General features: G+C 50.1%; 3 protein-coding genes across 5 annotated transcripts; 2 read left to right on the top strand and 1 right to left on the bottom strand.

Annotated features, from left to right (window-relative positions):
- Nucleotides 1–18,442: 18,442 nt before the first annotated feature.
- Nucleotides 18,443–19,991, bottom strand: LOC123388852 (ral guanine nucleotide dissociation stimulator-like). The gene is made up of 3 exons (XM_045069188.1): nt 19,823–19,991; nt 19,175–19,364; nt 18,443–18,911 (listed from the first exon to the last, which is right to left on the bottom strand). Exons 1-3 carry the CDS (start codon nt 19,955–19,957, stop codon nt 18,463–18,465), a joined length of 774 nt encoding a protein of 257 aa, XP_044925123.1. The 5' UTR covers nt 19,958–19,991; the 3' UTR covers nt 18,443–18,462.
- A 4,837-nt stretch (nt 19,992–24,828) lies between these two features.
- Nucleotides 24,829–34,994, top strand: LOC123388848 (skin secretory protein xP2-like). 2 transcript variants are annotated; one of them, XM_045069176.1, is made up of 4 exons: nt 24,829–26,148; nt 33,529–33,632; nt 34,077–34,266; nt 34,530–34,994. In XM_045069176.1, exons 1-4 carry the CDS (start codon nt 26,085–26,087, stop codon nt 34,976–34,978), a joined length of 807 nt encoding a protein of 268 aa, XP_044925111.1. In that variant the 5' UTR covers nt 24,829–26,084; the 3' UTR covers nt 34,979–34,994. The 2 variants fall into 2 exon arrangements, with proteins under 2 accessions (XP_044925111.1, XP_044925112.1); XM_045069177.1 differs by lacking the exon at nt 24,829–26,148 and having other exon boundaries at nt 31,421–33,632; nt 34,139–34,266.
- A 13,124-nt stretch (nt 34,995–48,118) lies between these two features.
- Nucleotides 48,119–49,781, top strand: LOC123388845 (skin secretory protein xP2-like). Of its 2 annotated transcripts, none has more exons than XM_045069130.1 (3): nt 48,119–48,409; nt 48,928–49,055; nt 49,319–49,781. In XM_045069130.1, exons 1-3 carry the CDS (start codon nt 48,336–48,338, stop codon nt 49,765–49,767), a joined length of 651 nt encoding a protein of 216 aa, XP_044925065.1. In that variant the 5' UTR covers nt 48,119–48,335; the 3' UTR covers nt 49,768–49,781. The 2 variants fall into 2 exon arrangements, with proteins under 2 accessions (XP_044925065.1, XP_044925064.1); XM_045069129.1 differs by having other exon boundaries at nt 48,125–48,409; nt 48,866–49,055.
- Nucleotides 49,782–70,264: the final 20,483 nt, after the last annotated feature.

Genomic DNA, 70,264 nt, shown 5'->3' on the forward strand with positions numbered 1-70,264 from the left:
TGCATTCAGTATAGTATGAAAGTATAAATAAGTAATTGGTTCTTCTCTGTAACTCTTTGGGTTACATGCTAACCTTTACTCACTGTAAAATATTCTAAGAAATGGTTCAAGATTTCATTCAGATTTTTTCTGCTCAAATCCTTTCTAGGGCTCCAAAAGGCATGATTTCTGACTTTGTTGCAGGATGAGCCCTCTGCTTTGTTCTGGTATCCCCATTCCCTGGGGATTTGGAGCCAGTCCTCTAGGGATGGGGTTGGGGCCTTTGATCATGCTAGATTCAATCTGCCAGTTGTATGGTAAGACTCCCAGAGCGCTGAGTTGAGGGTGTGTGTCAGGCTCCAGACTTGTGTCCAGCAGGCCACTGAATGTGGGGGTGGCCTCAGGTGCACATGCAGATTTCTCCCACTCTAAATCATTTCCAGAATTTCAAACAACATGGTTTCCTTCTGGGTGGCATGTGGAGTCCTCTGGAATTGCTCGGATATTCCCATTTCATGGGGTTTGGAGACCGGTCTCTGGGGAAAGACCCCTCTGAATCCAACCTAGGGTTAGGGTTGGGATAACTGACATGACCTTTGTTCCCAGAATATGCCCCATGAAGATACCCATGAGAGTCTGGGAATCCAGGAAAGTAAAATGTGTGATTATGGCTCTAGTTAAAGCCACTGTGGGGATCGTGCTGGAGGCCATCTCATATCTCAGGCTGGCTCTTTCGCTGATTTCCAATATGACCAAGGAGACTTACTTCCTAGGAGTTTCAGGCTCATCATTTCTAAAATGAGGAAATATTTTTAGATTAACTGGTTCATTCAAGAATATAGAATGAACTCCTTGGAAGTTCTAGGCAGTTTTCAAGACGGATTCTATCTCAGGAGTTCTGACTCCCAACCTCCCCACTCCTATTGAGCTCTCCCATTGGACACAATGGCTGTTCCATGGAAATTCCGATGGGCAACATTGGACTAGCAAGTGTCTTCAGGGTGTTCCCCCACACCATCCGATGTGGCTGAGGGGCCTTGAGCAATTCTGAACCAAAACCAAGTTTTTGACTAACTGGCCATTTGCTGTCTTACTTGCACAAGAGTAGCAGTACCTGGATCAGGCCTTTAATGCAACACTGAGCCAGCTTAGTGAGGACCTTGCCCAGGACACTAGCCCTAGGATACTGTGAGGGCACTAGGAGTCCACAGTTAAATCATGCAATGCAACAGGTGATTCTACATCAGGGTAGATGATGCAAAGTATAGTTTCAAAGCAGACATGACAAAAACCATTTAATGACAGAATAGTATGTAGTTAAACATACTCTATACTATGGCAGTGATGGGAAAAGTGAACGATGGGATCAGAAAGGGCTGTGAGAGTTCCAAGAAGCAGGTTGGAGTCATCAGCGGGTAGGGGGTGTCTCGTGAAGGAAGGGACCAGGAGACTTGTCATGGGTTCCAACAGTGCAGCATCAGGGTGTGTGCTCTGCCTGACCCATGATTCCCAGGGACACTGGAGGCATTCTAGCTCCAGAGGATCTGAAGACTGGATATTGGCCTGAGCAGAGGCTTGCTGGTAGGTCTTCTTGGTTCCTGGGTGTGGCTCTTTCTCAGCTTCTGGAGGCTGTTGGTTCTCCTGTTATTTTCCTCTGAGCTGCACTATTTTGTGTTGATTCAGTTCTGTTAGTTGACACAAATTCTTCCTGAAAAGAAGTGGAATAGAAGTCATCCTCGTTTCCTAAGTACCTCAATAGATTCAATAGTAATAGCCTTTTCCCAGGTCCCTGGGCCTTCATCTGCTGGCCAACTCCGAGATTTCTGAAAACATATTCTACTTTTAACAGGTTGAAAGAATGAGTTAGGTTTTTAAAGAATTCAACAGAGTCCCACTTTTCATAATCTATAAAATGATCTGTAAACATTGAATGGACAAGGTATGACAGGATGAAGGAAGTATTGGCTTTGCACTGGGATTTGTGCCACTGCTTACTCACTGTTGCCCCGTGTGGCCACTCTCCAGATAGCACGTGGCCAAATGTGTCTCAAGTTATCAGATTCAAGGGGCAGTAAGACAATAAGGTTGGTTCCCGAATTCCTTATCTCCTACAAACAATCCTCTAATTCATGAGCGATCTTCTACATCAAGTATATCTTAACTAGATATTAGAGTAAGGTTCAGGGTCAAGTTCCATACATTAACTATGGACAGCTTTTTGTATGTCAATCTTACCTGCCTAAAGAGTTTTTAAAAAAATAAAAATGAGAGAGGATATAGTCACCAAAGCACTGAGCACATTGCCTGTCGCAGGAAATAGGTAACGAAACATAATTATTGTTCCATCTCAGCTGAGGGTGAGGAGCTGGTCCTACAGGAACTTGGCAGGTAGCGTGTGTCATCTCCCTGTGAGAGCCACACCCAGCTCAGCACGTCCTCTGCTGTGCTCAAGGGCATGAAACAGATGGACCAGGTGCAGTTGTGACTCCCTTCTGTCAGGCATAGCTTGCTTCCGACAGGTAGAGAAGTGGACCAGCTCACACATACATGACATGTTCCTTTGGTGCCTTGCTCTCTGCCTCCCCTTTCTGTCACCCTGGTCCTGAGCCTTTGGCTCCTCTGAGAACTTGGGTTTGCAGATTTCTCTTGACTTTTCAAAGTGTTGATCTGTGTTGCCTTTGTTCCTGTTCTTGGGTCAGAGATGAAGGCAGGAAAAGTCACTGCTTTACTGTGAAAGCAACAAAAAGAAATATCAAGTGTGCTCAACCCTCAGCACCTCAGACTTGAAAGCAATGATCAACTATGAACTTCATGTTCTACACAATCAGCTTCAGGGACTCATAGATGTGTGTAAAATGAAATTGTACTGAAAGAAATCTCGTACCAAACTTTGGCCTTGCAGAAGACAGTTTAGGGACACCGTCCCTTGCCTGCCCTGTCATTTCCATTCTGGACAATGCCCGGTCACACTGACATGTGTAGCCACACAGGGCGAACAACTGACATCCTCCTGGCGCACTCCCAGTCCCCCTGCCTCCTGGTCCGGCCAATGCTGCACACCCCCAGTCCTCCTGAGCATTCCCTGTAGTGACACAGCTCTGATCACCCTCCTGATGCATTCCAGGTGCCCCAGCCCCTGGGTCCGGCCAACCCTGCACACCCCCAGTCATGAGTGTCCCCTGTCATGGCACCTGTCACACAAGGCTATCATTTTTGGTCTCTTGGTCTGCCTTTTCTGCATGGAGTAGATTTCTCTCACAGATGCCTGACTGCATGACAGGTGGAGGAATGCTTTCAGGATCTTTTGTCCTGGAACAGCAGGCATCCTTCAAAACCCTGATGGCCAGGGATAGTCTCTGTCCCTCTGTGTATCCCCAGCCCCTGTGGAACATAGTGTCCAGGACGAGGGATTTGGGAGTCCTCACAGATGAAGTTTGTTCTATGAAGGTGGCCTCCTTCTGAGATCATCAGAAGGACATGATGATGTCTGAACCCCATTATGTGGCCGTTCCTGTGGGACAGAAAGCACAGTACTGTACTGTGTTCTCCTTGCACACTGTGGCTAACAAGGAGGAAACGTATCTCACACTCACAAATTCACACTTGCACCTCCGTTTCTGAGCATCACCATCACGTAAACTACACCGAATTCCTGCAAGCTGCAGACATGTAGACATGCCACTCAAGGTATAAATACAGGGGGATGGAGATGGAGTTCTGGCTAAAAAGATGGAAGTCCTTGCCTCTGGGGGTGAAGAAATTCAGTTTTACCCAGCAGGTGCTACGTTCCACTCAAAGAAGTGACATGACCCTAGGATCTTTGAGACCAGAGGTTGGAACAGACTTTTCTGTACAGTCTTCTATAAAGATTTTCTGGTCGGTGTTGCAATCCATGTGGTCTCTCATACAGTGACTCCATTCTTGTATTGTGGCTTGAAAGCAGCCACAGACCATCCACACCGAATGTTCCAGCCACACTTGATTGACAATACAGGGGGTGGTCTCATTTGGCCCTTGGGAGTAGTTTCCCACACCCCAGATTTGCAGCATGGTGGATGGTGGGGGGAGAGGGCTCTTCTTTTCCGTGGCCGATGGGAGTACACTGGGATCTCTCCTGGCAGACCCCGGCCCCTCCACTTGAAGGGAAAAAAAGATGATTGTGGGATTGGCTAACAATTAAGGCCTCAGGAATTCCCCCACATTTCTCTGTGGCCTCGAGCTTGCCACAAGATGTTTGTCTGTGCTTGAATTCCATGTAGGTATTGCTTGGCTGAGTGTGTCCCCATTGCCTGTCAGGTATATCTTGCGGGTTATATCCCACACAGACGGTCATCTTGTTCAGGCCAAGACCATGAGCACATTGAGGGTTCTCTTGAGTTAGCAGAGGTTCTATCATGTGTGGGCTTCAGGACAAGTCCAATTCAGCCCTCAGCAATGTTATGGAGCCGCTGGCTTCCTGGGCCCTTGGTGGCACTGGCACAGACTTGGCCTAGGCCACTTCTACAGTCATGATGGAAAAGTCCCTGGCTGGGTGGTCCCCCCATGCTTTGCTTTGCAGGCTGAGACCTGAGGCTCATGCCACTTCTTTGGCTGGGACCAGGTCACCTGCCCATGGATGAGCCAATCCCTGGAGCCAGGGAGTGGAGCAGTGGAGACTGGCACATGTTGTTAGGACCTCTGTTGTAATGACTTTTCTAATGGCTATGGTGGTAAGGTCTTCTAGGATGCACCTGTTAATAAAATGAATATTAATTTCTGATATTATGTGGGTCCAAGATGCTGGTTTAGCACCTAGCACCTCAATCCTGGCACCTCGGTACTATTGTGCTGCTCTGCAGAGGTGATGGCTGAGAATGAGCAAGGTGGTTGGAAATTGGCCTGGAATGCACAAGGGAAGGGTGTGTGTGTATGTGTGTATGTGTGTGTGTGTGTAGGGGATTGGGGATAATAGCTCTGGCCAAGCTGTATCTCCAACTTACCTAGGTTCAAGAAGGTGCAGGGAATCCATGGTGTTTCACCATCCATCCTTTTGCAGATGAAGAATATGTCTTTTGCATGGACTATGACAAGACTTGTTCCAAGTACCTCTAGTTGGTACAGAAGTCGGGGAGAGCAGCACCTTCCATCTGCTAGGATAGGCATGAGAGGCTGTGTGCTCTCAAGAAGGTGGCTGGCTTTTGAGGGCTCACTGTGACCCTGCACACAGGACTCTGTTTTGCTCAAAAGATGAAGTATCGGAAGCATACGGTGCCCCATGTAATCCCAGGAAGGGGACAAACCTAGAGTCCACTGTTGAGTTACTTCATGGGATGGGGGTGATCTGCAGCATCCATCTCATGAGATGTCTGTCCTTTATTGAGTACTGGGTGTGCTTTCTGGGACTGTGTTCTAATGGCTGGGATTTCCAAGGAGTGGGATTTTTATTTTAATTTTTTATTTTTTATAAACATAGAATATATTTTTATCCCCAGGGGTACAGGTCTGTGAATCACCAGGTTTACACACTTCACAGCACTCACCAAAGCACATACCCTCCCCAATGTCCATAATCCCACCCCCTTCTCCCAACCCCCCTCCCCCCAGCAACCCTCAGTTTGTTTTGTGAGATTAAGAGTCACTTATGGTTTGTCTCCCTCCCAATTCCATCTTGTTTCATTGATTCTTCTACCCACTTAAGCCACCATGTTGCATCACCACTTCCTCATATCAGGGAGATCATATGATAGTTGTCTTTCTCCCATTGACTTATTTTGCTAAGCATGATACGCTCTAGTTCCATCCATGCTGTCGCAAATGGCAAGATTTCATTTCTTTTGATGGCTGCATAGTATTCCATTGTGTATGTATACCACATCTTCTTCATCCATTCATCTGTTGATGGACATCTAGGTCCTTTCCTTAGTTTGGATATTGTGGACATTGCTGCTATAAACATTTGGGTGCACGTGCCCCTTTGGATCACTACGTTTGTATCTTTAGGGTTAATACCCAGTAGTGCAATTGCTGGGTCATAGGGTATTTCTATTTTCAACATTTTGAGGAACCTCCATGTTGTTTTCCAGAGTGGTTTCACCAGCTTGCATTCCCACCAACAGTGTAGGAGGGGGTTCCCCTTTCTCCACAACCTTGCCAGCATCTGTCATTTCCTGACTTAATAATTTTAGCCATTCTGACTGGTGTGAGGTGATATCTCATTGTAGTTTTGATTTGTATTTCCCTGATGCCAAGTGATATGGAGCACTTTTTCATGTGTCTGTTGGCCATCTGGATGTCTTCTATGCAGAAATGTCTGTTCATGTCTTCTGCCCATTTCTGGATTGGATTATTTGTTCTTTAGGTGTTGAGTTTGCTAAGTTCCTTATAGATTTTAGACACTAGCCCTTTATGTGATATGTCTTTGCAAATATCTTCTCCCATTCTGTCAGTTGTCTTTTGGTTTTCTTAACTGTTTCCTTTGCTGTGCAAAAGCTTTTGATCTTGATAAAATCCCAATAGTTCATTTTTGCTCTTGTTTCCCTTGCCTTTGGTGATGTTCCTAGGAAGATGTTGCTGTGGCTGAGGTCGAAGAGGTTGCTGCCTGTGTTTTCCTCAAAGATTTTGATGGATTCCTTTCCAAGGAGTGGGATTTTGTGGCATCACTGTAAGAGTTGGTCCACCAGGAGTGGGTAAGTCCCCTTCTGCTGCTGAGAATTGTGTCTCTAGCGGTTGGAGTGTGTATTACAAGCCTAGAGGTCAATGGTGAGGTGGTTACAGTGGTGAGCAGGCTATTGTTACTGATGATTTTTAAGGGTGAATTCCATTGGATGATATCTTAGATCTTATGGTCAGGGATCCTCATTAAGTGCCCAGAAAGGTGCTTTTTCTGAGTTTCATATTTGATTTCTTTTTCTTACTTCTAATAGTTCTCCTTGTACTTGATGTTCCAATGAGCAGTACATTACAACGTTGCCTGCATTTTACTCGTGTGTTAATGAGGATTTGAAAAAGGAAAATGATGTCAATGCTTCCAGAAATTGTACACTGGAACAGCCAAATAATAAAATTTCATTTTGACACAAAAAGGAAATACCCTGCTGTGATTCTTAGTTTAAAGCAGGGGAGAAGGCCCTCTTTCGGTATTGGTAATGAGTACCATAGGCCTTCCTAGGGAACATTATCAGATTCTGTTGTAAACCTGGTCTTTGTTATTGTGGAAGAATCAGGAGTCAACCAATTATTTGTCTCCCGTTTCATTTTCCATGGACATTTCCGTGATAATTTGGTTTCAAACCTCTACCATTATGAAATCATCCCAACTTTAGCAGCACCAGCTCACCCTTCTCTCCCAAGGGTATGTTTTGGCCAAGACAAAAGCCACTTCTGGGTGACTGGGAGACTGATAGACCAGAATTTGGTCAGTAGGGAATTACTGGGATCCTAAATTCCAAACCAGCTCCTGACACCCAGATGAAATACATTGCAGATTTAGAAAGGTCAGATAGAAATTTTTGTGTCCTTGGTAACAACTGAAGAAAATGCGTCATCCCTAAACCTAACATTAACCCCTAACTTTAATGCTGAAACCTAACCTAACCTTAAAGCCCAGACTGGAAGGAACCCTGAATGCCAAACCTAAAATTGAACCCGAAGCCTAGACTCTGAACCTGAGTCCTGGATCCAAGCCCTGAACCATGAACCTAAATCCTAAACCAGACCTTTGAGTCATGAACCCTGAACCCAAGTCCCAGCATGAACCCAAACCCCAAATTTGACCTTGAACTTTATCCCATAAGCCCTGAGTGTTAAGACCTAACTCATAAACCTAAAGCCCCCTAAAGTGTAACTGTTCCCTTTGCCCCTCACTCTAACTCCTCACGCCGACCCTAAACCTTAACCCTGATCTCAAACTCTGACTGAAACCTGAACCTGAAACTGAATTCTAATCCTTCACCACACTTTGTTTATGCATTCTCCATTGATGGATATTTGCAGTTTCTACCTTTTGATTCTTGTGAACATTGTTCGGTTTGGGGGCTAGGGTTAGGGTCTTGGGTTGGGGTCAGGGCCAGGCTTGAGAGCAAGTTGAGATCAGAATGTGGGTCTGCTTCAGGGCCAGTGTCATGTTCGATGCTACTCTTTGGGTCAGGGACTGTTGTAATTCCATATTGTTTCCAAGTCATTGTTCTTTAGCAAGTTTTGGAGAAGCTGGGGGATATTGGGCTTCATGCAGCTTGAATTTCCAGAATGAAATGGCTTCAACTAGACCCTCTGAGGGAGCAGGTGCTTCCATTGAAGGGTGACTCCCCTAGTCCTGGACTGCCCTCCACTGCCTGTAGAGGGCGCCATACCCCCAGCTCCCGCCCTGAGCCTGGCCTGTGCAGCCACCCCTGGGACAGGAGCCCAGCCTCCTCAAGACCCACTGTGGAGGCTTCTGGAGGATGTGGGGCTGCTCCCACCCTGACACGACCAGCCATGGAGGATGTGGGTTTATATCCACACAGACAGGACTCGCTGTGGAGGACGTGGAGCTGCATCCACACTGACAGCAGTGCAGCCTCCTCAGGACCAGCTGCTGGAGGGGAAGGTGAGAAGAAACCACCTGAGCAGGGACTGGCGAGGAGGTGCGTGGTCTCAGGATCCCACGGAAGAAGGGTGTGCCATGTAGATACTGGACCTTCCATGGTTTTGTGTGTGGTGACAAGGCCTCCCACGGTGCTGTGTGTGGGGCTGTGGGTCTCCCCTTTCTGGGCTTGGATGTGCCCTGGGTCCCATGTCTGTGTTTGTGTGCATCCAGATTTGGTTCCTGGGGTTCCTCAGACATCTGCAGTCAGAGAACAACCACCCACCTTGGGGTTCGTGCTTCCTCCACCTTGGCCCTGCAGGGTCCTCCTGTGTCCACACCCGCTTCAGGGTTGGTCCAGAGTCTGGAAGATCAGGAGCGACAGTGTGGACTCTGTAGACAGCTTTGGGGAGAGGAGGTATATTCCCAGTGTCGGTTCCTCCCTGAGCACAGAGTCTACCGGACTCCGTGTGTCTCCCTCCATGTCTGTCATCAGTGTCTTACAGCTGTCAGAGGACAGGTCTGTCACCTCCTTGGTTCAGGGGACTCCTAGGAGTCTTGGTCTTTTGGATGCAGTCATAAATGAAATTGTTCTCCATAGTCTCTTTCTGATGGTTCCTTTGGAGCATGTAGAAATGCATGTGATTAGTGTATATTGATTTTGTTCCTTGCAAGTGTCTGGAATTTATGAGTTCTGTTTGCCTTGAACTCAAACTGCCAGTTATTTGACCAGCAGCAGGGGTTTATTTGGGAAGAGCAGAGAACGGCAGTCTGGGCTGAGCAAGCTCCGGTTCCATCACAGGCAAGTGCAAGAAACAAAGGAGAAGAAAGTTATTTCATGGAGGAGGAGGAAGAAGTTGGGAGGGGTGCTTGGAAGGAAGGTCCACTGAAGAGAGGCGGGGGTTCGGGGTGATGGAGGATTCTCCCCGGCTGAGCTGCAGGGATGGTGATTTCTTGTAGGAGATGAACCTCCAGCTTCCCCTGTGGGGCCTGGAAGCGATGAGTCTCTCCAGTGGGGGATTCTGATGTGGGATCTTTGATGGACACTGAGCGGCAGGTGCCGCCTCCCAGCTCCCCCCCTTCTGGCATGCTCAGTCTGCTCTACAGAGGCTTCCCTTCATGCTTTTTCACAGTTCTAATCTGGTTGGTGTAGAGCCTTGTGGAAACCTGGAATTCCAAATCCCACTGCTTCTAGTGCACCCAAGACATGAGGGCCCCTGATTTAATCCTCCCATGAGTCTCTTGCTAACATGTGGCCTCCTCCAAGGGTGAGTGGCCTCTGCACGGTGGGTGACCTGGATCTGGGAGGGCTTGGCCTTCATCCCAAAGTCCGATGTCCTCTCTGCTTCTGTGACCTTGTGCTAACATGGATGTTTGGGAGAGTCATTTACTCTGTGGTGAGTTCAAAGTGCAGGCATCTTGTCACAGCTGCACACATGCACTTTATCTCCCCAGCTGTCATTTCTTTACTATGTTTGCCACTTTACAGGGCCTTCTTCGGTGCAGTTTACCCCAAACAGGGACACTGTCCCGCGGAAACACCACGTAACCCCAAGTGAGGAAATCGTGACACTTTCCATATCTGAACCCAGACCACAGGCCCACTTCAGCTGTCACCACCTGCCCGATGGTCTGAAATGTCTTCTCCATTCAGATCCAGTTTTCTTCTTCTGGACCTTCTCCTAGGATTTTCCTTTACTTGGGTAACCTTGATGGATTCAAGGAGCACAGACAGCTCCCATCTGAGTGGTATTTCTACGTGGCTTATGTCACTGAGGCTGTGTTCAGTGTCCATCTACGTTGTGACATGCATCAGTCCTTCATTCACTTTTTCACAGTGACTAAACAGAATAACATTGGCCCCTTAAAATATTTCAGGGACACAGTTCTCTGGTCTTGGCTGAGTTCCCACAGTTGTACACCATTCTCCAGAACTTTCTCATTCTCCCCGAGGGAGACCGTATGCATGAAACACCAACTCCCTATTCCCCTTTCCCCTCAGCCCCTACAGTCACATTCAACATTGAGTGTCTGGGTACTTCATGTGAGTGAAATCATACCGTATCTGTCCTTCCGTGATGGGCCGATTTCACTCAGCATAATGACTTCCAGGTTTAGTCCGTCTTGTAGCCTGTGTCAGAACACCCTTTGTTGTTGGTTTTGTTAAGATTTTTATTTATTTATTTATTTGACAGAGAGGGAGATCACAAGTAGGCAGAGAGGCAGGCAGAGAGAGAAGAGGAAGCAGGCTCCCCAATGTGGGGCTCGATCCCAGGACCCTGAGATCATGACCTGAGCTGAAGGCAGAGGCTTTAACCCACTGAGCCACCCAGGCGCCCCAGAACACCCTTTGTTTTTAAGGCTGAATCGTGTTCCAGCGTGTATAAACCACATTTTGTTTATCCATTCATCTGTCAGTCGACTCTTGGGTGGCTTCCCCCTTTTGGCTGTTGTGAGAAAAGCTTCTCTGAATATGGTTACTTGTGCTTTAAATTGTGGGGGGGCATATAGGCTGCAGTGGAATTCTGTGTCTGATATGTTGAGGAGCCACCATTTCTTTTTTTTCCCCACTAACGAACCATTTTACTCCATTCCTTCACATGGCAGAACAAGATTGCCATTTATGGATCTTCCTCGTTTTGTTTATCCTGTTCCCCATGGAGGGATGTTTGCATAGTTCCTGGGTTTTGCCCATAGTGAACATGGCTGCTGTGAGTGTTTCTGTACATTTTTGTTTGTTGGTTTGAACCAATATTTTCATTTGGGGGGGGGGGTGTATAACTAGGAGTGTAATTGTTGAGCCATTTGGTAATTCTGCTTTGATTTATTTGAGTAAATGCCAAACTATTTTACATGTAGACTACACCATTTTTCACAAGCGAGGTTTAAGCATTTCAGTTTCTCAACACGTTTTTGTCATTTTTAGTTTTCTTGATCATAATGATTCTAGTGTAAAAGACATCTAACTGGTTTAAATCTTCATTTCCATAAAGACTAATGATGTTTAACATCAATTCATGTGCTAGTCACCATTTGTATGATTTCTCTGCAGAAAGCGCTATCCCAGTCCTTCATTTTAAAAATGGGTTTGTCTTTTTGTTGAAGAGTTCTAAAAGCTCTTTACATACCTTGGGCATCAGAGTCTTATTGGATAAATAATATACAAATATTTCCTTCCTTTTGGGGGCTACCTTTTCACTTTCTGGAGAGTATCTTCTGAGGTACAAAGATTTAAAAAAAATTTTTTTTTACATTTCTTTTTTAAGTGAGTGAGAGAGAGTGTGTGAGTAGACAGGGTCAGAGGGAGAAGGAAAGAGAATCTTAAGCAGGCCCCACACTCGGTGTGGAGCCTGATGTGGGGCTCGATCTCATAACCCTGAGTTCATGATCTGAGCCAAAATTAAGAGTCAGACAGTTAATCAACTGAGCCACCCAGGTGCCCAGGACAGATTTTTAATTTTGAGGATATTATTTTATCTGTTTTTTTCTTTCCCTTTATATGCTTTGATATCAGATGTAAAAGCATTGCTAAATCCAAGGTGTTGAAGATCTATCTCCATTTGTTTCTGCTAGAGTATATAATTTTACCTCTTACATTTAAGCCTTTAACTTATTTTGAGTTAATGTTTATATGTGGTGTGAGGTAAGGGTCCAGTTCCATTCCTCTGTGCGTGGATAGTCAGTTGTCTGGCACCCTTTGTTGAAAAGACAATTCTGTCCCCCCAGTGCAATGTTGACCACCCTTGTCAAAATGCAGAGGACCACAGGTGAAGGGGTTTATTTCTGGGCTCTCTATTAAATCCTGCTGATCTGTATGCTTACTTTTTTTTTAAAGATTTTATTTATTTATTTGACAGAGATCGATCACAAGTAGGTGAAGAGGCAGGCAGAGAGAGAGGAAGAAGCAGGCTCCCTGTTGAGCAGAGATTCCCAATTCAGGGCTCCATCCCGGGACCCTGGGATCATGACCCCACCAAAGGCAGAGGCTTTAACTCACTGAGCCACCCAGGTGCCCCTGTATGCATACTTTAAAAAAATTATTATATTTATTATTAAATTTTTCAAATTTAAATTCAATTAATTAACATATATGTAGTATTCTTTTCAAGGACTATGCATACCTTTAGGACAGGATCACAATGTTTTAGTTACTGTTGCTTTGTATTAAGATTCAAACATTGGAAGTATGACCTTTCGCCTTTGATTTTCTTTTTCAAGATTGTTTCAGCTATCTTGTGGTCCCTGAAATCCATTCCATATGACTGTTAGGATTAGCTTGTGTGTTTCTTCCAAAAGGCCTTTGTGAAATGTCTTGGGAAACACACTGAATCTCCACATTGCGTTGTGTACTGTTGCCATCTTACCAATAGTATGTCTTTCATCACCGTGGGGAGTCCTCAGACTGATGTAGGTTTCCGTTACTTTCTCTCAGCAAAGTTTCGTACTTTCCAGTGTACAAGACATGCACGTTGATTACCTCTATTCCTAAGCATTTTGTCAATGTTGGTGTTTCCTAAAATGGAATTGTTTCCTTAAATTCCATTTTGGATGATTCATTCCGTGTGTATAAAAATGAGAGATTTTAGTGTATTGATATTTTGTCCTGGAACTTTGTTGAATTAGGGTATAAATTACAAAGGTGGTGGGTCGTGCACAGAGCATTAAAGTTCCGGACAGTCATTGCCTTGGGGTCCATCTCGTGGGTCTTGCTGGCACCTGGAAGTGGTTATGCTGGAGGGGTCATTTTGGTGCCCGCCGGGTCATTGACTCTTTGACTTAAGAGATGAGCCTGAAGGAGGGAGGTCGTCGGTTAGGAAGGCCAGAGTGCAGGTGGGTAAAGGCCTCTTTAGCTCAGAGAGCGGGAAGCTTCAGGCCCCTGCAACACACCTTGCCCTGTTCATTGCTTCCAGGTTCCTGGTCGTGAGTTCTGGCCTTCTAATGAACTGGTGAGGTAGTCAGTAACACGTTTCCCTGAGTTCCATGAGCCGCTATTAGAGCAGACTGCGGGCAGACTCTTAGAACCTGAGTAGGAGATTGTGGGGACCTCCGATCTGTAGCCCATAGCTCAGAAAAATGCGTGACCTCTCTGCCCAGCCACTGTCTGACCCCTAAGGTAACAGCATAGGGATCCAGTGACCCCACACAGCAAAGAACACAGACTTGACAAAGATTGCTCAGAAAAGTCACTGAGCCAACAGTAGCAACTACAGCGAGCAGCCAGAAGGAGGCCTCGTGTAAGGAAGGTCTGATTTCAGAATGCTTCCATGATAATATTCATCGTCACACCCTGAACTCATCAGTAGGGCCAAGTCCTCAAGCTGGGGTTCTGGTAGCTTCCAGGTAGCTTCAGGTTGCTTCCCAGGAGAGGGCAGATTTAACCAAGGTCCGGAAGATGGGATGGGTTTCCTGACTCCCCGTCACCACCCCCTACCCAGGGCTGCAAGAGAGGACAGTTTCCTTCAGCTTCTCTTTAGGTCCCTGGTGGGGTCTGGAAATTGACAGAGAGAGATGAACAGGAGGAGAAAAGCAGGCAAAGCGTATTGATTTTTTTTGGTGGGAACCTCATATGAACATGGAGACCAGCAGAGGTGACTGGAGCAGGCGGCTCTTCTCCCTTTTAGGCAAAGAAGCCATTGATGTGGGAAGAACTGAGAGAGACAGGGGTTGGGACTAGGGCTGGTAAATGATGAAGAGGTAACTAGAAAGATAAAGGTTCAGTTAAGCAGGTTTGTTCCTACAGCCTTTGGGGCCCTGAATTTTTTCTTGATTCTGGTGAGAAGCATGTCCTCCCTGCGGTCTAGGCAGAGCAAGTGCCACATGGGAGTTTTCTGACCTGCTTCAGGGAAGAAGGGTTGATGGCTGGGGATCCGAGGAACTTTTCTGCTTCTGCTCAATGCAAAATTCTTTCCGTTTCTGTGTTGCCAAGGTGCCATATTTGGGGTAGTGTGTCCTGACCCTCACCGACCTGGTTCTGTGCTCCTTCTCCTCCTCGTATCCAGGACATTGGATGTGCTGCTTTGGAGATGTCCCAACCCTGGGGCCGTCCCTTGTCCAGGGAGCACCTACCTGCAGGATGGGGGGGTGCCTACGACTTCCCACATGCCCTGTTGCTATGGGTGGCACCCCTCCTTGGGGAGATAGTGTGAGAGTGTGCTGATCTTACTTCAAGAAACTGAAGTGGTGGTGGGATCATACAGGAGTTCTAATGTTAGTGTCTTGGGGAAGCTCCATTTCTTCCCACCATGGCTGTACTAACCAAAGTCAATTCTCGATGATTTTACCTAAAAACCAGTGATTTTTCAAGAACCTCACCAGCAGAGAACATGAGAACATTTTCAAGACCTTGCTAAGTATACTAACCACAGGAACAAACTGGTAACTCAGAAACTATTGAAATGAAGAACTGGTTCTCCTTCTCCCAAGTCTGGCTAGTGCGCTGCGCTCTGGCTCGATCCCACCTCAGGCAGCTGGAAGGTTGACCTCCCAGGTCGGCTCCACTGGGAAGGCTACTGTTTCCAGAAATTCTTCGGGATGTGGCCGGTGTTGCCCACCTGTGCACGGATCATGTTGGCGACCTCTGACAGTGGAGCCACAGGTCCTCCAGGCATGGTCCCTCCCCGGCCCCTAGTGGAGCCATCACACTAAGGGTTTAATGGGACAGGAGCGGCCCCCAGGCAAAACCACCCGAGATTCCCACTGACCCTACCTGACCTCCAGATGCTACTCAGTTACTCCTGAGCTTCTGGTGTCTTCCTGGGACCCTGACCTGTCTGTTTTCAGACAGCTCGTCCAGTGGTACCCTCACTTTCTGGGATGGGGATTTGCTGGAGTCTGCAGTGTGTCAGGCTGCCTCACCTGGATCGCTTCTTAAAGGTACATCGTCTGTGCCATCTCAGGACCCAAGACGGTGGGTCTGTGGCCTGGAGGGTTTCTGAGCAGAGCTGGTGGGATGGGAGGGCTGTAAGGCCCAAGTCAGGTTTCCAGAAAGCTGTTTGTGGTCCCTGGCATCCTACCAGTTTTGAATCAAGCCCTGAGATCTTTAAAATGTCAGCAGTATCACAGCGTGGGCCAGAAAATCACGTCTCCGAGCGCCTAACCCCACCTAAACTATTGCCACTTTTTGCACTTGAGCTGAGGACAGAGGATTTGGAGTCGGGGTTTGAGGGGAGATTGTGGGCCAGATTCTGTGTTTGGGGACACAGGCCATCCAGAAAGCTTGTGCTGAGCCTGAGGAGGGGGCCTGTGTGGAGACCCCAGCTGCAGACACTGCTGTCTGCTGATGCCCCCTCAACCTGCCCCAGGGCACCTGCTGCTGGGGGAGCACCTGGCCCTCTCTCCCGCGTCAGCGGTGCCTCCTCCCCTAACAGTCACTGCCAGCCCGCAGCCTGAGAAGGTGGATACCACAATGATGTCCAGATCCCCTGTGTGTGGGGCATGGTCTCCCAGCAGGGCTGAGTGCCAGGCCCCCCGGTGCTCGCTCTCCTCCTGGGGCCTCAAGGTGGCACATCCCCAGTCAGACTCCCTGGGCCCAACTCCTCCCCTGCTCAGAGACCACCCCTGGCCCAGGCTCCACACGCTGGGACTGCATCCTGTCATGGGCACAGGCTGGCCTCACAGACTCGTCAGAGAGGACCCAGTGCAGGAAGATGCAGGCCACTGCAAGGGAGATGCCATTGACCCCGGAGGGAGCACACAGGCCTGCACAAAGCATGGGGCTCTTGGAGCCCAGTATGCGATGTGGGCACCCAACCAAGGGGCACAGGAAATCCTGGCGAGGGTGTCCCGGTGGGGGGAGATAGACTACCAGAAGGTCACAGGAAAGGCAGGAGACAAGGAACATGACAGGACAGAGCTTCCCAAGGAGGTCGGTGGAAGGATCAGAGGCTCGCAGAGACCCTGGGAACACTTGGAGGCACTGGAGATGTTGGTTGAAACACTGTCATTTGGTCAGAAAAATTGTGTCACAAACCCACAGTCATCGCTGGATGATTTACTCTTTGTTGCTTGTAGGAATCAGGGAGTATAGAGCCATTAGCACTCATGGTGCATGAAGTCTAGGATGTATTTACTTTTCATCAATCTTGGGGACAAGATTTTCCTAGAGGAAGTGCTAAGCATGGGTCTCTCCCTTGTTTTCTTTGTGCAACGGACCTCATTTCAGGAGCAGATTCCTGGTGCTCATCACCACGGCTAGCCCTGAGGCCTGCCCCATCACCTCCCCCAGTGGACATGACCACGTGGGCTGGGGGTGCTCCCTGATGAAGCCCCAGTGCTCCTGTGGCCCCCAGATCCTCTGCTGAATGCAGGAGGGCATGAGAGAGGGAGGGGGAGAAGGGAGGGAAAGGAGATGGAGCGGGACAACATGGAGGGGGAGAGGAGGAAGGCAGGGGAGGGGGAGGCCGAGATGGGAGGGGGGCCGCGAGGGGGAGGGCGGAAGTGGAGAGGAGGAGGACGGTAGGGTGGGGAGGAGGAGGCTTGAGAGGGAGAGAGGAGCACAAGGGAGGAGTGTCAGAGGGAGGGAGGGAGCATGAGAGGGAGGAAGAGGAAGGGGGGAGGGGGGCAGGGTGGGTGATGCAGTAGGGAAGGGGGTGGAGGGGAAGGATCAGGGGGTGTGGGATGATGAATGGGAGGGGGAGTAAGTGGGGGGGGGGGAACCCCGAAGCCAGGTGCACACATCAGGAACCATTATTTAGGGTGAGGTCGGAGGGCATCACAGCCCGGGCCCGGGATGGTGGCACTGGGCACGTCCATCCATCCTCTCGGTGCTGTGCTTCCTTCTCCTTGGCCCTTTGTCACCCTGGATCCTCTCCACTTCCTCAACAACTCCGATGTTCCCAGGAGCAGGGTGGCAGGAGGGGGTCCCAGGAGGTGCTTTCTAGATCTCGTGCCCCCGATGACTCTGGGACAGTAGCTACAGGACATTCTGCCATAAGGACTGGGACTGAGGATCCCACCATCTCCTAGGGCGTTAGCGCTGTTCCATTCCCGGTCTTTCCCCCACCATTGCGCTGAACACTCCCGATGGTACATCCGTGAAAGACCGCGCCAGAGTGGCCGGGGGTGAGTGCCAGGCTGGGCACGGCTAGGTGTGGCTGCACCTGCTGCCCGGGATAGGTGCTGCTCACTGTTCCCAGTCACCCTTCTCTCCAGGGGACCTGCATCGACCTCCGGATCTTCACCTTCTCCCCAGGGCTGCCGGTCCCCAGACCGGAGACCTGCTATTCTGAGGGTCACTGGCGCTGCCTCCATAGGGTTTCCTTTGCCCATGTCCTTCCCCGGGAGCTCCCGAATCTCCAACACATGCCCCACATGCCTGTTCTCCCCCCTGGACCTGCAGCATTTGGTCTCTGTCCCTGCGGACCCCGTGACTTAGAGCCTGGTTTCGACCAGAGTCAGGTGAAAGTATTATCTGGTCTTGAGTTGTGAGCTATGTGTTTGATCTCTGTGGTGTGTCTTCCAACTTTCTGTGTTTCCTGGTTTCCGCGTGAGCCACAGAGGAGCCAGCCGTGTCCTGTCTGGGGTCAGGCTGTGGTGTCCCAGCAGGAACAAGGGTCTCACCCCGAGATTGTGCCCATAATTCCTAAAGGGGCCTCTGTGATTACATCTCATCTGTAATCCATCAGGCATGTCAATATCGAATAAAGGAAAATCTATGTTAAATTAGCACAGAAAAAAATAAATCCCCTTTCATAATCGGTGGGCAGACACAAAGGCACCTGTTGTGTGATTCCACGTATAGAAATGCAGAACAGGGAATGGAAGAGAGAAAGCAGCTCAGGGTTGCAAACATCTGGACTGGAAGAGAAATGGCCAGGTAGGGCTTTGGGTTCAGGGTCTCCTTTGGGGAAGGAGATACCCTGCAGCAATGTTCTGTCGTGTGGTGGGTAAACGCCGGGAATGTACTTAAACTCATGATGCATTGAATTGGAAACAAGTTATTTTATTTAAAACGAATGATAAATAGTATACAGAACACGTAAAGACAAAATCAAAATCAGTATGTAGCAGAAAGGAAAAATGTACACGTCGGGCACAAAACGTTCCTGCAGGTTGCCAGGGTCGGGGGATAGAACAAAGGTTAACTGTTCTAGGATCAGGGCTGTGGGCACCAGAAGGGGCTCTGGTCGCTCCTCAGGAGGAGGAGTAGGGGGAGGAGCAGGGTCGGATTCCAGAGCAGAGGCACAGGTGTTGTCAGGGGCAGGATCCATAGCAAAGGCAGGCCCCGGGACAGGGGCAGACCCCAGCTCTGCCCGGACAGAGTCAGCCTCGCTGTGGGCAGGTGCCCAGCCACCTGCTGGCTCCGGGTCTCCTCCTGAAGTCCCTGCAGGCACCATCCCCGCCTCTGGAGCTGTGGATGCAGGTGGGGCCGGCTCTGGCTCCTCTGACGGAGCAGCTATGACAGGAGGAAAGCGCACCGGCATGCCTGTCTCTCCATGTGCTTTTGCAGAGACAGACCTCAGCCCAGGGCCTCCCAGAGAAGCCGCAGCCACGGAGGAACCCTCACCGGGACATCTCCCTGACTGCGGTCCGCCCGCTGCGAGCTCTGAGCCCAGTCCTGGCTCCTGGCCCCACACCAGCCTCTGGGGTCTCCTGCCCTTGGGGCCCGGCACCGACCCACCCGCAGACACCCACGTGCCCCAGCCCCGGCCTTCTCACCCTCAGGCTCGGCCTGAAAAGGCTCCAGCTCCTGGACCACGCGGTGGTGTAGGCGTGCAGGCAATGTCAGCGGCCTTCCCCCGGAGTCCCCAGTACCTGCTCCTGCAGAGCCCGGTACGGTCACTCTCCTGGTCAGGGAGATGGAGCGGGTGTCCGCCAGCCTCCTTCCTATTTCATCGTCACTAGTGCTCTGCACAGACAGACAGACCCCGGGAGCCAGCCCCGACCGTTAGAGCCCTGCCCAGCCGTCCTCACTGTCTTCCTGCCCACCCCCCTGCCGCTCCCAGATCAGACCCAGACAGTGTGTGCACAGCGCCACACCTGGGACAGGGACCCATACCTGCAGGACACGGGATGCACCCTGAGGGGAAGCTACTGTCCCTACTCTCACAGGAGGCAGCCTCCCACGCCCACAACCCACCCAGCCAGCCTCGACCTGGGTGTGAACATGAACTGCCCACCGGGCATCTGACCCCTTGTCAGCCTGTTCTTGAATGGGGTGGGCGCACCTCACATGAGCCTTTACACACACACACACACACACACAGACACACACACACACTCAAGCATGGGGAGGGGACCTAGGGCTGCACAGGTTGAATCAGAGCATGTGGGGCTGGGGGCTGGCTCTGGGCCTCATGGTGTTACCTTTCTCTTCTTTTGGCCAAATGGCCAGAGCCATCGGGGAGCCTTAAGACAACATCCCCAGTGAGGGAAAGCATGTGCAGGGCATGATTTCTTCAGCTTGCAGCTTCCAGATGTAGGAACACAACAGAAGAACATGTTGCTTATTCAAAGATCCGCAACAAAATGAGCTGGGCAGGGGGCTGTCTCTGTGTGTGTGGGTGCCTGGTTACCTGGGTCCCCAATTGTGTTGGGCTCTATTGTGAGGAAAGTGAGGTCACCACTGCCTGGGGTCTGCTTACCAACCACTTCCTCCCACACAAGAGCCCCGCCCGGTGGGTCCCCCTCCCCCGCGTGCTCAATGCTCACCCTCTGCTCCATGCCCCGTCCATACAGTGACAGCCACACAGCCCACCCACAGTCCCTGCGAGGCCTGGGGGCAGCCAGTGTCCCCACTGTGAGGATACAGGGCTGGGTTCGGACTGGGTTCCTGCTCGTGCCAGGGCTATGAGCCTGGACAGACCCTGTGCCTCTCAGGGCCTCCCCGGCTCCCCGCCTGCTCAGTGGGGGCTTCTGGTTTCTACTCTTAGGGACGCATTCAGGGGTAGGACCTCCAAATATGTTCTGTCCCTGCTCTCACAGGAGGCTGGTACGCACCCGTGGGAATGCAGGGATGAGCGGGGGGCTGGGCGGGGCCTAGAACACAGCTCAGAGGGGCCTGGATCTGCTCTGGGGTCCAGGCAAAGCCACCCTCCTCCTGCCTGTCTCCCAGCCCTGTGGGAAGGTTGCAGTGAACTGATTCCGACCTTGTTCTCTCGTAGCACATGGCCAAATGTTTTCCAGTTTACCAGACTGTAAGGGCATTAGGACAGAAGAGGGTTGGTCCCTGAATTCCTTAGCTCGTTAAAAACCGTCCTCTAATTTATGAGCGATCTTCTAAATCAAGTGTATCTTAACTAGATATTAGAGTTAGGTTCAAGGTCACATTGCATACATCAACTATGGACAGCTTTTCGAATGTCAATCTTAACTGCCTAAAGTGTTTTATAAAATGGGAAAGGATATAGTCACCAAAGCACTGAGCACATTACCTGTCGCAGGAAATAGGTAAGGAAACACAATTATTGTTTCATCTCAGCTGAGGCAAGGGGCTGGTCCAAAGGTACTTGGCAGGTAGCATGTGTGGCCAGCTGCCCATCTCCCCCGATACCCACTCCCAGCTCAGCACATCCTCTGCTGTGGTCAAGGGCAGCAAACAGATGGACCAGGTGCAACTGTGACTCCCTCCTGTCAGGCATGGCTTGCTTCCGACAGGTAGAGAAGTGGACCAGCTCACATACACATGACATGTTCTTTGGTCCTTGCTATCAGACTCCCTTTTCTTTCACCCTGGTCCTGAACCTTTAGCTCCTGTGAGAACTTGGGTTTACAGGTGTCTGGTGACATTTCAAAGCGTAGATCTGTGTTGCCTTTGTTCCCTGTCCTTGGATCAAAGATGAAGGCAGAAAAAGTCATCATACTCTGAAAGCAACATAAAGACATATCAAGTGTACTCTGTCCCCGGCACCTCGACATGAAAGCAACGGCAAACTATGGACTTCATGTTCTACACAGTGAGCTTTAGGGACTCCTGTATGCATGTAAAATGTAATTGTACTGAAAACATATCGTTACCAATCTTTAACCTTGCAGAAGACAGTTTAGGGACACTGCACCTTGCCTACCTTTTCATTTCCGCTTTGGCCAATGCCTGGTCACACTGACACATGTAGCCATACAAGGGCACATCTGTGACATCCTCTTGGTGCAATCCCAGTCCCCCCAACCCCTTGGTCTGGCCAACTCTGCACACCCCCAGTCGTCCTGAGCATCCCCTGGAGTGACACAGCTGTGATCATCCTCCTGGATCATTCCAGGTCTCCCTGCCCCCAGGTCTGGCCAATGCTGCACACTCCCAGGCCTTCCGAGTGTCCCCTGTCATGGCATCTGTCACACAAGACTGTCATTTATTTTCTCTCGGTCTGTGCTTTCTGCATGAGGTAGATCTCTCTCACAGATGCCTGTCTGCATGACAGGTGGAGGAATGCTTTCGGGATCTTTTGTCCTGGAACAGCAGGCATCTTTCAAAACCCTGATGGCCAGGGGGAGTCTCTGTCCCTCTGTGTGTCCCTAGCCTCTGTGGAACATAGCGTCCAGGATGAGGGATTTGGGAGTCCTCACAGATGAAGTTTGTTCTATGAAGGTGGCCTCCTTCTGAGATCATCATGGAACCCCATTATGTGGCTGTTCCTGTGGGACAGGAAGCACAGAAAGTACTGTACTGTGTTCTCCTTGCACACTGTGGCTAACATAGAGGAAATATACACTCACACTCACAAGTTCACACTTACACCTCCGTTTCTGAGCATCACCATCATGTAAACTACACTGAATTCCCACTGGCAGCAGACATGTGGACGTGCCACTCAAGGTATAAATACAGGAGGATGGAGATGGAGTTCTGGCTAAAAGAATGGAAGTCCTTGCCTCTGGGGATGAAGAAATTTGATTTTACCCAGAAGGCGCTACATTCCACTCAAAGAAGTGACATGACCCTAGGATCTTTGGGATCAGCACAGACTTTTCTATAAAATCTTATGTAAAGATTTTCAGGTCAGTGTTGCAATGCATGTGGTCTCTCTGACAGTGACTCCACTCTTATATTGAGGCTTGAAAAGCAGTCACATACCGTCCACACCAAATGTTCCAGCCACATTTGATTGACAGAATACAGGGGGGTGGTCCCATTTGGCCCTTGGGAGTAGTTTCCCACACCCCAGATTTGCAGCATGGTGGATGGTGGGGGGAGGGCTCTTCTTCTTTTCCTGTGGCAGTTGGGAGTACACTGGGATCTCTCCTGGCAGACCCGGCCCCTCCACTTGAAGGGGAAAAAAGATGATTGTGGGATTGGCTAACAATTAAGTCCGCAGGAATTCCCCCACATTTCTCTGTAGGCCTCGCTTGCCAAAAGATGTTTGTCTGTGGCTGAATTCCATGTAGGTATTGCTTCGCTAAGTATGCCCTTATTGTCTCGCGGGTATATCTGTGGGTTATATACCACACAGATGGTCATCTTGTTCAGGCCAAGACCATGAGCACATTGAGGGTTCTCCAGAGTTAGCAGAGATTCTAGCATGTGTGGGCCTCAGGACAATTCCAGTTCAGCCCTCAGCAATGTTATGGAGCCCCTGGCTTCCTGGGTCCTCGTTGGCTCTGGCACAGGCTTGGCCTAGGCCACTTCTGTAGTTGTGAAGGAAAACCCCTGGTCTGGGTGGTCCACCCCATGCCTGGCTCTGCAGGCTGACACCCGAGGTCCTCCCACCTCATTGGCTTGGACCAGGTCACATGCCCGTGGATGAGCCAATCCCTGGAGCCAGGGAGTGGAGCAGTGGAGGCTGGCACATGTTGTTAGGACCTCTGTTGTAATGATTTTTCTAATGGCTGGGGTGGTGAGATCTTCTAGGATGCATCTGTTTAATAAAATGATTATTAATTTCTGATAATACATGGGTCCAAGATGCTGGCTTAGCACCTCGCACCTCAGTCCCAGCACCTCAGTACTACTGTACTACACTGCAGAGGCGATGGCTGAGAGAATGAGCAAGGTGGTCGGAAACTGGTCTGGAGTGCACAAGGGAAGGGGGTGTGTGTGTGTAGGGGATTGGGGATAATAGCTCTGGCCAAGCTGTATCTCCAACTTACCTAGGTTCAAGAAGGTGCAGGGAATCCGTGGTGGTGTTTCACCTTCCATCATTTTGCAGATGAAGAATATGGCTTTGCCGTGGACTATGGCAAGACTTCTTCCAAGTATCTCTAGTTGATACAGAAGTCGGGGAGAGCAGAACCCTCCATCTGGTAGGATAGGCGTGAGAGGCTGTGTGCTCTCTAGAAGGGGTCTGGCTTTCGAGGGCTCACTGTGAGCCTGCTGCATGCAGGACTAATGAGGGCATTTCATGGTTTAGTTCTAAGGATGGAGTATTGGAAGAATGTGGTGTCCCATGTAATACTGGGAAGAGGACAGGTCTGCAGTTCACTGTAGAGTTACTTCATGGGAGTGGTGGTGATCTGCAGTATCTGCCTCATGAGATGTCTGTCCTTTATTGAGTTCTGGGTGTGCTTTCTGGAACTGTGTTCTAATGGCTGGGATTTCCAAGGAGTGGGATTTTTTGGCATCACTGTAAGAGTTGGTCCACCAGGAGTGGGCAAGTCCCTTTCTGCTGCTGAGAATTGTGTCTCTAGCGGTTGGAGTGTGTATTACAAACCTAGAGGTCAATGGTGAGGTGGTTACAGTGGTGAGCCTGCTATTGTTATTGATGATTTGTAAGGGTGAATTCCATAGGATGAGATGTTAGATCTTATGGTTAGGGATCCTCCTTAAGTACCCAGAAAGGTGCTTTTTCAGAATTTCATATTCGATATCTTTTTATTACTTCTACTTCTAATAGTCTTCCTCGTACTTGGTGTTCCAATGAGCAGTGCATTACAACATTGCCTGCATTTTACCCGTGTGTTAATGGGGATTTGAGAAAAGAAAATGTGTCAGTGATTCTACAGATTGTACACTGGAACAGCCAAATAGTGAAAATTTTTTTTTTCATTTTTGACACAAGGTAGGATGTATCCTGCTGGGATTCTTAGTTTAAACCAGGAGAGAGGGTCCTCTTTTGGTACTAGTTTTGAGTACCATAGGCCTTCCTAGGGAACATTATCAGATTCTGTTGGAAATTTGGTCTTTTTATTGTGGAAGAATCAGGAGTCAACCAATTTTTGTCTCCTGTTTCATTTTCTTTCTTTCTTTCTTTCTTTTTTTTAAAGATTTTATTTATTTATTTGACAGACAGAGATCACAAGTAGGCAGAGAGGCAGGCAGAGAGAGAGAGAGAGAGAGAGAGGGAAGCAGGCTTCCTGCGGAGCAGGGAGCCCGATGCGGGGCTCGATCCCAGGACCCTGAGATCATGACCCGAGCCGAAGGCAGCAGCCCAAACCACTGAGCCACCCAGGCGCCCCTCCTGTTTCATTTTCCATGAACATTTCCATGATATTTGGTTTCACACCTCTACCATTATGAAGTCATCCCAGCATTGGCACCAGCTCACCCTTCTCTGCCAAGGGGATGTTTGGGCCAAGATGAAAGCCGTTTCTGGGTGACTGGTAAACTCTAGTACCAGAATTCTGTCAGTAGGGAATTACTGGAATCCTAAGTTCCAAACCAGCTCCTGACAGCAAGTAAAATATATTTCAGATTTAGACATATCAGAGAGAAATTTTGTGTTTACAGTGAAAACTGAAGAAAATGTGTCATCACTAAACCTAATGTTAACTCCTACCATTGATGCTGAAACCTAACCTGACTCTATAACCCAAACTGGAACCCTGAATCCTAAAACTGAAATTGAGCCCAAAGCCTGGACTCTGAATCTGAGTCCTGGATCCAAGCCCTGAGCCACAAACCCTAACCCTAAACTAGAACTCTGAGTCATGAACCCTGATCTGAAATCCCAGCATGAAGCCAACCCCCAAATTTGACCTTGAACTTTTTACCATAAGCCCTGAAACTTAGACCCTAAATCATAAACCTAAAGCTCTAAACACTAACTGTTCCCTTGCCCCTCACTCTAAATCCTCACCCCAATCTTAAACCCTCTCCCTGATCTAGAATTCTGACTGAAACCTGAACCTGAACCCAAATTCCAACCCTTCACCACACTTTGCTTATGCATTCGTCATTGATAGATATTTACAGTTTCTACGTTTTGATTTTTGTGAACATTGTTTAGGTTGAGGGCTAGAGTTAGGGTCTTGGATTGGGGTGAGGGCCAGGCTTGAGAGCAAGTTTAGGTCTGATTGTGGGTTTGCTTCAGGGCCAGTGTCATGTTCGGTGTCACTGTTTGAGGGACTGTTGTCATTCCATATTGTTTCCAAGTCACTGTTCCTTAGCAATTTTTGGAGAAGCTGGGGGTATATTGGGCTCCATGCAGCTTGAATTTCCGGAATGAAGTGGCTTCAGCTGGACCCTGGGAGGGAACAGGTGCTTCCATTGAAGGGGGAGCTCCCCTAGTCCTGCACTGCCCTCCCTGGCCAGCAGAGGGCGCAAGACCCCAGCTCCTGCCCTGAGCCTGACCTGGGCAGCTGCACTAGGGACAGGAGTCCAGCCTCATCAGGGCCTGCTGGGAGACTTCTGGAGGCACTGGAGTCGCTCCGACCCTGACAGAGGCCACTCCCGCCCTGACAGGACTCGCTGTGGAGGATGTGGGGTCGCGTCCACACTTACAGCAGTGCAGCCTCCTCAGGACCAGCCTCTGGAGGAGAAGGTGAGGAGAAGCCACCTGAGCGGAGACAGGGAAGGCGGTGCGTGGTCTCAGGCTCCCATGGAAGAAAAGGGCAAGCTGTGTACACAATGGGGCTTCCAGGGTTATGTGTGCGGTGACGTGGCCTCCCGCAGTGCTATGTGCGGCTGCGGGTTCTCCCTTTTCTAAGCTTGATGTGCGCCCCGGGTCCCACCTCTGTGTTTGGGCACATGCGGATTTGGTTCCTGGGGTTCCTCAGACTACAGTCAGGGAGCGGCCTCAGTGCTCGTCGCCCCCCACCCTGCCTTGGCCGTGCGGGGTCCTTCCCATGTCCACACCCGCTTCAGGGTTGGTCCAGAGTCTGGAAGTTCAGGAGCGACAGCGTGGACTCCGTAGGCAGCTTTGGGGAGAGGATGTATATTCCCGGTGTCGGTTTCTCCCTGAGCACAGAGTGTTTCCCCAACTCCGTGTGTCTCCCTCCATGTCTGTCATCAGTGTTTCACGGCTGTCAGAAGACAGGTCTGTCACCTCTTCGTTCAGGGAACTCCTGGGTATCTTGGTCTTTTGGATACAGTCGTAAATGAGATTGTTCTCCGTAGTCTCTTTCTGATGGTTCCTTTGGAGCATGTAGAAATGCATGTGATTAGTGTATATTGATTTTGTTCCTTGCAAGTGTCTGGAATTTATGAGTTCTGTTTGCCTTGAACTCAAACTGCCAGTTATTTGACCAGCAGCAGGGGTTTATTTGGGAAGAGCAGAGAACGGCAGTCTGGGCTGAGCAAGCTCCGGTTCCATCACAGGCAAGTGCAAGAAACAAAGGAGAAGAAAGTTATTTCATGGAGGAGGAGGAAGAAGTTGGGAGGGGTGCTTGGAAGGAAGGTCCACTGAAGAGAGGCGGGGGTTCGGGGTGATGGAGGATTCTCCCCGGCTGAGCTGCAGGGATGGTGATTTCTTGTAGATGAACCTCCAGCTTCCCCTGTGGGGCCTGGAAGGGATGAGTCACTCCTGTGGGGGATTCTGATGTGGGGTCTGTGATGGGCATTGAGCGGCAAGTGCCCCCTTCCAGCCTCCCCTTCTGGAGTGCCTAGTCCGCTTTACTGAGGCTTCCCTTCATGCTAACATGTGGCCTCCTCCAAGGGTGAGTGGCCTCTGCACGGTGGGTGACCTGGATCTGGGAGGGCTTGGCCTTCATCCCGAAGTCCAATGTCCTCTCTGCTTCTGTGACTTTGTGCTAACATGGATGTTTGGGAGAGTCATTTACTCTGCGGTGAGTTCAAAGTGCAGGCATCTTGTCACAGCTGCATACATGCATTTTATAATTTTACCTCTTACATTTAAGCCTTTAACTTATTTTGAGTTAATGTTTATATGTGGTATTAGGTAAGGGTCCAGTTCCATTCCTCTGTGTGTGGATAGTCAGTTGTCTGGCACCCTTTGTTGCAAAGACAATTCTGTCCCCCCAGTGCAATGTTGACCACCCTTGTCAAAATGCAGAGGACCACAGGTGAAGGGGTTTATTTCTGGGCTCTCTATTAAATCCTACTGATCTGTATGCATACTTATTTTTTAAGATTTTATTTATTTATTTGACAGGCAGACATTGATCACAAATAGGCGAAGAGGCAGGCAGAGAGAGAGGAAGAAGCAGGCTCCCTGTTGAGCAGAGATTCCCAATTCAGGGCTCCATCCTGGGACCCTGGGATCATGACCCCACCAAAGGCAGAGGCTTTAACTCACTGAGCCACCCAGGTGCTCCTGTATGCATACTTTAAAAAATTTTTTAACTTTATTTAAAAATTTTCAAATTTAAATTTAATTTATTAACATATATGTAGTATTCTTTTCAAGGGCTATGCATACCTTTAGGACAGGATCACAATGTTTTAGTTACTGTTGCTTTGTATTAAGATTCAAACATTGGAAGTATGACCTTTCGCCTTTGATTTTCTTTTTGAAGATTGTTTCGGCTGTCCTGTGGTCCCTGAAAATTCCATATGACTGTTAGGATTAGCTTGTGTGTTTCTTCCAAAAGGCCTTTTGTGAAATGTCTTGGGGAACACACTGAATCTCCACATTGCGTTGTGTACTGTTGCCATCTTACCAATAGTATGTCTTTCATCACCGTGGGGAGTCCTCAGACTGATGTAGGTTTCCGTTACTTTCTCTCAGCAAAGTTTCGTACTTTCCAGTGTACAAGACATGCACGTTGATTACCTCTATTCCTAAGCATTTTGTCAATGTTGGTGTTTCCTAAAATGGAATTGTTTTCCTTAAATTCCATTTTGGATGATTCATTGTGTGTGTATACAAATGAGAGATTTTAGTGTATTGATATTTTGTCCTGGAACTTTGTAGAATTAGGGTATAAATTACAAAGGTGGTGGGTCGTGCACAGAGCATTAAAGTTCCGGACAGTCATTGCCTTGGCGTCCATCTCGTGGGTCTTGCTGGCATCTGGAAGTGGTTATGCTGGAGGGGTCATTTTGGTGCCCGCCGGGTCATTGACTCTTTGACTTAAGAGATGAGCCTGAAGGAGGGAGGTCGTCGGTTAGGAAGGCCAGAGTGCAGGTGGGTAAAGGCCTCTTTAGCTCAGAGAGCGGGAAGCTTCAGGCCCCTGCAACACACCTTGCCCTGTTCATTGCTTCCAGGTTCCTGGTCGTCGTGAGTTCTGGCCTTCTAATGAACTGGTGAGGTAGTCAGTAACACACGTTTCCCTGAGTTCCATGAGCCGCTATTAGAGCAGACTGCGGGCAGACTCTTAGAACCTGAGTAGGAGATTGTGGGGACCTCCGATCTGTAGCCCATAGCTCAGAAAAAAATGCGTGACCTCTCTGCCCAGCCACTGTCTGACCCCTAAGGTAACAGCATAGGGATCCAGTGACCCCACACAGCAAAGAACACAGACTTGACAAAGATTGCTCAGAAAAGTCACTGAGCCAACAGTAGCAACTACAGCGAGCAGCCAGAAGGGAGGCCTCGTGTAAGGAAGGTCTGATTTCAGAATGCTTCCATGATAATATTCATCGTCACACACCCTGAACTCATCAGTAGGGCCAAGTCCTCAAGCTGGGGTTCTGGTAGCTTCCAGGTAGCTTCAGGTTGCTTCCCAGGAGAGGGCAGATTTAATCAAGGTCCGGAAAGATGGGATGGGGTTTCCTGACTCCCCGTCACCACCCCCTACCCAGGGCCTGCAAGAGAGAAGGACAGTTTCCTTCAGCTTCTCTTTGGGTCCCTGGTGGGGATCTGGAAATTGACCAGAGAGAGATGTGAACAGGAGAAAAGCAGGCAAAGCGTATTGATTTTTTTTGGTGGGAAACCTCATATGACATGGGAGACCAGCAGAGGGTGACGGGAGCAGGCGGGCTCTTCTCCCTTTTAGGCAAAAGAAAGCCATGGATGTGGGAAGAACTGAGAGAGACAGGGGTTGGGACTAGGGGCTGGTAAATGATTTGAAGAGGTAACTAGGAAGATAAAGGGTTCAGTTAAGCAGGTAGGGTTTGTTCCTCACAGCCTTTGGGGCCTGACAATTCTTCCTTGACTCTGGTGAGAAGCATGTCCTCCTGCCGGTCTTCATACAAGTGCCACAGGGGAGTTTTCTGACCTGCTTCAGGCCAAGGAAGAAGGGCTGATGGCTGGGGATCCGAGGAACTTTTCTGACTTCGTTCAATGCAAAAATTCTTTCCGTTTCTGTGTGCCAAGGAGGTGCCATATTTGGGCTAGTGTGTCCTGACCCTCCACGACCTGGTTCTGTGCTCTTCCTCCTGCCTCGTATTCCAGGACATTGGATGTGGTGTTTTGGAGATTTGTCCCAACCCTGGGGCCGTCCCTTGTTCCGCGGCAGCACCTGCCTGCAGGGTTGGGGGGTGCCTACGACTTCCAACATGGCCTGTTGCTCATGGGTGGCACCCCTCCTTGGGGAGTTGAGATAGTGTGAGAGTGTGCTGATCTTACTTCAGAAACTGAAGTGGTGGTGGGATCATAACAGGAGTTCTAAATGTTAGTATCTTGGGGAAGCTCCATTTCTTCCCACCATGGGCTGTACTAACCAAGGTCAATTCGTGAATCCATGATACCTAAAAACCAGAGATTTTAAGAACCACACCAGCAGGAGAACCTAGACATGTTTCAAGACCTGATAAGTATACTACCGCACAGGAAAAACTGGTAACAGTCAGAAACTATTGAATGAAGAACTGGTTCGGTCCGGTCTCTCCCCATGTCCTGGCTATGCGCTGCGCTCAGCTCGATCCCCCACGCTCAGGCACTGAAGGTTGACCTCCAGGTTCGGCTCCACTGAGATGGCTACTCTTTCCAGAAATTCTTCGGATGTGTCCGTGGTTGCGCACCTGTGCCACGGGGATCATGTGGCTATACTCTGACAGTGGGACCACGGTCCTCCATGGCATGCTCCCTCCCACGCGGCCTCCCATGGAGCCATCACACTGAGGGTTTAGATGGGACAGGACCTGCCCCAGGCAAAACCACCCGAGATTCCCAGGGAGGCAAATGGATCCGGTCACGGGGCGTCTCAGCAGACGGAAGCTGGAGGACCAGCCATCCGGAGCCCCCAGCAGCCCAGCCAGGGGCTCTGAGCTGACCGTGAGCCCTCCCCGCTGGCTGACTAGGAGGGGGAGTGCAGGCTGTGTGGGGGCCAGGCTGTAGCTGTAGGATAGAGAGACACGTATGACATAGTAGAGAGCCAACACTCTGGTCGTGTCCCTCCCCAAAGCCTACCTGGGAGCTGGCGTTTGGGTGCCCTAGGGGCCAGCACACAAACAGAGTCTGCGGGACCAGGGAGCCATAGCCCCAAGGGACAGTCCCCCTGTCCTCTCCCAGCTGTGTCCCTGGTCCCGCATCAGCTTTTCCTCACTGTGGGGCTCCAGGACCCGAAACCAGGCCCCATAGGGCTGGCTTGGCTCTAGCTTGTAATGAGTTTTGCAGCCTCCCCCTCCCAGAGCGCCTGGATTTCCTGGGGCTGGAGGGAAGACTGGCTGCGGACAGGCCTGCACTTAGCTGGACCCTGGGACTGAGTATGCATTTTCTGGCCCCTGGATGGGGGGATATTCAGTGACCTTTGCATACCCAGGTGTCTTGTACCTTGACCTTGTACTCGGATCCTTACTGCCCAGGATGAGCATGATTCGGGGGCTCAGAGGACTTTGGGGCCACAGAGCTGGTGGTGATGAGGAAATGTGGGGACCCGGTCAGGTGCGGACATGGGTCTCTTTCATGTGCACAGCAGGGCTGGCTCATGGTACAGGTACTGTGTGCAGGGCCCCTGTGCTCAACTGGCCCTCTCGGGAGGGAGGCCTGGTGCACCTGTCCTCCACCTACCCCTGGAGGAGTGGCCAAGTTCAAGCATTTCCATGTCCAGCCCTTAGGGAGAGTTGGGAACGTGGGGTCAAGAGAGGCAGGGACATGCCTAGGACAAACGAGGGGTAAAGAGTCCAAGGAGCGGGGATGCTCTCCAGCCATGGCAGCCCCAACGCCCCCCCCCATGAGGTTTGCATTGGGGGTGAGAGCCCCACAGATTCTTGAGGATAGCTACCCACCCTGTCCCATGTGGGGACATGAACTTCAACATCCCCAGACAGGTGGAGAAATGTACACCTGCACGGACACACACAGACACACACACACACACACCACTCAGACTGACCAGGTGGGGATCAGATGGGAAGACATCCTGGGAGTGAGGTGGGTGACAAGGAGGCAAGGAAAAAGAGGGCAGAGAGAGCCGAGCCGTGGGACAGGGGCATCAGGACCCCTGGCAAGAACCCAGATCCATAGCATGGGGAGGGGAGACAGGCCAGATTGATGGTCGGGGGTTCCCCAAAGGGCCAGGGGGGTGCCAGGACACTGGGAGAAGGGTCTGGGTTCTGGCGTCCATCACCACCTGGGCCACTGGAAGTAGGAAGAGATAACGCCCCCATGGCCAAGTCCAGATGGGGCTTCAGCACAAAGGGCCTCAGTTTACTCTTCTGTCAATTGGGCTGCAGAGATGGCATGTCCTAGGGTCCCGCAGGCTTGTAGAAAAGTCTGTTGGCCTTGGGTCTCCATCCCTGACCCACTGTGCTCCCAGTCCTGGGAAAATGCTTTGTACTCCCTGGAGGTCCTTCTGAGCACAGGACAGCCTGGGGACTCGGCCGCCTGATGACCTGGCTTGGCAGAATGTGGCAGAGCACTGAACCGCTGGTCTGGGGACCAAGCTCAGGAACCGCCCCCCTGCATACTGTTGCAGCCTCAGTGTCCCCATTTGGAAGAGGTTCCAGAGTCAGGGCTCTGGTCAGGGTGAGGAGGCCTTAGGAAGGAACGAAGCACACGACAGGAGAGGGAAACAGGGACAAGGGAGGCTTCTGAGGTTTCTTACATCACCCCCAGAACTCCCAGATCCTGTTCTTGGGAGAGAGACGGAGGGAGACACACAGAGAAGGCAGAGACAAGAGAAAGAACACAAGAGAGGGAACCAGGAGAAGTCAAAGACTTTCTTCAACTGGCTTGGGAACAATAGCCCATGATTTCGCCCTAGTCTAGTCCTGAGAGCGCCGTCACACAGGCCATCCCCCCGGAGGGCAGAGAATTCCACAGGGATGTGGGACCAGGATTCGAGAATTGCCAAGAACCACTGTGGGGACTGCGCAGAACATGGGTGCCGAAGAGGCCCTGGGACCTGAGCCTAAACCGAATGGGAGTCCCTCCCTGGAAGTCTGAGTCACGAGAGGACAAGGTCGGAATCAGTTCACTGCAACCTTCCCACAGGGCTGGGAGACAGGCAGGAGGAGGGTGGCTTTGCCTGGACCCCAGAGCAGATCCAGGCCCCTCTGAGCTGTGTTCTATGCCCCGCCCAGCCCCCCGCTCATCCCTGCATTCCCACGGGTGCGTACCAGCCTCCTGTGAGAGCAGGGACAGAACATATTTGGAGGTCCTACCCCTGAATGCGTCCCTAAGAGTAGAAACCAGAAGCCCCCACTGGGCAGGCGGGGAGCCGGGGAGGCCCTGAGAAGCACAGGGTCTGTCCAGGCTCATAGCCCTGGGCACGAGCAGGAACCCAGTCCGAACCCAGCCCTGTATCCTCACAGTGGGGACACTGGCTGCCCCCAGGCCTCGCAGGGGCTGTGGGTGGGCTGTGTGGCTGTCACTGTATGGACGGGGCATGGAGCAGAGGGTGAGCATTGAGCACGCGGGGGAGGGGGACCCACCGGGCGGGGCTCTTGTGTGGGAGGAAGTGGTTGGTAAGCAGACCCCAGGCAGTGGTGACCTCACTTTCCTCACAATAGAGCCCAACACAATTGGGGACCCAGGTAACCAGGCACCCACACACAGAGACAGCCCCCTGCCCAGCTCATTTTGTTGCGGATCTTTGAATAAGCAACATGTTCTTCTGTTGTGTTCCTACATCTGCAGGCTGCAAGCTGAAGAAATCATGCCCTGCACATGCTTTCCCTCACTGGGGATGTTGTCTTAAGGCTCCCCGATGGCTCTGGCCATTTGGCCAAAAGAAGAGAAAGGTAACACCATGAGGCCCAGAGCCAGCCCCCAGCCCCCAGCCCCACATGCTCTGATTCAACCTGTGCAGCGCTAGGTCCCTCCCCATGCTTGTGTGTGTGTGTGTGTGTGTGTGTAAAGGCTCATGTGAGGTGCGCCCACCCCATTCAAGAACAGGCTGACAAGGGGTCAGATGCCCGGTGGGCAGTTCATGTTCACACCCAGGGCGAGGCTGGCTGGGTGGGTTGTGGGCGTGGGAGGCTGCCTCCTGTGAGAGTAGGGACAGTAGCTTCCCCCCAGGGTGCATCCCGTGTCCTGCAGGTATGGGTCCCTGTCCCAGGTGTGGCGCTGTGCACACACTGTCTGGGTCTGATCTGGGAGCGGCAGGGGGGTGGGCAGGAAGACAGTGAGGATGGCTGGGCAGGGCTCTAACGGTCGGGGCTGGCTCCCGGGGTCTGTCTGTGCAGAGCACTAGTGACGATGAAATAGGAAGGAGGCTGGCGGACACCCGCTCCATCTCCCTGACCAGGAGAGTGACCGTACCGGGCTCTGCAGGAGCAGGGACTGGGGACTCCGGGGGAAGGCCGCTGACACTGCCTGCACGCCTACACCACCGCGTGGTCCAGGAGCTGGAGCCTTTTCAGGCCGAGCCTGAGGGTGAGAAGGCCGGGGCTGGGGCACGTGGGTGTCTGCGGGTGGGTCGGTGCCGGGCCCCAAGGGCAGGAGACCCAAGAGGCTGGTATGGGGCCAGGAGCCAGGACTGGGCTCAGAGCTCGCAGCGGGCGGACCGCAGTCAGGGAGATGTCCCGGTGAGGGTTCCTCCGTGGCTGCGGCTTCTCTGGGAGGCCCTGGGCTGAGCTCTGTCTCTGCAAAAGCACATGGAGAGACAGGCATGCCGGTGCGCTTTCCTCCTGTCATAGCTGCTCCGTCGGAGGAGCCAGAGCCGGCCCCACCTGCATCCACAGCTCCAGAGGCGGGGATGGTGCCTGCAGGGACTTCAGGAGGAGACCCGGAGCCAGCAGGTGGCTGGGCACCTGCCCACAGCGAGGCTGACTCTGTCCGGGCAGAGCTGGGGTCTGCCCCTGTCCCGGGGCCTGCCTTTGCTATGGATCCTGCCCCTGACAACACCTGTGCCTCTGCTCTGGAATCCGACCCTGCTCCTCCCCCTACTCCTCCTCCTGAGGAGCGACCAGAGCCCCTTCTGGTGCCCACAGCCCTGATCCTAGAACAGTTAACCTTTGTTCTATCCCCCGACCCTGGCAACCTGCAGGAACGTTTTGTGCCCGACGTGTACATTTTTCCTTTCTGCTACATACTGATTTTGATTTTGTCTTTACATGTTCTGTATACTATTTATCATTCGTTTTAAAAATAAAATACTTGTTTTCAATTAAACGCGTCATGAGTATAATTACACTCCCAGTGTTTACCCACCACATGACAGAACATTGCTGCAGGATATCTCCTTCCCGAAAGGAGACCCTGAACCCAAAGCCCTACCTGGCCATTTCTCCTCCAGCCCAGATGCTTGCACCCCTGAGCTGCTTTCTCTCTCCCTGGGGAGAAGGTGAAGATCCGGAGGTCGATGCAGGTCCCCTGGAGAGAAGGGTGACTGGGAACAGTGAGCAGCACCTATCCCGGGCAGCAGGTGCAGCCACACCTAGCCGTGCCCAGCCTGGCACTCACCCCCGGCCACTCTGGCGCGGTCTTTCACGGATGTACCATCGGGAGTGTTCAGCGCAATGGTGGGGGAAAGACCGGGAATGGAACAGCGCTAACGCCCTAGGAGATGGTGGGATCCTCAGTCCCAGTCCTTATGGCAGAATGTCCTGTAGCTACTGTCCCAGAGTCATCGGGGGCACGAGATCTAGAAAGCACCTCCTGGGACCCCTTCCTTCCACCCTGCTCCTGGGAACATCGGAGTTGTTGAGGAAGTGGAGAGGATCCAGGGTGACAAAGGGCCAAGGAGAAGGAAGCACAGCACCGAGAGGATGGATGGACGTGCCCAGTGCCACCATCCCGGGCCCGGGCTGTGATGCCCTCTGACCTCACCCTAAATAATGGTTCCTGATGTGTGCACCTGGCTTCGGGGTTTCCCTCCCCCCCCACTTACTCCCCCTCCCATTCATCATCCCCCACCCCCTGCTCCTTCCCCTCCACCCCCTTCCCTACTCTATCACCCACCCTGCCCCCCTCCCCCCTTCCTCTTCCTCCCTCTCATGCTCCCTCCCTCCCTCTGACACTCCTCCCTTGTGCTCCTCTCTCCCTCTCAAGCCTCCTCCTCCCCACCCTACCGTCCTCCTCCTCTCCACTTCCGCCCTCCCCCTCGCCGGCCCCCCTCCCATCTCGGCCTCCCCCTCCCCTGCCTTCCTCCTCTCCCCCTCCCTGTTGTCCCGCTCCATCTCCTTTCCCTCCCTTCTCCCCCTCCCTCTCTCATGCCCTCCTGCATTCAGCAGAGGATCTGGGGGCCACAGGAGCACTGGGGCTTCATCAGGGAGCACCCCCAGCCCACGTGGTCATGTCCACTGGGGGAGGTGATGGGGCAGGCCTCAGGGCTAGCCACGGTGATGAGCACCAGGAATCTGCTCCTGAAACGAGGCCCGTTGCACAAAGAAAACAAAAGAGAGACCCATGCTTAGCACTTCCTCTAGGAAAATCTTGTCCCCAAGATTGATGAAAAGTAAATACATCCTAGACTTCATGCACCATGAGTGCTAATGGCTCTATACTCCCTGATTCCTACAAGCAACAAAGAGTAAATCATCCAGCGATGACTGTGGGTTTGTGACACAATTTTTCTGACCAAATGACAGTGTTTCAACCAACATCTCCAGCGCCTCCGAGTGATCCCAGGGTCTCTGCGAGCCTCTGATCCTTCCACCGACCTCCTTGGGAAGCTCTGTCCTGTCATGTTCCTTGTCTCCTGCCTTTCCTGTGACCTTCTGGTGGTCTATCTCCCCCCACCGGGACACCCTCGCCAGGATTTCCTGTGCCCCTTGGTTGGGTGCCCACATCGCATACTGGGCTCCAAGAGCCCCATGCTTTGTGCAGGCCTGTGTGCTCCCTCCGGGGTCACTTGGCATCTCCCTTGCAGTGGCCTGCATCTTCCTGCACTGGGTCCTCTCTGACGAGTCTGTGAGGCCAGCCTGTGCCCATGACAGGATGCAGTCCAGCGTGTGGAGCCTGGGCCAGGGGTGGTCTCTGAGCAGGGGAGGAGTTGGGCCCAGGGAGTCTGACTGGGGATGTGCCACCTTGAGGCCCCAGGAGGAGAGCGAGCACCGGGGGGCCTGGCACTCAGCCCTGCTGGGAGACCATGTCCCACACACAGGGGATCTGTCCCCAAGGCTGGACATCATTGTGGTATCCACCTTCTCAGGCTGCGGGCTGGCAGTGACTGTTAGGGGAGGAGGCACCGCTGACGCGGGAGAGAGGGCCAGGTGCTCCCCCAGCAGCAGGTGCCCTGGGGCAGGTTGAGGGGGCATCGGCAGACAGCAGTGTCTGCAGCTGGGGTCTCCACACAGGCCCCCTCCTCAGGCTCAGCACAAGCTTTCTGGATGGCCTGTGTCCCCAAACACAAAATCTGGCCCACAATCTCCCCTCAAACCCCAACTCCAAATCCTCTGTACTCAGCTTAAGTGCAAAAAGTGGCAATAGTTTAGGTGGGGTTAGGCACTTGGAGACGTGATTTTCTGGCCCACGCTGTGATACTGCTGACATTTTAAAGATCTCAGGGCTTGATTCAAAACTGGTAGGATGCCAGGGACCACAAACAGCTTTCTGGAAACCTGACTTGGGCCTTACAGCCCTCCCATCCCACCAGCTCTGCTCAGAAACCCTCCAGGCCACAGACCCACCGTCTTGGGTCCATAGATGGCCCAGACGATGTACCTTCAAGAAGCGATGCAGGTAGGCAGCCTGACACACTGCAGACTCCAGCAAATCCCCATCCCAGAAAGTGAGGGTACCATTGGACGAGCTGTGTGAAACAGCCAGGTCAGGGTCCCAGGAAGACACCAGAAGCTCAGGAGTAACTGAGTAGCATCTGCAGGTCAGGTAGGGACAGTGGGAATCTCGGGTGGTTTTGCCTGGGGGCAGGTCCTGTCCCATTAAACCCTCAGTGTGATGGCTCCACTGGGGGCCGGGGAGGGAGCATGCCTGGAGGACCTGTGGCTCCACTGTCAGAGGTAGCCACATGATCCGTGCACAGGTGGGCAACACCGGACACATTCCGAAGAATTTCTGGAAAGAGTAGCCATCTCAGTGGAGCCGACCTGGGAGGTCAACCTTCCAGCTGCCTGAGGTGGGATCGAGCCAGAGCGCAGCGCACTAGCCAGACATGGGAGAAGGAGAACCAGTTCTTCATTTCAATAGTTTCTGAGTTACCAGTTTGTTCCTGTGGTTAGTATACTTAGCAAGGTCTTGAAAATGTTCTCAGGTTCTCTGCTGGTGTGGTTCTTTAAAAATCTCTGGTTTTTAGGTATAATGATTCAGAATTGACCTTGGTTAGTACAGCCATGGTGGGAAGAAATGGAGCTTCCCCAAGATACTAACATTAGAACTCCTGTATGATCCCACCACCACTTCAGTTTCTTGAAGTAAGATCAGCACACTCTCACACTATCTCCCCAAGGAGGGGTGCCACCCATAGCAACAGGGCATGTGGGAAGTCGTAGGCACCCCCCCAACCCTGCAGGCAGGTGCTCCCTGGACAAGGGACGGCCCCAGGGTTGGGACATCTCCAAAGCAGCACATCCAATGTCCTGGATACGAGGAGGAGAAGGAGCACAGAACCAGGTCGGTGAGGGTCAGGACACACTAGCCCAAATATGGCACCTTGGCAACACAGAAACGGAAAGAATTTTGCATTGAACAGAAGCAGAAAAGTTCCTCGGATCCCCAGCCATCAGCCCTTCTTCCCTGAAGCAGGTCAGAAAACTCCCATGTGGCACTTGCTCTGAAGACCGCAGGGAGGACATGCTTCTCACCAGAGTCAAGGAAGAATTCAGGGCCCCAAAGGCTGTAGGAACAAACCTGCTTAACTGAACCTTTATCTTCCTAGTTACCTCTTCATCATTTACCAGCCCTAGTCCCAACCCCTGTCTCTCTCAGTTCTTCCCACATCCATGGCTTCTTTGCCTAAAAGGGAGAAGAGCCGCCTGCTCCAGTCACCTCTGCTGGTCTCCATGTTCATATGAGGTTCCCACCAAAAAAAATCAATACGCTTTGCCTGCTTTTCTCCTGTTCATCTCTCTCTGTCAATTTCCAGATCCCACCAGGGACCCAAAGAGAAGCTGAAGGAAACTGTCCTCTCTTGCAGCCCTGGGTAGGGGGTGGTGACGGGGAGTCAGGAAACCCATCCCATCTTCCGGACCTTGATTAAATCTGCCCTCTCCTGGGAAGCAACCTGAAGCTACCTGGAAGCTACCAGAACCCCAGCTTGAGGACTTGGCCCTACTGATGAGTTCAGGGTGTGACGATGAATATTATCATGGAAGCATTCTGAAATCAGACCTTCCTTACACGAGGCCTCCTTCTGGCTGCTCGCTGTAGTTGCTACTGTTGGCTCAGTGACTTTTCTGAGCAATCTTTGTCAAGTCTGTGTTCTTTGCTGTGTGGGGTCACTGGATCCCTATGCTGTTACCTTAGGGGTCAGACAGTGGCTGGGCAGAGAGGTCACGCATTTTTCTGAGCTATGGGCTACAGATCGGAGGTCCCCACAATCTCCTACTCAGGTTCTAAGAGTCTGCCCGCAGTCTGCTCTAATAGCGGCTCATGGAACTCAGGGAAACGTGTTACTGACTACCTCACCAGTTCATTAGAAGGCCAGAACTCACGACCAGGAAGCTGGAAGCAATGAACAGGGCAAGGTGTGTTGCAGGGGCCTGAAGCTTCCCGCTCTCTGAGCTAAAGAGGCCTTTACCCACCTGCACTCTGGCCTTCCTAACCGACGACCTCCCTCCCTTCAGGCTCATCTCTTAAGTCAAAGAGTCAATGACCCGGCGGGCACCAAAATGACCCCTCCAGCATAACCACTTCCAGATGCCAGCAAGACCCACGAGATGGACGCCAAGGCAATGACTGTCCGGAACTTTAATGCTCTGTGCACGACCCACCACCTTTGTAATTTATACCCTAATTCTACAAAGTTCCAGGACAAAATATCAATACACTAAAATCTCTCATTTGTATACACACACAATGAATCATCCAAAATGGAATTTAAGGAAACAATTCCATTTTAGGAAACACCAACATTGACAAAATGCTTAGGAATAGAGGTAATCAACGTGCATGTCTTGTACACTGGAAAGTACGAAACTTTGCTGAGAGAAAGTAACGGAAACCTACATCAGTCTGAGGACTCCCCACGGTGATGAAAGACATACTATTGGTAAGATGGCAACAGTACACAACGCAATGTGGAGATTCAGTGTGTTCCCAAGACATTTCACAAAGGCCTTTTGGAAGAAACACACAAGCTAATCCTAAGAGTCATATGGAATTTTCAGGGACCACAGGACAGCCGAAACAATCTTCAAAAAGAAAATCAAAGGCGAAAGGTCATACTTCCAATGTTTGAATCTTAATACAAAGCAACAGTAACTAAAACATTGTGATCCTGTCCTAAAGGTATGCATAGCCCTTGAAAAAGAATACTACATATATGTTAATAAATTAAATTTAAATTTGAAAATTTTTAAATAAAGTTAAAAAATTTTTTAAAGTATGCATACAGGGGCACCTGGGTGGCTCAGTGAGTTAAAGCCTCTGCCTTTGGTGGGGTCATGATCCCAGGGTCCCGGGATGGAGCCCTGAATTGGGAATCTCTGCTCAACAGGGAGACTGCTTCTTCCTCTCTCTCTGCCTGCCTCTTCGCCAATTTGTGATCAATGTCTGCCTGTCAAATAAATAAATAAAATCTTAAAAAATAAGTATGCATACAGATCAGTAGGATTTAATAGAGAGCCCAGAAATAAACCCCTTCACCTGTGGTCCTCTGCATTTTGACAAGGGTGGTCAACATTGCACTGGGGGGACAGAATTGTCTTTGCAACAAAGGGTGCCAGACAACTGACTATCCACACACAGAGGAATGGAACTGGACCCTTACCTAATACCACATATAAACATTAACTCAAAATAAGTTAAAGGCTTAAATCTAAGAGGTAAAATTATAAAGTGCATGTGTGCAGCTGTGACAAGATGCCTGCACTTTGAACTCACCGCAGAGTAAATGACTCTCCCAAACATCCATGTTAGCACAAAGTCACAGAAGCAGAGAGGACATCGGACTTCGGGATGAAGGCCAAGCCCTCCCAGATCCAGGTCACCCACCGTGCAGAGGCCACTCACCCTTGGAGGAGGCCACATGTTAGCATGAAGGGAAGCCTCAGTAAAGCGGACTAGGCACTCCAGAAGGGGAGGCTGGAAGGGGGCACTTGCCGCTCAATGCCCATCACAGACCCCACATCAGAATCCCCCACAGGAGAGACTCATCCCTTCCAGGCCCCACAGAGGAAGCTGGAGGTTCATCTACAAGAAATCACCATCCCTGCAGCTCAGCCGGGGAGAATCCTCCATCACCCCGAACCCCCGCCTCTCTTCAGTGGACCTTTCTTCCAAGCACCCCTCCCAACTTCTTCCTCCTCCTCCATGAAATAACTTTCCTCTCCTTTGTTTCTTGCACTTGCCTGTGATGGGACCGGAGCTTGCTCAGCCCAGACTGCCGTTCTCTGCTCTTCCCAAATAAACCCCTGCTGCTGGTCAAATAACTGGCAGTTTGAGTTCAAGGCAAACAGAACTCATAAATTCCAGACACTTGCAAGGAACAAAATCAATATACACTAATCACATGCATTTCTACATGCTCCAAAGGAACCATCAGAAAGAGACTACGGAGAACAATCTCATTTACGACTGTATCCAAAAGACCAAGATACCCAGGAGTTCCCTGAACGAAGAGGTGACAGACCTGTCTTCTGACAGCCGTGAAACACTGATGACAGACATGGAGGGAGACACACGGAGTTGGGGAAACACTCTGTGCTCAGGGAGAAACCGACACCGGGATATATACATCCTCTCCCCAAAGCTGCCTACGGAGTCCACGCTGTCGCTCCTGAACTTCCAGACTCTGGACCAACCCTGAAGCGGGTGTGGACATGGGAAGGACCCCGCACGGCCAAGGCAGGGTGGGGGGGGCGACGAGCACTGAGGCCGCTCCCTGACTGTAGTCTGAGGAACCCCAGGAACCAAATCCGCATGTGCCCAAACACAGAGGTGGGACCCGGGGCGCACATCAAGCTTAGAAAAGGGAGAACCCGCAGCCGCACATAGCACTGCGGGAGGCCACGTCACCGCACACATAACCCTGGAAGCCCCATTGTGTACACAGCTTGCCCTTTTCTTCCATGGGAGCCTGAGACCACGCACCGCCTTCCCTGTCTCCGCTCAGGTGGCTTCTCCTCTCACCTTCTCCTCCAGAGGCTGGTCCTGAGGAGGCTGCACTGCTGTAAGTGTGGACGCGACCCCACATCCTCCACAGCGAGTCCTGTCAGGGCGGGAGTGGCCTCTGTCAGGGTCGGAGCGACTCCAGTGCCTCCAGAAGTCTCCCAGCAGGCCCTGATGAGGCTGGACTCCTGTCCCTAGTGCAGCTGCCCAGGTCAGGCTCAGGGCAGGAGCTGGGGTCTTGCGCCCTCTGCTGGCGAGGGAGGGCAGTGCAGGACTAGGGGAGCTCCCCCTTCAATGGAAGCACCTGCTCCCTCCCAGGGTCCAGCTGAAGCCACTTCATTCCGGAAATTCAAGCTGCATGGAGCCCAATATACCCCCAGCTTCTCCAAAAATTGCTAAGGAACAGTGACTTGGAAACAATATGGAATGACAACAGTCCCTCAAACAGTGACACCGAACATGACACTGGCCCTGAAGCAAACCCACAATCAGACCTAAACTTGCTCTCAAGCCTGGCCCTCACCCCAATCCAAGACCCTAACTCTAGCCCTCAACCTAAACAATGTTCACAAAAATCAAAACGTAGAAACTGTAAATATCTATCAATGACGAATGCATAAGCAAAGTGTGGTGAAGGGTTGGAATTTGGGTTCAGGTTCAGGTTTCAGTCAGAATTCTAGATCAGGGAGAGGGTTTAAGATTGGGGTGAGGATTTAGAGTGAGGGGCAAGGGAACAGTTAGTGTTTAGAGCTTTAGGTTTATGATTTAGGGTCTAAGTTTCAGGGCTTATGGTAAAAAGTTCAAGGTCAAATTTGGGGGTTGGCTTCATGCTGGGATTTCAGATCAGGGTTCATGACTCAGAGTTCTAGTTTAGGGTTAGGGTTTGTGGCTCAGGGCTTGGATCCAGGACTCAGATTCAGAGTCCAGGCTTTGGGCTCAATTTCAGTTTTAGGATTCAGGGTTCCAGTTTGGGTTATAGAGTCAGGTTAGGTTTCAGCATCAATGGTAGGAGTTAACATTAGGTTTAGTGATGACACATTTTCTTCAGTTTTCACTGTAAACACAAAATTTCTCTCTGATATGTCTAAATCTGAAATATATTTTACTTGCTGTCAGGAGCTGGTTTGGAACTTAGGATTCCAGTAATTCCCTACTGACAGAATTCTGGTACTAGAGTTTACCAGTCACCCAGAAACGGCTTTCATCTTGGCCCAAACATCCCCTTGGCAGAGAAGGGTGAGCTGGTGCCAATGCTGGGATGACTTCATAATGGTAGAGGTGTGAAACCAAATATCATGGAAATGTTCATGGAAAATGAAACAGGAGGGGCGCCTGGGTGGCTCAGTGGTTTGGGCTGCTGCCTTCGGCTCGGGTCATGATCTCAGGGTCCTGGGATCGAGCCCCGCATCGGGCTCCCTGCTCCGCAGGAAGCCTGCTTCCCTCTCTCTCTCTCTCTCTCTCTCTCTCTCTCTGCCTGCCTCTCTGCCTACTTGTGATCTCTGTCTGTCAAATAAATAAATAAAATCTTTAAAAAAAAGAAAGAAAGAAAGAAAGAAAATGAAACAGGAGACAAAAATTGGTTGACTCCTGATTCTTCCACAATAAAAAGACCAAATTTCCAACAGAATCTGATAATGTTCCCTAGGAAGGCCTATGGTACTCAAAACTAGTACCAAAAGAGGACCCTCTCTCCTGGTTTAAACTAAGAATCCCAGCAGGATACATCCTACCTTGTGTCAAAAATGAAAAAAAAAATTTTCACTATTTGGCTGTTCCAGTGTACAATCTGTAGAATCACTGACACATTTTCTTTTCTCAAATCCCCATTAACACACGGGTAAAATGCAGGCAATGTTGTAATGCACTGCTCATTGGAACACCAAGTACGAGGAAGACTATTAGAAGTAATAAAAAGATATCGAATATGAAATTCTGAAAAAGCACCTTTCTGGGTACTTAAGGAGGATCCCTAACCATAAGATCTAACATCTCATCCTATGGAATTCACCCTTACAAATCATCAATAACAATAGCAGGCTCACCACTGTAACCACCTCACCATTGACCTCTAGGTTTGTAATACACACTCCAACCGCTAGAGACACAATTCTCAGCAGCAGAAAGGGACTTGCCCACTCCTGGTGGACCAACTCTTACAGTGATGCCAAAAAATCCCACTCCTTGGAAATCCCAGCCATTAGAACACAGTTCCAGAAAGCACACCCAGAACTCAATAAAGGACAGACATCTCATGAGGCAGATACTGCAGATCACCACCACTCCCATGAAGTAACTCTACAGTGAACTGCAGACCTGTCCTCTTCCCAGTATTACATGGGACACCACATTCTTCCAATACTCCATCCTTAGAACTAAACCATGAAATGCCCTCATTAGTCCTGCATGCAGGCTCACAGTGAGCCCTCGAAAGCCAGACCCCTTCTAGAGAGCACACAGCCCTCTCACGCCTATCCTACCAGATGGAGGGTTCTGCTCTCCCCGACTTCTGTATCAACTAGAGATACTTGGAAGAAGTCTTGCCATAGTCCACGGCAAAGCCATATTCTTCATCTGCAAAATGATGGAAGGTGAAACACCACGGATTCCCTGCACCTTCTTGAACCTAGGTAAGTTGGAGATACAGCTTGGCCAGAGCTATTATCCCCAATCCCCTACACACACACCCCCTTCCCTTGTGCACTCCAGACCAGTTTCCGACCACCTTGCTCATTCTCAGCCATCGCCTCTGCAGTGTAGTACAGTAGTACTGAGGTGCTGGGACTGAGGTGCGAGGTGCTAAGCCAGCATCTTGGACCCATGTATTATCAGAAATTAATAATCATTTTATTAACAGATGCATCCTAGAAGATCTCACCACCCCAGCCATTAGAAAAATCATTACAACAGAGGTCCTAACAACATGTGCCAGCCTCCACTGCTCCACTCCCTGGCTCCAGGGATTGGCTCATCCACGGGCATGTGACCTGGTCCAAGCCAATGAGGTGGGAGGACCTCGGGTGTCAGCCTGCAGAGCCAGGCATGGGGTGGACCACCCAGACCAGGGGTTTTCCTTCACAACTACAGAAGTGGCCTAGGCCAAGCCTGTGCCAGAGCCAACGAGGACCCAGGAAGCCAGGGGCTCCATAACATTGCTGAGGGCTGAACTGGAATTGTCCTGAGGCCCACACATGCTAGAATCTCTGCTAACTCTGGAGAACCCTCAATGTGCTCATGGTCTTGGCCTGAACAAGATGACCATCTGTGTGGTATATAACCCACAGATATACCCGCGAGACAATAAGGGCATACTTAGCGAAGCAATACCTACATGGAATTCAGCCACAGACAAACATCTTTTGGCAAGCGAGGCCTACAGAGAAATGTGGGGGAATTCCTGCGGACTTAATTGTTAGCCAATCCCACAATCATCTTTTTTCCCCTTCAAGTGGAGGGGCCGGGTCTGCCAGGAGAGATCCCAGTGTACTCCCAACTGCCACAGGAAAAGAAGAGCCCTCTCCCCCCACCATCCACCATGCTGCAAATCTGGGGTGTGGGAAACTACTCCCAAGGGCCAAATGGGACCACCCCCTGTATTCTGTCAATCAAATGTGGCTGGAACATTTGGTGTGGACGGTATGTGACTGCTTTCAAGCCTCAATATAAGAGTGGAGTCACTGTCAGAGAGACCACATGCATTGCAACACTGACCTGAAAATCTTTACATAAGATTTTATAGAAAAGTCTGTGCTGATCCCAAAGATCCTAGGGTCATGTCACTTCTTTGAGTGGAATGTAGCGCCTTCTGGGTAAAATCAAATTTCTTCATCCCCAGAGGCAAGGACTTCCATTCTTTTAGCCAGAACTCCATCTCCATCCTCCTGTATTTATACCTTGAGTGGCACGTCCACATGTCTGCTGCCAGTGGGAATTCAGTGTAGTTTACATGATGGTGATGCTCAGAAACGGAGGTGTAAGTGTGAACTTGTGAGTGTGAGTGTATATTTCCTCTATGTTAGCCACAGTGTGCAAGGAGAACACAGTACAGTACTTTCTGTGCTTCCTGTCCCACAGGAACAGCCACATAATGGGGTTCCATGATGATCTCAGAAGGAGGCCACCTTCATAGAACAAACTTCATCTGTGAGGACTCCCAAATCCCTCATCCTGGACGCTATGTTCCACAGAGGCTAGGGACACACAGAGGGACAGAGACTCCCCCTGGCCATCAGGGTTTTGAAAGATGCCTGCTGTTCCAGGACAAAAGATCCCGAAAGCATTCCTCCACCTGTCATGCAGACAGGCATCTGTGAGAGAGATCTACCTCATGCAGAAAGCACAGACCGAGAGAAAATAAATGACAGTCTTGTGTGACAGATGCCATGACAGGGGACACTCGGAAGGCCTGGGAGTGTGCAGCATTGGCCAGACCTGGGGGCAGGGAGACCTGGAATGATCCAGGAGGATGATCACAGCTGTGTCACTCCAGGGGATGCTCAGGACGACGACTGGGGGGTGTGCAGAGTTGGCCAGACCAAGGGGTTGGGGGGACTGGGATTGCACCAAGAGGATGTCACAGATGTGCCCTTGTATGGCTACATGTGTCAGTGTGACCAGGCATTGGCCAAAGCGGAAATGAAAAGGTAGGCAAGGTGCAGTGTCCCTAAACTGTCTTCTGCAAGGTTAAAGATTGGTAACGATATGTTTTCAGTACAATTACATTTTACATGCATACAGGAGTCCCTAAAGCTCACTGTGTAGAACATGAAGTCCATAGTTTGCCGTTGCTTTCATGTCGAGGTGCCGGGGACAGAGTACACTTGATATGTCTTTATGTTGCTTTCAGAGTATGATGACTTTTTTTTTCTGCCTTCATCTTTGATCCAAGGACAGGGAACAAAGGCAACACAGATCTACGCTTTGAAATGTCACCAGACACCTGTAAACCCAAGTTCTCACAGGAGCTAAAGGTTCAGGACCAGGGTGAAAGAAAAGGGAGTCTGATAGCAAGGACCAAAGAACATGTCATGTGTATGTGAGCTGGTCCACTTCTCTACCTGTCGGAAGCAAGCCATGCCTGACAGGAGGGAGTCACAGTTGCACCTGGTCCATCTGTTTGCTGCCCTTGACCACAGCAGAGGATGTGCTGAGCTGGGAGTGGGTATCGGGGGAGATGGGCAGCTGGCCACACATGCTACCTGCCAAGTACCTTTGGACCAGCCCCTTGCCTCAGCTGAGATGAAACAATAATTGTGTTTCCTTACCTATTTCCTGCGACAGGTAATGTGCTCAGTGCTTTGGTGACTATATCCTTTCCCATTTTATAAAACACTTTAGGCAGTTAAGATTGACATTCGAAAAGCTGTCCATAGTTGATGTATGCAATGTGACCTTGAACCTAACTCTAATATCTAGTTAAGATACACTTGATTTAGAAGATCGCTCATAAATTAGAGGACGGTTTTTTTTTAACGAGCTAAGGAATTCAGGGACCAACCCTCTTCTGTCCTAATGCCCTTACACAGTCTGGTAAACTGGAAAACATTTGGCCATGTGCTACGAGAGAACAAGGTCGGAATCAGTTCACTGCAACCTTCCCACAGGGCTGGGAGACAGGCAGGAGGAGGGTGGCTTTGCCTGGACCCCAGAGCAGATCCAGGCCCCTCTGAGCTGTGTTCTAGGCCCCGCCCAGCCCCCCGCTCATCCCTGCATTCCCACGGGTGCGTACCAGCCTCCTGTGAGAGCAGGGACAGAACATATTTGGAGGTCCTACCCCTGAATGCGTCCCTAAGAGTAGAAACCAGAAGCCCCCACTGAGCAGGCGGGGAGCCGGGGAGGCCCTGAGAGGCACAGGGTCTGTCCAGGCTCATAGCCCTGGCACGAGCAGGAACCCAGTCCGAACCCAGCCCTGTATCCTCACAGTGGGGACACTGGCTGCCCCCAGGCCTCGCAGGGGCTGTGGGTGGGCTGTGTGGCTGTCACTGTATGGACGGGGCATGGAGCAGAGGGTGAGCATTGAAGCACGCGGGGGAGGGGGACCCACCGGGCGGGGCTCTTGTGTGGGAGGAAGTGGTTGGTAAGCAGACCCCAGGCAGTGGTGACCTCACTTTCCTCACAATAGAGCCCAACACAATTGGGGACCCAGGTAACCAGGCACCCACACACAGAGACAGCCCCCTGCCCAGCTCATTTTGTTGCGGATCTTTGAATAAGCAACATGTTCTTCTGTTGTGTTCCTACATCTGGAAGCTGCAAGCTGAAGAAATCATGCCCTGCACATGCTTTCCCTCACTGGGGATGTTGTCTTAAGGCTCCCCGATGGCTCTGGCCATTTGGCCAAAAGAAGAGAAAGGTAACACCATGAGGCCCAGAGCCAGCCCCCAGCCCCACATGCTCTGATTCAACCTGTGCAGCCCTAGGTCCCCTCCCCATGCTTGAGTGTGTGTGTGTGTCTGTGTGTGTGTGTGTGTGTGTGTGTAAAGGCTCATGTGAGGTGCGCCCACCCCATTCAAGAACAGGCTGACAAGGGGTCAGATGCCCGGTGGGCAGTTCATGTTCACACCCAGGTCGAGGCTGGCTGGGTGGGTTGTGGGCATGGGAGGCTGCCTCCTGTGAGAGTAGGGACAGTAGCTTCCCCCCAGGGTGCATCCCGTGTCCTGCAGGTATGGGTCCCTGTCCCAGGTGTGGCGCTGTCCACACACTGTCTGGGTCTGATCTGGGAGCGGCAGAGGGGTGGGCAGGAAGACAGTGAGGACGGCTGGGCAGGGCTCTAACGGTCGGGGCTGGCTCCCGGGGTCTGTCTGTGCAGAGCACTAGTGACGATGAAATAGGAAGGAGGCTGGCGGACACCCGCTCCATCTCCCTGACCAGGAGAGTGACCGTACCGGGCTCTGCAGGAGCAGGGACTGGGGACTCCGGGGAAAGGCCGCTGACATTGCCTGCACGCCTACACGACCGCGTGGTCCAGGAGCTGGAGCCTTTTCAGGCCGAGCCTGAGGGTGAGAAGACCGGGGCTGGGGCATGTGGGTGTCTGCGGGTGGGTCGGTGCCGGGCCCCAAGGGCAGGAGACCCCAGAGGCTGGTGTGGGGCCAGGAGCCAGGACTGGGCTCAGAGCTCGCAGCGGGCGGACCGCAGTCAGGGAGATGTCCCGGTGAGGGTTCCTCCGTGGCTGCGGCTTCTCTGGGAGGCCCTGGGCTGAGCTCTGTCTCTGCAAAAGCACATGGAGAGACAGGCATGCCGGTGCGCTTTCCTCCTGTCATAGCTGCTCCGTCGGAGGAGCCAGAGCCGGCCCCACCTGCATCCACAGCTCCAGAGGCGGGGATGGTGCCTGCAGGGACTTCAGGAGTAGATCCGGAGCCAGCAGGTGACTGGGCACCTGCCCACAGCGAGGCTGACTCTGTCCGGGAAGAGCTGGGGTCTGCCCCTGTCCCGGGGCCTGCCTTTGCTATGGATCCTGCCCCTGACAACACCTGTGCCTCTGCTCTGGAATCCGCCCCTGCTCCTCCCCCTACTCCTCCTCCTGAGGAGCGACCAGAGCCCCTTCTGGTGCCCACAGCCCTGATCCTAGAACAGTTAACCTTTGTTCTATCCCCCGACCCTGGCAACCTGCAGGAACGTTTTGTGCCCGACGTGTCCATTTTTCCTTTCTGCTACATGCTGATTTTGATTTTGTCTTTACGTGTTCTGTATACTATTTATCATTCGTTTTAAATAAAATTACTTGTTTCCAATTCAATGCATCATGAGTTTAAGTACATTCCCAGCGTTCACCCACCACACGACAGAACATTGCTGCAGGGTATCTCCTTCCCCAAAGGAGACCCTGAACCCAAAGCCCTACCTGGCCATTTCTCTTCCAGCCCAGATGTTTGCACCCCGGAGCTGCTTTCTCTCTTCCATTCCCTGTTCTGCATGTCTATATGTGGAATCACACAACAGGTGCCTTTGTGTCTGCCCACCGATTTTGAAAGGGGATTTGTTTTTTTCTGTGCTAATTTAACATAGATTTTCCTTTATTCGATATTGACATGCCTGATGGATTACAGATGAGATGTAATCACAGAGGCCCCTTTAGGAATTATGGGCACAATCTCGGGGTGAGACCCTTGTTCCTGCTGGGACACCACAGCCTGACCCCAGACAGGATACGGCTGGCTCCTCTGTGGCTCACGCGGAAACCAGGAAACACAGAAAGTTGGAAGACACACCACAGAGATCAAACACATAGCTCACAACTCAAGACCAGATAATACTTTCACCTGACTCTGGTCGAAACCAGGCTCCAAGTCACGGGGTCCGCAGGGACAGAGACCAAATGCTGCAGGTCCAGGGGGGAGAACAGGCATGTGGGAGCATGTGTTGGAGATTCGGGAGCTCCCGGGGAAGGACATGGGCAAAGGAAACCCTATGGAGGCAGCGCCAGTGACCCTCAGAATAGCAGGTCTCCGGTCTGGGGACCGGCAGCCCTGGGGAGAAGGTGAAGATCCGGAGGTCGATGCAGGTCCCCTGGAGAGAAGGGTGACTGGGAACAGTGAGCAGCACCTATCCCGGGCAGCAGGTGCAGCCACACCTAGCCGTGCCCAGCCTGGCACTCACCCCCGGCCACTCTGGCGCGGTCTTTCACGGATGTACCATCGGGAGTGTTCAGCGCAATGGTGGGGGAAAGACCGGGAATGGAACAGCGCTAACGCCCTAGGAGATGGTGGGATCCTCAGTCCCAGTCCTTATGGCAGAATGTCCTGTAGCTACTGTCCCAGAGTCATCGGGGGCACGAGATCTAGAAAGCACCTCCTGGGACCCCCTCCTGCCACCCTGCTCCTGGGAACATCGGAGTTGTTGAGGAAGTGGAGAGGATCCAGGGTGACAAAGGGCCAAGGAGAAGGAAGCACAGCACCGAGAGGACGGATGGACGTGCCCAGTGCCACCATCCCAGGCCCGGGCTGTGATGCCGACCTCATCCAACCTCACCCTAAATAATGGTTCCTGATGTGTGCACCTGGCTTCGGGGTTTCCCTCCCCCCCCACTTACTCCCCCTCCCATTCATCATCCCCCACCCCCTGCTCCTTCCCCTCCACCCCCTTCCCCACTGCATCACCCACCCTGCCCCCCTCCCTCTCATGCTCCCTCCCTCCCTCTGACACTCCTCCCTTGTGCTCCTCTCTCCCTCTCAAGCCTCGTCCTCCACACCCTACCGTCCTCCTCCTCTCCACTTCCTTCCTCCCTCCCCCTCTCGCGGCCCCCCTCCCATCTCGGCCTCCCCCCCCCCCTGCCTTCCTCCTCTCCCCCTCCCTGTTGTCCCGCTCCATCTCCTTTCCCTCCCTTCTCCCCCTCCCTCTCTCATGCCCTCCTGCATTCAGCAGAGGATCTGGGGGCCACAGGAGCACTGGGGCTTCATCAGGGAGCACCCCCAGCCCACGTGGTCATGTCCACTGTGGGAGGTGACAGGGGGCAGGCCTCAGGGCTAGCCGTGGTGATGAGCACCAGGAATCTGCTCCTGAAACGAGGCCCCTTGCACAAAGAAAACAAGGGAGAGACCCATGCTTAGCACTTCCTCTAGGAAAATCTTGTCCCCAAGATTGATGAAAAGTAAATACATCCTAGACTTCATGCACCATGAGTGCTAATGGCTCTATACTCCCTGATTCCTACAAGCAACAAAGAGTAAATCATCCAGCGATGACTGTGGGTTTGTGACACAATTTTTCTGACCTAATGACAGTGTTTCAACCAACATCTCCAGCGCCTCCGAGTGATCCCAGGGTCTCTGCGAGCCTCTGATCCTTCCACCGACCTCCTTGGGAAGCTCTGTCCTGTCATGTTCCTTGTCTCCTGCCTTTCATGTGACCTTCTGGTGGTCTATCTCCCCCCACCGGGACATCCTCGCCAGGATTTCCTGTGCTTCTTGGCTTGGTGCCCACATCGCTTACTGGGCTCCAAGAGCCCCATGCTTTGTGCAGGCCTGTGTGCTCCCTCCGGGGTCACTTGGCATCTCCCTTGCAGTGGCCTGCATCTTCCTGCACTGGGTCGTCTCTGACAAGTCTGTGAGACCAGCCTGTGCCCATGTCACGGCCATGGGAGCATGAGTCCAGAAGGTCTAGATGACCTGATGCGTCCCAGCGTGTGGAGCCTGGGCCAGGGGAGGTCTCTGAGCAGGGGAGGAGTTGGGCCCAGGGAGCCTGACTGGGGATGTGCCACCTTGAGCCCCCAAGAGGAGAGCGAGCACCGGGGGGCCTGGCACTCAGCCCTGCTGGGAGACCATGTCCCACACACAGGGGATCTGTCCCCAAGGCTGGACATCATTGCAGTATCCACCCTCCTTGGCTGCGGGCTGCCGGTGACTGTTAGGGGAGGTGGCACAACTGACGCAGAAAGAGGGGCAGGCGCGCCCCCAGCAGCAGGTTCCCTAGGGCAGGTTGAGGGGGCATCAGCAGACAGCAGTGTCTGCAGCTGGGGTTTCCACACAGGCCCCCTCCTCAGGCTCAGCACAAGCTTTCTGGATGGCCTGTGTCCCCAAACACAGAATCTGGCCCACAATCTCCCCTCAAACCCCAACTCCAAATCCTCTGTACTCAGCTCAAGTGCAAAAAGTGGCAATAGTTTAGGTGGGGTTAGGCGCTCGGAGACGTGATTTTCTGGCCCACACTCTGATACTGCTGACATTTTAAAGATCTCAGGGCTTGATTCAAAACTGGTAGGATGCCAGGGACCACAAACAGCTTTCTGGAAACCTGACTTGGGCCTTACAGCCCTCCCATCCCACCAGCTCTGCTCAGAAACCCTCCAGGTCACAGACCCACCGTCTTGGGTCCTCAGATGGCGCAGACGATGTACCTTTAAGAAGCGATCCAGGTGAGGCAGCCTGACACAATGCAGACTCCAGCAAATCCCCATCCCAGAAAGTGAGGGTACCACTGGACGAGCTGTCTGAAAACAGCCAGGTCAGGGTCCCAGGAAAACACCAGAAGCTCAGGAGTAACTGAGTAGCATCTGGAGGTCAGGTAGGGACAGTGGGAATCTCGGGTGGTTTTGCCTGGGGGCAGCTTCTGTCCCATTAAACCCTCAGTGTGATGGCTCCACTGGGGGCCGGGGAGGGAGCATGCCTGGAGGACCTGTGGCTCCACTGTCAGAGGTCGCCAACATGATCCGTGCACAGGTGAGCAACACCGACCACACCCCTAAGAATTTCTGGAAACAGTAGCCATCTCAGTGGCAGCCGACCTGGAGGGTCAACCTTCCAGCTGCCTGAGGTGGGATCGAGCCAGAGCGCAGCGCACTAGCCAGACATGGGAGAAGGAGAACCAGTTCTTCATTTCAGTAGTTTCTGAGTTACCAGTTTGTTCCTGTGGTTAGTATACTTAGCAAGGTCTTGAAAATGTTCTCATGTTCTCTGCTGGTGAGGTTCTAGAAAAATCTCTGGTTTTAGGTAAAATCATCGAGAATTGACTTTGATTAGTACAGCCATGGTGGGAAGAAATGGAGCTTCCCCAAGACACTAACATTAGAACTCCTGTATGATCCCACCACCGGGTAGACATTGCAGGAATGAAGAAAGTTTCTTGAAGTAAGATCGGCACACTCTCACACTATCTCCCCAAGGAGGGGTGGCCACCCATAGCAACAGGGCACCCATGTGGGAAGTCATAGGCACCCCCCCAACCCTGCAGGCAGGTGCTCCCTGGACAAGGGACGGCCCCAGGGTTGGGACATCTCCAAAGCAGCACATCCAATGTCCTGGATACGAGGAGGAGAAGGAGCACAGAACCAGGTTGGTGAGGGTCAGGACACACTACCCCAAATATGGCACCTTGGCAACACAGAAACTGAAATAATTTTGCATTGAGCAGAAGCAGAAAAGTTCCTCGGATCCCCAGCCATCAGCCCTTCTTCCCTGAAGCAGGTCAGAAAACTCCCATTTGGCACTTGCTCTGAAGACCGCAGGGAGGACATGCTTCTCCCCAGAGTCAAAGAAGAATTCAGGGCCCCAAAGGCTCTAGGAACAAACCTGCTTAACTGAACCTTTATCTTCCTAGTTACCTCTTCATCATTTACCAGTCCTAGTCCCAACCCCTGTCTCTCTCAGTTCTTCCCACATCCATGGCTTCTTTGTCTAAAAGGGAGAAGAGCCGCCTGCTCCAGTCACCTCTGCTGGTCTCCATGTTCATATGAGGTTCCCACCAAAAAAAATCAATACACTTTGCCTGCTTTTCTCCTGTTCATCTCTGTCAATTTCCAGACCCCACCAGGGACCTAAAGAGAAGCTGAAGGAAACTGTCCTCTCTTGCAGCCCTGGGTAGGGGGTGGTGACGGGGAGTCAGGAAACCCATCCCATCTTCCGGACCTTGGTTAAATCTGCCCTCTCCTGGGAAGCAACCTGAAGCTACCTGGAAGCTACCAGAACCCCAGCTTGAGGACTTGGCCCTACTGATGAGTTCAGGGTGTGACGATGAATATTATCATGGAAGCATTCTGAAATCAGACCTTCCTTACACGAGGCCTCCTTCTGGCTGCTCGCTGTAGTTGCTACTGTTGGCTCAGTGACTTTTCTGAGCAATCTTTGTCAAGTCTGTGTTCTTTGCTGTGTGGGGTCACTGGATCCCTATGCTGTTACCTTAGGGGTCAGACAGTGGCTGGGCAGAGAGGTCACGCATTTTTCTGAGCTATGGGCTACAGATCGGAGGTCCCCACAATCTCCTACTCAGGTTCTAAGAGTCTGCCCGCAGTCTGCTCTAATAGCGGCTCATGGAACTCAGGGAAACGTGTTACTGACTACCTCACCAGTTCATTAGAAGGCCAGAACTCACGACCAGGAAGCTGGAAGCAATGAACAGGGCAAGGTGTGTTGCAGGGGCCTGAAGCTTCCCGCTCTCTGAGCTAAAGAGGCCTTTACCCACCTGCACTCTGGCCTTCCTAACCGACGACCTCCCTCCTTCAGGCTCATCTCTTAAATCAAAGAGTCAATGACCCGGCGGGCACCGAAATGATCCCTCCAGCATAACCACTTCCAGATGCCAGCAAGACCCACGAGATGGACGCCAAGGCAATGACTGTCCGGAACTTTAATGCTCTGTGCACGACCCACCACCTTTGTAATTTATACCCTAATTCAACAAAGTTCCAGGACAAAATATCAATACACTAAAATCTCTCATTTGTATACACACGCAATGAATCATCCAAAATGGAATTTAAGGAAACAATTCCATTTTAGGAAACACCAACATTGACAAAATGCTTAGGAATAGAGGTAATCAACGTGCATGTCTTGTACACTGGAAAGTACGAAACTTTGCTGAGAGAAAGTAACGGAAACCTACATCAGTCTGAGGACTCCCCACGGTGATGAAAGACATACTATTGGTAAGATGGCAACAGTACACAACGCAATGTGGAGATTCAGTGTGTTCCCAAGACATTTCACAAAGGCCTTTTGGAAGAAACACACAAGCTAATCCTAACAGTCATATGGAATTTTCAGGGACCACAGGACAGCCGAAACAATCTTCAAAAAGAAAATCAAAGGCGAAAGGTCATACTTCCAATGTTTGAATCTTAATACAAAGCAACAGTAACTAAAACATTGTGATCCTGTCCTAAAGGTATGCATAGCCCTTGAAAAGAATACTACATATATGTTAATAAATTAAATTTAAATTTGAAAATTTTTAAATAAATTTAAAAAATTTTTTAAAGTATGCATACAGGGGCACCTGGGTGGCTCAGTGAGTTAAAGCCTCTGCCTTTGGTGGGGTCATGATCCCAGGGTCCTGGGATGGAGCCCTGAATTGGGAATCTCTGCTCAACAGGGGACTGCTACTTCCTCTCTCTCTGCCTGCCTCTTCGCCAATTTGTGATCAATGTCTGCCTGTCAAATAAATAAATAAAATCTTAAAAAATAAGTATGCATACAGATCAGTAGGATTTAATAGAGAGCCCAGAAATAAACCCCTTCACCTGTGGTCCTCTGCATTTTGACAAGGGTGGTCAACATTGCACTGGGGGGACAGAATTGTCTTTGCAACAAAGGGTGCCAGACAACTGACTATCCACACACAGAGGAATGGAACTGGACCCTTACCTAATACCACATATAAACATTAACTCAAAATAAGTTAAAGGCTTAAATCTAAGAGGTAAAATTATAAAGTGCATGTGTGCAGCTGTGACAAGATGCCTGCACTTTGAACTCACCGCAGAGTAAATGACTCTCCCAAACATCCATGTTAGCACAAAGTCACAGAAGCAGAGAGGACATCGGACTTCGGGATGAAGGCCAAGCCCTCCCAGATCCAGGTCACCCACCGTGCAGAGGCCACTCACCCTTGGAGGAGGCCACATGTTAGCATGAAGGGAAGCCTCAGTAAAGCGGACTAGGCACTCCAGAAGGGGAGGCTGGAAGGGGGCACTTGCCGCTCAATGCCCATCACAGACCCCACATCAGAATCCCCCACAGGAGAGACTCATCCCTTCCAGGCCCCACAGAGGAAGCTGGAGGTTCATCTACAAGAAATCACCATCCCTGCAGCTCAGCCGGGGAGAATCCTCCATCACCCCGAACCCCCGCCTCTCTTCAGTGGACCTTTCTTCCAAGCACCCCTCCCAACTTCTTCCTCCTCCTCCATGAAATAACTTTCCTCTCCTTTGTTTCTTGCACTTGCCTGTGATGGGACCGGAGCTTGCTCAGCCCAGACTGCCGTTCTCTGCTCTTCCCAAATAAACCCCTGCTGCTGGTCAAATAACTGGCAGTTTGAGTTCAAGGCAAACAGAACTCATAAATTCCAGACACTTGCAAGGAACAAAATCAATATACACTAATCACATGCATTTCTACATGCTCCAAAGGAACCATCAGAAAGAGACTACGGAGAACAATCTCATTTACGACTGTATCCAAAAGACCAAGATACCCAGGAGTTCCCTGAACGAAGAGGTGACAGACCTGTCTTCTGACAGCCGTGAAACACTGATGACAGACATGGAGGGAGACACACGGAGTTGGGGAAACACTCTGTGCTCAGGGAGAAACCGACACCGGGAATATACATCCTCTCCCCAAAGCTGCCTACAGAGTCCACGCTGTCGCTCCTGAACTTCCAGACTCTGGACCAACCCTGAAGCGGGTGTGGACATGGGAAGGACCCCGCACGGCCAAGGCAGGGTGGGGGGCGACGAGCACTGAGGCCGCTCCCTGACTGTAGTCTGAGGAACCCCAGGAACCAAATCCGCATGTGCCCAAACACAGAGGTGGGACCCGGGGCGCACATCAAGCTTAGAAAAGGGAGAACCCGCAGCCGCACATAGCACTGCGGGAGGCCACGTCACCGCACACATAACCATGGAAGCCCCATTGTGTACACAGCTTGCCCTTTTCTTCCATGGGAGCCTGAGACCACGCACCGCCTTCCCTGTCTCCGCTCAGGTGGCTTCTCCTCACCTTCTCCTCCAGAGGCTGGTCCTGAGGAGGCTGCACTGCTGTAAGTGTGGACGCGACCCCACATCCTCCACAGCGAGTCCTGTCAGGGCGGGAGTGGCCTCTGTCAGGGTGGGGGCGACTCCAGTGCCTCCAGAAGTCTCCCAGCAGGCCCTGATGAGGCTGGGCTCCTGTCCCTAGTGCAGCTGCCCAGGTCAGGCTCAGGGCAGGAGCTGGGGTCTTGCGCCCTCTGCTGGCGAGGGAGGGCAGTGCAGGACTAGGGGAGCTCCCCCTTCAATGGAAGCACCTGCTCCCTCCCAGGGTCCAGCTGAAGCCACTTCATTCCGGAAATTCAAGCTGCATGGAGCCCAATATACCCCCAGCTTCTCCAAAAATTGCTAAGGAACAGTGACTTGGAAACAATATGGAATGACAACAGTCCCTCAAACAGTGACACCGAACATGACACTGGCCCTGAAGCAAACCCACAATCAGACCTAAACTTGCTCTCAAGCCTGGCCCTCACCCCAATCCAAGACCCTAACTCTAGCCCTCAACCTAAACAATGTTCACAAAAATCAAAACGTAGAAACTGTAATATCTATCAATGACGAATGCATAAGCAAAGTGTGGTGAAGGGTTGGAATTTGGGTTCAGGTTCAGGTTTCAGTCAGAATTCTAGATCAGGGAGAGGGTTTAAGATTGGGGTGAGGATTTAGAGTGAGGAGCAAGGGAACAGTTAGTGTTTAGAGCTTTAGGTTTATGATTTAGGGTCTAAGTTTCAGGGCTTATGGTAAAAAGTTCAAGGTCAAATTTGGGGGTTGGCTTCATGCTGGGATTTCAGATCAGGGTTCATGACTCAGAGTTCTAGTTTAGGGTTAGGGTTTGTGGCTCAGGGCTTGGATCCAGGACTCAGATTCAGAGTCCAGGCTTTGGGCTCAATTTCAGTTTTAGGATTCAGGGTTCCAGTTTGGGTTATAGAGTCAGGTTAGGTTTCAGCATCAATGGTAGGAGTTAACATTAGGTTTAGTGATGACACATTTTCTTCAGTTTTCACTGTAAACACAAAATTTCTCTCTGATATGTCTAAATCTGAAATATATTTCATTTGCTGTCAGGAGCTGGTTTGGAACTTAGGATTCCAGTAATTCCCTACTGACAGAATTCTGGTACTAGAGCTTACCAGTCACCCAGAAATGGCTTTCATCTTGGCCCAAACATCCCCTTGGCAGAGAAGGGTGAGCTGGTGCCAATGCTGGGATGACTTCATAATGGTAGAGGTGTGAAACCAAATATCATGGAAATGTTCATGGAAAATGAAACAGGAGGGGCGCCTGGGTGGCTCAGTGGTTTGGGCTGCTGCCTTCGGCTCGGGTCATGATCTCAGGGTCCTGGGATCGAGCCCCGCATCGGGCTCCCTGCTCCGCAGGAAGCCTGCTTCCCTCTCTCTCTCTCTCTGCCTGCTTCTCTGCCTACTTGTGATCTCTGTCTGTCAAATAAATAAATAAAATCTTTAAAAAAAAAGAGAGAGAGAAAGAAAGAAAATGAAACAGGAGACAAAAATTGGTTGACTCCTGATTCTTCCACAATAAAAAGACCAAATTTCCAACAGAATCTGATAATGTTCCCTAGGAAGGCCTATGGTACTCAAAACTAGTACCAAAAGAGGACCCTCTCTCCTGGTTTAAACTAAGAATCCCAGCAGGATACATCCTACCTTGTGTCAAAAATGAAAAAAAAAAAAATTCACTATTTGGCTGTTCCAGTGTACAATCTGTAGAATCACTGACACATTTTCTTTTCTCAAATCCCCATTAACACACGGGTAAAATGCAGGCAATGTTGTAATGCACTGCTCATTGGAACACCAAGTACGAGGAAGACTATTAGAAGTAATAAAAAGATATCGAATATGAAATTCTGAAAAAGCACCTTTTTGGGTACTTAATGAGGATCCCTAACCATAAGATCTAACATCTCATCCTATGGAATTCACCCTTACAAATCATCAATAACAATAGCAGGCTCACCACTGTAACCACCTCTCCATTGACCTCTAGGTTTGTAATACACACTCCAACCGCTAGAGACACAATTCTCAGCAGCAGAAAGGGACTTGCCCACTCCTGGTGGACCAACTCTTACAGTGATGCCAAAAAATCCCACTCCTTGGAAATCCCAGCCATTAGAACACAGTTCCAGAAAGCACACCCAGAACTCAATAAAGGACAGACATCTCATGAGGCAGATACTGCAGATCACCACCACTCCCATGAAGTAACTCTACAGTGAACTGCAGACCTGTCCTCTTCCCAGTATTACATGGGACACCACATTCTTCCAATACTCCATCCTTAGAACTAAACCATGAAATGCCCTCATTAGTCCTGCATGCAGGCTCACAGTGAGCCCTCGAAAGCCAGACCCCTTCTAGAGAGCACACAGCCTCTCACGCCTATCCTACCAGATGGAGGGTTCTGCTCTCCCCGACTTCTGTATCAACTAGAGATACTTGGAAGAAGTCTTGCCATAGTCCACGGAAAAACCATATTCTTCATCTGCAAAATGATGGAAGGTGAAACACCACGGATTCCCTGCACCTTCTTGAACCTAGGTAAGTTGGAGATACAGCTTGGCCAGAGCTATTATCCCCAATCCCCTAGACACACCCCCTTCCCTTGTGCACTCCAGACCAGTTTCCAACCACCTTGCTCATTCTCAGCCATCGCCTCTGCAGTGTAGTACAGTAGTACTGAGGTGCTGGGACTGAGGTGCGAGGTGCTAAGCCAGCATCTTGGACCCATGTATTATCAGAAATTAATAATCATTTTATTAACAGATGCATCCTAGAAGATCTCACCACCACAGCCATTAGAAAAATCATTACAACAGAGGTCCTAACAACATGTGCCAGCCTCCACTGCTCCACTCCCTGGCTCCAGGGATTGGCTCATCCACGGGCATGTGACCTGGTCCAAGCCAATGAGGTGGGAGGACCTCGGGTGTCAGCCTGCAGAGCCAGGCATGGGGTGGACCACCCAGACCAGGGGTTTTCCTTCACAACTACAGAAGTGGCCTAGGCCAAGCCTGTGCCAGAGCCAACGAGGACCCAGGAAGCCAGGGGCTCCATAACATTGCTGAGGGCTGAACTGGAATTGTCCTGAGGCCCACACATGCTAGAATCTCTGCTAACTCAGGAGAACCCTCAATGTGCTCATGGTCTTGGCCTGAACAAGATGACCATCTGTGTGGTATATAACCCACAGATATACCTGCGAGACAATAAGGGCATACTTAGCGAAGCAATACCTACATGGAATTCAGCCACAGACAAACATCTTTTGGCAAGCGAGGCCTACAGAGAAATGTGGGGGAATTCCTGCGGACTTAATTGTTAGCCAATCCCACAATCATCTTTTTTTCCCTTCAAGTGGAGGGGCCGGGGTCTGCCAGGAGAGATCCCAGTGTACTCCCAACTGCCACGGGAAAAGAAGAGCCCTCTCCCCCCACCATCCACCATGCTGCAAATCTGGGGTGTGGGAAACTACTCCCAAGGGCCAAATGGGACCACCCCCTGTATTCTGTCAATCAAATGTGGCTGGAACATTTGGTGTGGACGGTATGTGACTGCTTTCAAGCCTCAATATAAGAGTGGAGTCACTGTCAGAGAGACCACATGCATTGCAACACTGACCTGAAAATCTTTACATAAGATTTTACAGAAAAGTCTGTGCTGATCCCAAAGATCCTAGGGTCATGTCACTTCTTTGAGTGGAATGTAGCGCCTTCTGGGTAAAATCAAATTTCTTCATCCCCAGAGGCAAGGACTTCCATTCTTTTAGCCAGAACTCCATCTCCATCCTCCTGTATTTATACCTTGAGTGGCACGTCCACATGTCTGCTGCCAGTGGGAATTCAGTGTAGTTTACATGATGGTGTGATGCTCAGAAACGGAGGTGTAAGTGTGAACTTGTGAGTGTGAGTGTATATTTCCTCTATGTTAGCCACAGTGTGCAAGGAGAACACAGTACAGTACTTTCTGTGCTTCCTGTCCCACAGGAACAGCCACATAATGGGGTTCCATGATGATCTCAGAAGGAGGCCACCTTCATAGAACAAACTTCATCTGTGAGGACTCCCAAATCCCTCATCCTGGACGCTATGTTCCACAGAGGCTGGGGACACACAGAGGGACAGAGACTCCCCCTGGCCATCAGGGTTTTGAAAGATGCCTGCTGTTCCAGGACAAAAGATCCCGAAAGCATTCCTCCACCTGTCATGCAGACAGGCATCTGTGAGAGAGATCTACCTCATGCAGAAAGCACAGACCGAGAGAAAATAAATGACAGTCTTGTGTGACAGATGCCATGACAGGGGACACTCGGAAGGCCTGGGAGTGTGCAGCATTGGCCAGACCTGGGGGCAGGGAGACCTGGAATGATCCAGGAGGATGATCACAGCTGTGTCACTCCAGGGGATGCTCAGGACGACTGGGGGTGTGCAGAGTTGGCCAGACCAAGGGGTTGGGGGGGGGACTGGGATTGCACCAAGAGGATGTCACAGATGTGCCCTTGTATGGCTACATGTGTCAGTGTGACCAGGCATTGGCCAAAGCGGAAATGAAAAGGTAGGCAAGGTGCAGTGTCCCTAAACTGTCTTCTGCAAGGTTAAAGATTGGTAACGATATGTTTTCAGTACAATTACATTTTACATGCATACAGGAGTCCCTAAAGCTCACTGTGTAGAACATGAAGTCCATAGTTTGCCGTTGCTTTCATGTCGAGGTGCCGGGGACAGAGTACACTTGATATGTCTTTATGTTGCTTTCAGAGTATGATGACTTTTTCTGCCTTCATCTTTGATCCAAGGACAGGGAACAAAGGCAACACAGATCTACGCTTTGAAATGTCACCAGAAACCTGTAAACCCAAGTTCTCACAGGAGCTAAAGGTTCAGGACCAGGGTGAAAGAAAAGGGAGTCTGATAGCAAGGACCAAAGAACATGTCATGTGTATGTGAGCTGGTCCACTTCTCTACCTGTCGGAAGCAAGCCATGCCTGACAGGAGGGAGTCACAGTTGCACCTGGTCCATCTGTTTGCTGCCCTTGACCACAGCAGAGGATGTGCTGAGCTGGGTGTGGGTATCGGGGGAGATGGGCAGCTGGCCACACATGCTACCTGCCAAGTACCTGTAGGACCAGCCCCTTGCCTCAGCTGAGATGAAACAATAATTGTGTTTCCTTACCTATTTCCTGCGACAGGTAATGTGCTCAGTGCTTTGGTGACTATATCCTTTCCCATTTTATAAAACACCTTAGGCAGTTAAGATTGACATTCGAAAAGCTGTCCATAGTTGATGTATGCAATGTGACCTTGAGCCTAACTCTAAAATCTAGTTAAGATACACTTGATTTAGAAGATCGCTCATAAATTAGAGGACGGTTTTTAACGAGCTAAGGAATTCAGGGACCAACCCTCTTCTGTCCTAATGCCCTTACAGTCTGGTAAACTGGAAAACATTTGGCCACGTGCTATCTGGAGAGTGGCCACACGGGAGCAACAGTGAGTAAACAGCGGCACAAACCCCAGTACAAAGCCAATTCTTCCTTCGTTCTGTCAGACCTTGTCCATTCAATGTTTACACATCATTTTATAGATTATGAAAAGTGGGACTTTGCTGAATTCTTTAAAAACCAAACTCATTCTCTCAATCTGTTAAAAATAGAAAAATGTTTTCTAAAGTCTTGGAGTTGGTGAGCAGATGAAGCCCCAGTGGCCTGGGAAAAGGCCCGTCCTGTGGAAACTATTCAGGTCTACTTAGGAAACAAGGATGACTTCTACTCCACTTGGTTTCAGGAAGAACTCATGTCAACTAACAGTACTGAATCCACACAAAATAGTGCAGCTCAGAGGAACATAAAAGCACCAACAGCTTCCAGAAGCACAGAAAGAGCCACACCCAAAAACCAAGAAGACATAACACTGAGGGTCTGCTCAGGCCAATATGCAGTCTGTAGATCCTCTGGAGCTAGAATGCCCCCCAGTGGCCTTAGGAGTCGTGGGTCAGGCAGAGCACACACCCTGAAGCTCCACTGCTGGAACCCATGACTAGCCTCCTGGTCCCTTCCTCCACGAGACAGCCCCTCCCCGCTGACCACCTCAACCTGCTTCTTGGAACTCCCATCCCCCTTTCAGTCCTCTTCGTTCACTTTTCCCGTCACTGCAATACCATACGGTACATTTAACTACATACTATTCTGTCACTGAAATTTTTTTTCATGTTTGCTGTGAAACTATACTCTGCATCATCTACCCCAATGTAGAATTACTTGTCGCATTGCATGACTTAACTGTGGACTCCGAGTGCCCTCACAGTGTCATGGGACTAGTGTCCTGGGCAAAGTCCTCGTTAAGCCAGCTCAGCTGTTGCAGTGAAGCCGTGATCCAGGCACTGCGATTTCATGCAAGTAAGACAGCACAGCCAAAACTTTGGTTTGGGTTCAGAATTGCTCACGACCCCTCAGCCACATCAGATGGCCTGGGGGGCGCACCCTGAACTACCTGCCAGTCCAATGCTGCCCTGCAGAATTTCCATGGAACAGCTATTATGTCCAATGGGGGAAGTCAGTGGGAGCAGGGAGGTTGGGAGTCAGAACTCCTGAGATAGAATCCATCTTGGAGACTGCCAAGAACTTCCAAGGAGTTCATTCCATAGTCTTGAATGAGTCAGTTAATCTAAAAACATTTCCTTGTTTTAGAAATGATGAGCCTGAAACTCCAAGGAAGTGACTCTCCCAAGTCATATTGCAAATCAGCAAAAGAGCCAGCCTGCGATGTTGGTGGCCTCCAGCATGATCCCCATAGTGGCTTTAGCTAGAGCCACAGTCACCCATTTATCTTTCCTGGACTCCCAGAATCTCATGGGACTCTTCGTGGAGCATATTCTGCAAACAAATGTCACGTCAGTGCCACAAAACCCTCTGAACTGGTTATAACAGGACTCTGTGATGTCAATGGAGTCCCAAGCCATAGGCCATCTCAGAGTCTGTCTGCAAAAATATGGTGGGTAGAAACCCACATGATGACACAGGGTAGACGAAGATGGGAAAAGCTAGTGAAATAGGGGGTGCTCACATCCCATCTGGCCCCAGATGACACGGTGGTGTCCAGCAGCACAAGTCCCCCAGATGCCCCCCCAGGCCCTTCACAGAACTCACCCCTAAGGTTTGAAGCTGAGCTTCATGCATGGGCCATGAGTGCCCCAGCTAGCTCAGGCAAGCATGACACAGAGCATAAGGATGCCACAGCCTTGACAGATGTGTATTCACGGAGCAACAGATTTCTCCAAATATATTCTGAAACAGTAAAAATTCACTAATAAAACATGGATATTTTTGATTAAAAAGAAAATCACACTTTTTCAATTAATAAATATACTCTGGAGTATCTACTCAGTGCCAATGTACAGGTTTAGTCCTAGCGTGGGATATAATGAATAGATTAACGATAGGAAGGAATGCAGGCTAAGGGCTAAGAGAGCCATGCTATTCAGAGAGAACCATTAAGGAAGCCTATTAAGAAGATGTTTTTCAGCCAAGACTAGAAAGACAGGGCCAGTGAACCCATATGTGAAAAAAGTGACAAGCAACTCTATTTTCAATTATCTATATTCAATTATCTTGCCATATAAATGGCAAGAAATATTGTCTTAAGAGTTGCTTTCGAACATTTAGTTCTTCTCCCTAACTATCTGGGTTACATGCTAACCTTTACTCACTGTAAAATACTCTAAAATGTCTTATTTAAACATGGACATCTTGTATTAAAAGGCAAGTAAATTTACCCTAGCAAACTCCTAAACCTACCCCTACCCCTAACCCCTGATCCTAACATGTGACCATAAAACCTGACCCTAAATGTGACCCCAACCTTGACCCTAGGTTGGGCTTGGAGGGGTGCGTCCCCAGAGACCTCTGCCAAAGCGCCAGGTACTGCGGACACCTGAGCAATTCAGAAGACTCTGCGTGCCACCCAGAAGGAAACCATGTAGTTTGGAACTCTGGAAGTGATTCAGAGCATGAGGAATCAGCATGCGCACCTGAGGCTACTCCATACCAGCCTGGAGCCTGACACTCCCCCTGACCTAAGCCCTCAACACAGCGCTCTGGGAGTCTTGCCATACAGTTGGCAGACTGAATTTGCCATGATCCTAGGCCACAACCCTAACCCTAGGTTGGCTTTTTTAAAGGACCACGTACAGAGGACTGCCTCGAATTCCCCAGAGAATCTGGCCAAAGCAGGTGTTCCTACAACAAAGTTATCAATCATACCTTTTGGGACCCTAGAATGGATTTAGAACAGGAGAAATCTGAATGAAATCTTGAACCATTTCTTAGAGTATTTTACAGAGAAGAACCAATTATTTATTTATACTTTCATACTATACTGAATGCAAAGCCTGAGCCTGATACTCTCCTTAACTCTACCCTTAATTCAAATGTCCTTGAATTAATTGTCCTTGAATCAATTGTGCTTAATTCAAATGTCCTTGAAGGTCTCCACAACTAAGCAGATCACATCTTCCATGCTTCTGGGACTAATTCTATCCAGCTTAAGGCATAGGTGTAAACATGAACACAACTTTCTACCAAAAGGACATACAAGCACCCAAGAGACACACAAAAAAGTGCTCCACATCAAAAGCCATCATGGAAATACAAATCAAAACCACAATGAGATACCACCTTAAAACAGTTGGCGTGGTTAAAATTATCAAGGCAGGCAATAACAAATGTTGGCGACGATGTGGCAAATGGGGAACACTCTTACACTGCTGGTGGGAATGCAAGCTCAGACAGCCACTCTGCCAAATGTCATCAAGTTTCTTCAATAACTTAAAAATACAGCTGCCCTATGACCCAGCAATTGCACTACTAGGTATTTACCGCAAAGATACAGATTGAGTGAAAAGTAGTCACACCTCTCCCGCAATGTTCAAAGCAGCGATATCCACTCCAGTGAAACTAAGGAAAGAGCCCAGATTCCACAGAGAGATGAATGGATAAAGAATATGTGGCTCATATCTACAATGGAATATTATTCACCCATCTGAGAGGATGAAGACTTAGCATCACATCCACCTGGATGGAACTGGAGGGTATTATCCTGAGCAAAATTAGTCTATCAGAGAAAGACAATCGGCACGTGTAAAATAGAAGAAACACCACACAGGATCAGAGGGGAAGGAAGGGAAAACTGAATGGGAAGTCACTAGAGAGGGAAAAAAACCATAAGAGACTCCTCTTAGAGAAACAAACTGAGGGTTGCTGGAGGCGAGGTGGATGGGGGATGGGGTAACTGGGTGATGGGCATTAAGGAGGGCACATGGTGCAACGAGCACTGGGTGTTATACACACTGGATCTATTATTGAACACTACATCTGAAACTAATGATGTGCTATATGTTGGCGACATGTTATTATATGCTGAATTTAAGTTAAACAAAAAGGACTTAAGGAAACACTCCTAAACTCCTAAGATACTGAACAGCCAATGCAATCTTGAGAAAGAAAAACAAAGCTGGAGGAGTCACAATTCCAGATTTCAAGTTATACTACAAAGCTGTAGTTATCCTAACAGTATGGTACTGGCACAAAAATACACAGCGACAAAAGGAACAGGATAGAAGCACAAATATAAAGCCACAATATTGTGGCCAATTAATCTTCCACAAAGCAGGCAATATCGAAAAGAAAAAGGACAGTCTCTACATCAGTGTTGGGAAAACTGGACAGCTATGCACAAAAGAATGAAATTACTCTGCTTCCTTACACCATACAGACAAATAAACTTAAAAGTTTCAGGATCTCAGTGGAAGATCTGAAACCATAAAAATCTTATAAGAAGGCATAGACAATAACTTCTTGACATGGACCAAAGCAACATTTTTCTAGACTGTCTCCTGAGGCAAAGGAAATAAAAGCAAAAATAAACTACTGGGACATATCAAAATAAAAAGTTTCTGCTCAGCAGAAGAACTATGAAGAAGTAATTATAATAAGATGACAAGTTACTGAAAGGGAGAAGATATTTGCAAATATTCTATGCAATAAAGGAATAGTGTCCAAAATGTATAGAATGGATACAACTCAACACCCAAAAAAACAAACAATCCAGTTAAAAAATAGAAGACATGAACAGACACTTCTCCAAGGAAGAAATACTGATGGCCAATGGTTCCATGAAAAGATATTTACCATCACCAAACCTCAATGAATAACAGAATCAAAGAAACATGTGGACAATAATACAACAATAGTAGGGACTTTAACACACATTTCACTGAAATGGACAGATTATCTAAGCAAAGGATCAACAAGGAAATAAAGGTTTTGAATGACATAAGGGACCAGATGGACTTCACAGATGTATGTAAAACATTCCATCCCAAAGCAACAGAATACACATTCTTCTATAGTGCACATGGAATGTTCTCCAGAATAGATCACATACTGGGTCACAAATCAGATCTCAAACAGTACCAAGAGATAGGGATCATTCCTTGCATATTTTCAGACTACAATGCTTTGAGAATGGAACTCAGTCTCAGAGGAAAGTTGGAAGGAACTCAAATATATGGAGGTTAAAGAGCATCCTACTAAAGAATGAATGGGCCCACCAGTCAACTCAAGAAGAATTTTTAAAAATCACAGAAACAAATGAGAAAACACAACTGTTCGATATCTGGGATGCAGGAAAGGCAGACATAAGAGGGGAGTATATAGCATTACAAGTCTTTCTCAAGAAGCAACAAAAGACAAATACACAACAACCTACACCCAAAGGAACTGTAGAAAGAACAGCATAGAAAGCTAAACCTAGAAGGAGAAGAGAAATAATAAAGATTAGAGCAGAAATCAATGAAGTAGGAACCAAGAGAATTGTAGAACAGATCAACAAAACTAGAAGCTGGTTCTTTGAAAGAATTAATAAGATTAATACACCCTTGGCCAGACTTCTCCAAAAGAAAAGAGAAAGGACCCAAATTAATAAAATATCAAATGAATGAAGAGAAATCACACCCAACACCAAAGAAATACAAACAAACATAAGAACATAGGATGGCAAGTCTATGTCAACAAATCAGGCAGTCTTGAAGAAGTGGATGCATCCCCAGAAACCCAGAAATGACTAAAACTGAACCGGGAAGAAAAGGAAACCTGAAGAGACCCATAATCAGCAAGGAAATTGAAGCAATCATCAAAAATCCCCCAGGAGGGCGCCTGGGTGGCTCAGTGCGTTAAGCCGCTGCCTTCGGCTCAGGTCATGATCTCAGGGTCCTAGGATTGAGTCCCGCATCGGGCTCTCTGCTCAGCAGGGAGCCTGCTTCCTTCTCTCTCTCTCTCTGCCTGCCTCTCAGTGTACTTGTGATTTCTCTCTGTCAAATAAATAAATAAAATCTTTAAAAAAAAAAAAAATCCCCCAGGAAACAAGAGCCCAGTGCCAGATGGCTTCTCAGGGGAATTGTAACAAACATTTAAAGAAGATTTAATACCTCTTCTTTGAAGCTTTTCCAAAAAATAGAACTGGAAGGATAACTTCCAAACCCTTTTGATGAGGCCAGCATTACCTTGATCCCAAAACCAGACAAAGACCCCACCGAAAAGGAGAATTACTGACCACCATCCCTCATAAATATGGATGCAAAAATTTTCACCAGGATACTAGCCAATAGGATCCAACAGTACATTAAAAGGATGATTCACCATGACCATATCGAATTTTTCTTGGGCTGTAAGGGTGGTTCGACAACCGGAAATCAATCAATGTAATACACTATCTTAATAGAAGAAAGATCAAGAACCATAGCATCCTCCCAATAGATGCAGAAAAAGCATTTGACAAATTATAACATCCTTTCTTGTTCAAAACTCTTCATCAGGGAGGGATAGAGGGTACATACCTCCACAACATAAAGGCCATCTATGAGAACCCCACAGAGAATATCATTCCCAATGGGGAAAAACTGAGAGCTTTTCCCTTCAGGTCAGGAACACAACAGGAATGCCCATTTTCTCATCACTATTGTTCAACATAGTACTAGAATCTCTAGCCTCAGCCATCAGACAACAACAAAGAAATAAAAGGCATCCAAACTGGCAAAGAAGTCAAACTATCACCATCTGCAGACAATAGGACACTTTCTGTGGAAAACCCAAAAGACTCCACCCCAAAATTGCTAGAACTCATCCAGAAATTCTATAAAGTGACAAGATATAAAATCAATGCACTGAAATCACTGGCATTTGCCCACAGCAACAATATAACAGAAGAAAGAGAAATTAAGGAGTCCTTCCCATGTATAATTGCACCCCAAACCACAAGATACTTAGGAACCCATCAAACCAAAGAGGGAAAGGATCTGTACTCAAAAAAACTATAGAACAGTCATGAAAGAAATGGAGAAAGAAAAAAAAAAAAAAAAAAAAAAAAAAGAGAGGAGCGGAATGTTCCATGCTCATGGATTGGAAGAAGAAATATTGTGAAAATGTCTATGCCCCCTAGAACAATCCGCAGATTCAATGCAATCCCTATCAAAGTACCATCCACATTTTTCACAGAACTTGAATAAATAATCCCCAATATTCTATGGAAGCAGAAAAGACATAGAATAGCCAAACGGATGTTGAAAACCAAAGCTGGCAGTATCACAATTCCAGACTTCAAGATCTATTATACAGCTTCAATCCTCAAGACAGTATGATACTGGCACAAAAACAGACACATAGATCAATGGAACA

Source organism: Mustela putorius, unplaced genomic scaffold (genome assembly GCF_011764305.1).
Source record: "Mustela putorius furo isolate JIRA1106 unplaced genomic scaffold, ASM1176430v1.1 tig00003913_pilon_pilon_pilon, whole genome shotgun sequence".
In the NCBI taxonomy this organism is placed as follows: Eukaryota; Metazoa; Chordata; class Mammalia; order Carnivora; family Mustelidae; genus Mustela; species Mustela putorius.

Bases quoted from the DNA above. Each gene is read 5' to 3' on its own strand.
- LOC123388845 (XM_045069129.1), top strand. From the start codon at position 48,275: ATGTTCTTCTGTTGTGTTCCTACATCTGGAAGCTGCAAGCTGAAGAAA. The intron at 48,410-48,865 runs GTAACACCATGA...CTGTCTGTGCAG, and splicing joins TTGGCCAAAAGAAGAGAAAG to AGCACTAGTGACGATGAAAT. The intron at 49,056-49,318 runs GTGAGAAGACCG...CTCCTGTCATAG, and splicing joins TTTTCAGGCCGAGCCTGAGG to CTGCTCCGTCGGAGGAGCCA.
- LOC123388848 (XM_045069176.1), top strand. From the start codon at position 26,085: ATGTGGGGTCGCGTCCACACTTACAGCAGTGCAGCCTCCTCAGGACCA. The intron at 26,149-33,528 runs GTGAGGAGAAGC...CTACATCTGCAG, and splicing joins ACCAGCCTCTGGAGGAGAAG to GCTGCAAGCTGAAGAAATCA. The intron at 33,633-34,076 runs GTAACACCATGA...CTGTCTGTGCAG, and splicing joins TTGGCCAAAAGAAGAGAAAG to AGCACTAGTGACGATGAAAT.
- LOC123388852 (XM_045069188.1), bottom strand. From the start codon at position 19,957: ATGTTCTTCTGTTGTGTTCCTACATCTGGAAGCTGCAAGCTGAAGAAA. The intron at 19,365-19,822 runs GTAACACCATGA...CTGTCTGTGCAG, and splicing joins TTGGCCAAAAGAAGAGAAAG to AGCACTAGTGACGATGAAAT. The intron at 18,912-19,174 runs GTGAGAAGGCCG...CTCCTGTCATAG, and splicing joins TTTTCAGGCCGAGCCTGAGG to CTGCTCCGTCAGAGGAGCCA.